Raw genomic sequence first — 72,089 nt, 5'->3', positions numbered from 1 at the left:
CTAATTTTTGTAATGCCTTGGAACGTTGTTATCAAGTTTGTGAGTTTGGGTCAAATTTGTGATCATGAATTTGACCTTGCATAATGTAAAATTCTAATATATGATTTGCCTAATGAAGATTCATCTACTATGTTATTTCCTAATATACAAGGATTAATGGTATTTATATATATTTATTTAAAGGGTCATCGTTGTATTACCTTGTAATACATTCTCCTAGGTCAAGCCATGCAAATGAACATAGTAAAGATTGAAAATAATCCTCTTCATACATATATATGCTTCTAGGATGCTCATGCAAATCTACTCTTTTTATTGCACCAATTAAAATATTGTATGTGAATGAAATATGAACTATTCTAAATATTCTAAATACATCCAACTAAAAAATGTTGAGAGATATTAGTTTTTTATTATTTTATTTATTTTAGACGTATTTAATTTCATGATTATTATTATAGTCTTAATATAGATATCTTAAGCACATGTATCTAAGTTATTTTATTTTACTTAAAATTAATGTTATTTTACTTACAACTTATTTTTTTAATAGACATCAGTCATGTTTTAATTTTTATGATAATAATGTGAAACTCCTTAATGACATTATAGAATGTCATTTAACATAGAACATAGATATATACTTCCATGTGTAAATTATGTGTTTTTCCCCAAAATATGTACTGTGTTACAAACTAGGAATCAAAAAATTCCAACTTGGAATTGACTCCAAAAATACCAAACTACTATAGCATCAACCTCCAGGTCTACAACACCATCTAGCCCCAACATCTGCCATTGGTTACTCCTATCATCCTTTGCTCATCTTACTACGAATGGCATGGCCAGATCACTCAATCCCCTCACAAGTTCTTTAAGAAGCTCCACTCCATTAGACACCTCCAATTATTTATTCTCCACGTCGTCGTTCTACTCCCATACAATGAATGTAATCATAGGGGAGTGAAAGAGATAGCTAAACACTACCATCCAGAGAAAGCCGAATGCTTGGGACAACCACATGTCCAAATACCATTTCAGGTTTACCTTCCAACGTGCCCAAACTAACTTCTCCATAAATTGCTTAGCAGAGCTCCTATTTCCATGTAGTTCAAGGATGGATACCAGGAACATAGACACAACATCTGATTTCACTCAATATTGAAACATAGAAGATAGATATCATTCTCCCAAATGCCCTTATTTGCCTGTAGTATCTCCTTATTTGCAACTTTGATAATCTTCTTTAGTCTCTCATCTTTGATATGCTCCCTAAAGACCATTTGCCTTTTAATCACATCCAAGAAAATCTTGGTTTCCATATTGTCTATGCATGCAAAACATTGCCACCATACTACTCCTAAAATGGTTTCGAAGGGGCAATCACATCTTTGAAGCATTAATTACTCCCTCTCCCAGTAATGAGACTACCTTGGTCGACATTAATGGGGGAATCCTTCCACTCCCAATGGCAATCTTTCCACACATCATTCAATTCTCCTTATTCCCCTCTCTTTAGAGATGAACAATTGAAACTTCCTCAATCTTTAGCTTCCAATTTGGTTTGTCTTTACATCGTACAATGTTGATAGTGGTCATAGAATTGCCTTTAAGATGAACCTTCAAGAACTCCACGGTTGCACATTTGGAGCCCCAGCTAATCCACCTAAAACTCACCTTCATTGTTTGTGTCATTTATTAGCTTCCTAAGACCATTGCAATGCATCTAGTTTGAGAAGGTCCTGGGTTACCTCGAAATGTCCTATCAAAATTAACTTTCACCCATCCAACTCTTGGTGGCACCCACCTAGTGTTAGCTCTGCAAGAGGCCCTTGGATCAATTCAGATAACCCCATTGGTTTTGGGGGGAGGGGGAGGTAGTGTAAATTGTGTTATTAATTAGTCTAGTACTAGAAAATAAATGGGACCAACCAATTTTAAAATTTGAAATGTCAAGGGTGAAGTTTATGACCACGAGGTCACAAACTTGACCCTGGATAAACAAATGACCACAGTCAAAGATATAACAGTTATATTTGAGTAAGTATTTGGATGAGTTTGATAATTACTTAGATAAAATAAATATGTTGAAATTTACACATAAAAAATAAAGCTAAGACAAATTTGATATATGTTTAGATAAAGTAAATATGTCCATATCTACATATAAATTTGGAAAGTCAAAACTTAAAAATTAGAAAAGAAACCTAATTTTAGACCAGATTAGATCTATCAATATATACATTTATTCAAGTTTCACCTTTATAATTATAAACAAGAGAAAAATTAGAAATGGAGGAAAGATGGCTGCAACCATATTAATAAGGAAGTTGAGTTTATTGTGGGTGTAAGTAATGCAGTTCTCTTTGATTTAGGTCTTTTGGTAGAGGGTTTGTAATACATGCACTTTGATTTGTATACTTGATAGTGGGATAGAGGAAAATGAAATTACTGATTGGAATAGTGGTTTCGAACAAGATGCTAAAATCGGTTGTGGTAGTTGTGGATTAGTTGGTCCACCACAACCTTGTCAATTGCTACTACAAGTGCCCCAACACATTCATTGTCCATGACGAGAACAATAAATATTGGCAACAAAGTATGCTACTCAACACACTCCTTTTTTTATTGTTTTGAAATAGATAGTGATAATCTAATGAGGGTTTGAAATATGATAATTTAATGGGGATTTTTAGGCGAGACTTGACCCTTTGCAACCTTTAAGCAAACAAAAGAATTGGGTTGTGGCCAAAAGTGTGAAGAGGGCTCAAATTTATGAGCCCCTTACTTCTACTTCTTTGGATCCTTCTCGTCTTACAAATGTTGGGAAAATTGGAAACTAAGATTTAATTTTTGTTTTAGCATGACATATTGCATCTGATTTTCATGCAAGGCAACTCTAGGGTTGATGCAACCACTTATCCTAGAGAACTTAACTGTTACTTTGGAAAATTTGTTTGGGTTACAGGGAACCATGGTTTAGTGCTCAGGGTTTAATTTTGTTTATATCACTATGAAAATGGTTGAGGTCTAAATTTGTTTCTATACATGGGAAGTCAAGTTAGTGCAATAGCTAATTATTTTATAATTTACTTTAGAACTATTTTATATCATAGTTATTATTACAATTTTAGTATGGATATCTTAAGAACATATATCTAAGTTATTTTATTTGCTTGTTTTATTTTATTTCAAGTAAAAATATTATATTTATTATAGACATATAAATTTTAATTTACTTAAGAATAATGTTTTGGATTAAGGAAAAAATAGGTTTTGAAGGGGCCCTGAAACCCTTTACAAAAAGGATTCTAAAAGATTTAAAATCAAAACTTTATAAAAAGTATCCAAAACAAGACAGGTTGTGAAGTATAGAACATTACAAACAGTAGCCAAAGAGACAACAAAAGCCCAGACGGGCAGCAAAAAACCAACAGAGAGACTAAACCCACAAACTAACAGGACCAACAACCCAACTACATGAGGCACTTGAGGGTTTCAGTCACCTCCACCTCTAGGATACTCATCTTGTCAGTTGGAGCCTTCATTTCCTTGTAGTCCACATTCTGAGTGGTCACTTTCTTCTTCATATTGCCTCAAGTCCTCTTACTGGGTCCTTCGTCAACCTGGATCACATCATTATCATCTCCAATGGTAACAATAGTTATGTCCTATTTCATACTATCAAAGTTGTTCACCATTGCATTCAAGGCATTTGCAGTTTTCTTAACAATCTTATGGCTACAAGACATAATAGTCTTAAGGGTAGCCTGGATTTTCTTATAGCCAGCTTCCACATTGGAGATTCTATCTTCAAACCTTTTTTTCATTTGGTCAATACCTTCTCTAGCCCTTTTAATGCACTTTAACACTAATTTATTCTCCTCCTTTGTCCACTGCCCAACCTCTTTTTGATTGCCTTGGATATTACCCACATGAATGGCCTCCATCTTGCTTTACAGTGTCCTCTAATTAAGTCTGACCTCTTTCAGCTCATGAAACAGCCACTTGAACATACTGAAGGTATCAATGGCATGTTCCCTGGCCATACCTAGCACATTGTCATAGTCCTCCTTCTTATCACTAAGCTCAACACATCTGGGATGAAGATCCTCATGAGCTGCAACACCAATATTAGCAATAGTAGTGCTGAGGGGTGACAAATTGGGAAACTGAAGGTTTTGGCTACCTGACACCTTGCTAACCTCCTTCTCACTCAAAGAAACCTCAAGTTTAGCTTTAGGACCACTGGAAACAAGGGTATCCTTCCCAGCCGAAGTAGAAAAAGAAGAAATCACAACTTTCTTTTTCCCTTTTCTTACTTTTCCCATAGGAGACTTGTCCATTGGGGTATTTTCAGATAGCTTTTTTAAGAGGGGGAGGAGACTCAGCATCAGATTCTGAGTCAGAATCCTCACCTCCTGACTCCCCAGCACTAGTTGCATCCTCAAAAGAGGTCTGAATATAAATATTTGGAGCAGGAAGGGAATGGAAGTGAGAGTCAATTAGGACTAAAAGCCCTTCATGAAGGATGGGGAATTTTGTAGGGTTCATCTTATGGTCTTTGAAATTGGCCCTTAAAGCAGACATAAGATAGAACGGAAAGGACATTTTGACTCCATGGTGAAAATGGTTCATAATCACAAAATCATGTCCATAAACTCTAGAGAAACGGCCATCTAGGGTTAAAAACTCCATAATTACCTTTACGAGTTGCACCCAGAAGCTCTTGATCACAGAGATATCGTAGTAGCTAGTGGTATTCTTTATAATTTTAGCTCTCTCATCTTTAGTCTTTGGGAAGTTCTGCACAACCTGCTCAGTATAAGTCCTATCTCTGTAATACATTGGGTTACAGAGTCGAGCAACAAAGACACAGATGACAAGATGAATGATATGACTGACGCAAAGCAACTAACTAAGATGCTAACTTGTGCAACTGCACTTATTGAATATGGAAACCTACCTATCCTAAACTAGCCACAAAGAAAAAATTTCAAATGAAACCATTCACTGGCTCAACAAAATAGTTGCCTTTCTTCAATAGCTTATAGTACCTTGCATGATCATGGGCAACCACAATCAATTGAAGAACAAACAATTGTACCAAAACTTGATGCAACACTCTTTGGAAAAGATGAACAAATTCATCTTCCTCTTGAAATGAATCATATGTATTGTTGCTCCAAAGTAGATTTTTAAAATCAATCTTCTCTTGCTTAGCTGAAAATGTATGTTTGGCCTCTTTCTCAAGTGTATCTACCGGCTCAAGAACAAGTGAAACCTTTGTCCTCCCATTGGCTTCCAACAAAGCAAGATGTCTGATTGGACATCCTCTTGAAGAGACAAAAACAAAATTCTTCCTGCTGATTACAGCTTTATCAGCTAATTTTTCAACGATAACCTTATGCTGGATGAATCTTCATGTGATTCAAGTGAAAACATGGTTGCATAGCTTTCCTCAGAATGTTGTTCACAAACTTCTAATTGGAGAGAATTGTCAACAAGAATTGAACAAGATTCTTTTATAGAACTTTCTTGAAGACTTGAACAAATATCAAAACCTCTATCTTGGAAAATAGACTCTTGATTTTCATCTTTCTCAAGCTGCTCATGATCTTTTAACTTATGGGATATCGGTTTGACATCAAAGCTTGAACAAAATAGTTCCATCTCATCCCAAAATGTTTCCTCTTCAATGTCTTCTTTTCTCTTTTGAATAGGAGAGCTGAAATTTACTTCATGACAACTCTCATCAAACTTTCCAAAATTCAAAATAGAATTGTCTTTATGTTCATAAACCATCTTTTCACATCCCATGACTTGATTATCCTCCTTTACCAGCATCTTGGAAGAGTGGCCTTCAACCTCTTGTTGGTTATTGTTCATGGTATCTAGCACGGTCTGCATAAACCATATTTGAGAGTCGCCAACTACGTCTACTTCCTCATCTTCTTGGAAGAGACAAGCAAGATCACTTTGTTCAAATTCAGAATCCTCCACTATTGTATTTGTTGGTGGTGCCTCAAGAGAAAACCCTTCTGATGATGAAGGAAGCTTATCTTGATTTTTCAACTACATAACTAGGAGCAATATTTGGGTATGGCCTCCTTGGAATGTCTTCATCATAAGAGGAAGAGAAAACATCTTGAGCTATTTGCCTTTTGAGGGCAATCAGCTCATTAGCCAACTTCTGCACCATGGGATATGTTCTCTTGGTAGCCCATGATCCCAATGAAGAGATTTCTTTGGACCCATTTGATTGTATCTTTATCTTACCAACAAGGATAAGATCATCTTCAATATCAATTGTCAAGGCTTGCGATGCTGCAAGGTCTCTCGAAACTTCCCTTCTCAACAAAAAATATACTTTTGGTACTTGAGCATTGATGAAGAAGCACTTCAAATTTGTAGCAGTAGGCTGAGCATCAATTGGAATTTTGTTACACAACTTATTGAATTTAGCCACAAAATCCCGCATGGGTTCATGTGACTCTTTTTTCAATTGAGCCAACTGAACTAACAATGCATGCACATCTTCTACAGGCTTGAACCTCTCTTCAAACTTGACTTTAAGTGTGGCCCAAGATACAATTGAACCAACATAAAGGTTATAAAACCAATCAGCTGCAATACCTTGGAGAGTCTCCACAAATAGCCTTATAGATACATCTTCGTGTTCAACACCATGAACACCATATACAATGTAGAAAGCAGCAATGTGTTCATCAGGGTGTTGATGTTCATCTCCAAAGAACTTGGGAAAGTTCTTCCTCGAACCATCAGGAAGAGCATGCAAAGGCAGAGTCAAATTCAACGGACCAAAAGCATTCCCCCAAGGACCTTGAGCAACCATTTAACATATCCTTGGTGAAAGTTTGAGAAATTACAAAAACAAGAATTACAATGAATAGGATATCGGTATACTTCAAACAAAAGTGTGAGGCTTTTAAATGCATATCCTAGCAAAAACCCAAGAAAATTTATTCTAAAAACAACAAGACACTAGACTTCAAACGAAAGAGTGAGGATTTTGAATGCGTTCGTGTCCCCAGCAGAGTCACCAAAAACTATTGGTTGAAAATTTTGTACACTTGGGAAAATATACAAAATTGTGGTTTCAACCACAGCATGTGAATAAAACTCTCCTAATCAAGGGAAGGCTCCCCCTATCTAACTACAACTTTAAAAATAAAATAGGATGGGACAGCAATCTTTATTCTTCTTTCAAGAAAGACAATATCATTTTCTCTTCACAGAAAAGGATAGAAATTGAATATAAACATCAGTAACCACTTTCAAATGAAATGAGAGAAAGGAAATGAAGTTTCCTAAAATCTCAAAGACTTCCGTCACTTCCTTCAAGACGGGACGACAATATCAAGCTCAAAGACTTGATTATATGAAGTCCTATCTACCCCTTTCTACACTAATGCTATAAAGAACAAGTTATGACAGCTCAAAGACTGAAATACCTTATTCTTTTCTTCTTTAGAACAATGAGAAGTAGTGTAATCTCAAAGACTCACAGCTATTTCCCACACAATCTACTCCTAAATTCTCTTAAGAACAAGTGAAAGCACAAAGACTTATAGCTTCTCTCAATAGAATATTTATTTTAATCTATATTAACCTCAAATACTTGCAGCACAAAGACTGCAAATCAAATGTGATTAAGCTCTTTAAGAATCACTTGCAAGAAAGATAATATAGAACACAAACTCAAGTATGTAGCACAAAGACTCAAAGCTTGAGCAATTTCCTTCTATTCCTTTCAATCCTTGAATTTACACATGAAAGCTCAAAGACTTCTTTGTTGTAAATTTGGCAGAGTTTTTGCTTGCTTTCCAAAAGATAAAAATTACAATACACCCCCTCAAGTATTTATAGAAGAGGAGCCTTGAGAAAAAGGTGGGAGGATCCTAACTAACTTAAGAGATTCTCTCAACCACCAAGACTTATTCAATAACTAACTATGACTTATTCCAACTACAGTCCTAATTGAACACAGCTTGTAGTTGCCTTACATGTAATTACAAAAGTGCAAGTAATGAGTTAGCTTGTAATTACAAAGTTATTTTTTATTTTTTTACATGTAACTTGTCAAAACAAAATTACAAATACATAACTAAAACTATTCCATGTGTCTAAAGACGCGACTCTAATTGCATCATCCTTTGTCTGTGATGATCTTCATGTTGCTTCAAGATGCTAGAACTTGAAGTATTATGGATTGGTAAAGACATCTTGAACCGGAACGGGAACTTGCATCCTTGTCTTCTTGCTTGGGGTAGTACTATCTTTTCAGGAGGGAAAGGGTTGGCTTCCTCTTTTCATGTCATGACCATCTTTGTCTTGAAAGCATTCTATGCTCGCAACCATGAATTTGTTGGCAAATGCACACTCCAATGAGACATTATAGGTGATTGAAGGTTTTGTCATTGATGGCAACCTTACAATCCTATGACACCGGCAAGGCAATCCACTGGCACCAGCAAAGTCAGATTCTACATCAACACACAGACCATCGGCACCAGCAGTGAAAGGAAGCATACCGACATAGAAGCCGACAGGAATTTTGATTATAATTTATTTTGTTTATTATTGTAAAATCATTGTAAGCCGACTTGGCAAATTGTAAAATGACTCATATATAAGAGATCATTGTGGAACAATTAGGGATGCATGGAGGAACGTAATGAGGCGAAATAAGGCAGACCTATTATGCGAATTATAGGTTAAGGGTTTATGTAAGAAGCAGAGCTATAAACCGATACTGGATCTGGCATAGTAGATGTTATTTTGAAGTAGTACAAGAAATTGGATTTATATAATCCATTTTGTAAGTTAGTGAGACTTCCCATTTTGTAATTGAGCAATGAGCTCTAGGCACTTGGCCTTCCTGCATGTGCAGGCCCCTCTTGTAGCAGTAATATTCTCTTATTGGCCAGTAAGTGAATATTGTGGGTCACAAATCCCACCAAGGTTTTTCCCACACCGGGTTTCCTCATTAAACTACTGTGTTATGGTGTGTTTTTCATGTGGTTGTTGTTATCTCTGTTCATTGCATTATTTGTTGTTTACCGGTATACAGTATTAATATGCTTTACATGTTTTAAATCAAGAAAATACACTCACCGGTTAGATAATGATTCAACCCCCCCTCTCAATATCTGTGGGAATCCTAACAGAATTGTTGTTGTATCTCTTTTTTGTATCGTCCTCCATTCTTAAAATTTGCTTGCAAATTAAGGCCCATACCTTAATCCATTGATTTGGTAGATCGTGTGTGCAAACCGGATTGACAAGGGAAGAGAGAAATTGATGCAAAAATGGGCTCACAAGTGAATTTCAGGTTTTGGAAGTTGCATTACATGTGTGGGTAAAACAAGAGCATTAACTTGCAACTGTGGGGAACAAACATGCAACTTCATATGTGTAATGGGTAACTACAATTTTGCACTTGTAATTGGACCTTTAAAACTCATTTACAAGTGTTTTTTGAGTGCATTTTGGACCAATTTCGGGTTTTGGATGGCTAACCACAGGTAGACTTTTAATGGGGAAAATGAATGAAGGTGTGAAATGAGTGGATGAAATGCTATGAATGGTATGTACGGATGATGGAAATGAATATGAAAATATTTTGGGAAGATCGTCTTCAAGAAAATGGGAAGAACTTTCAACAAAAGATGGTTAAATCTTTTATCCATAAGGGAAGAACAATGAATTTCATCCAACTTGTAATCAGGATTTAAAATCCCGAATACAAGTAAAGAGGGAAAATAGGGAAGAACAATGCAATTCACAAATTTCTATCAAAGGGGAAAATCTCTCTCACAAAACCGATTTTTGGGGAAGAACCAACATATTTACAAATTTTCAACTAGAAAGGAAAAATAAGAAAACAAGACAAAAAAAAAAAACAAGAAGAAAAGAAATCTTACCTTGCTCCAATCTAAAAATGCATCTTCAACAAGATGATTAGTCAATCTTGGAATGAAGAAGACAATCCAATAAATAAACAAAAAAAACCGCAATCCCAAACCCTTGCCATGTTTTTGAAAAATGTCCTTTGCATAAAAATGTGGTGTCAAATGCATGGAAAATGGACAAGACTCTTTCTAACCTCAACGCCTTAGCATACCAAGCCAAAATGATTCATAACATTACTGATTTGTGGCATTCCAAATGGCAAAAAACATGGTTTTTTGAAAAAACGTGGTTGTTGTTATAAAGCTAAAAACCACCAATCTTAACCTCCATGTGGCGTGAAAGGTGTTTGAAAATGCATGGAAATAGGAAGGAATCCTAAACGCCTTCCTCCTCCAACAAATTCTCCACAAAATTTTGCTAAAAATCCTCAAAAATGTTTTTCCTTGCAATTTGGGTTTTTTGGAACAAAGTGCAAGTTCGAAATGCATAAAACAATGAAAATCGAGTTTTTTGGAAGATATAACAAGTTTAAAATTTCAATTTTTCCACATGTTAGGCAAAATCGGGATTTTTTGACCAAATAGCAAGTTTAAAATGTCAAAAATGCACTTTATAAGCAAAATCAGGTTTTTTGAGACAAAGTGCAAGTTTAAAATTGTCACTTTTTCATTTTCAAGGCAAAATCGGGTTTTTGAGAGAGATATGCAAGTTTAAAATTACTTGCAAAGGGGAAATAAAATCCCTACAACAAGTTTTAAATCACTTGCACACATGTAATAGGGGTTTAAAATCCCTATTACATGTAAAAACCATTAAAGTAGGGGTTTTTGGAAAGAATTACAAGTTTACTTGTAACTAAACCAAAAAATCCCTATTTTAACTAAAAAACCCAAAAAACAACAAAAACAACAAAGGGGAAATAAAAAGCAAATTACAAGTTTTTATTTTTCAATAAAGTGCACATGTAATAAGCTAAAAATTTCCCTACAAAGACCAAAACAATGGAAATCATTAAAACTTGCAGTTCAAGGAAAATTCTCCACCTGCAGTCAGGGAGAAAAAACCTGAAATTGAAGGAAAGACATAGCAAACAAATCCAAGATGTGACGAAATTTGAAACGTAGTTCGAGGATGGACCGAGGATTAAGACAATCCAAGGATTAGTCGAAATTCTGCCTCAAGAAGCATGCCATAGAGTAAAAATTTTCATTTTTTCACAAAAATTTCATGTAGTGGTCCTTCATTTTTGAAAACAAAAATGAGGACAACAAAACTTATCTACAATTCTTCACTGATTCGATCAAGCTACATTCAACTTCCAATTTGGTGTGTCTTTGTATCTTACGATGTTGATACTGATCACATAATGGCCTTCAAGATGAACCTTTGAGAACTTCTTTCGATTGCACATTTGGAGCCCCAACCAAGCCACCTGAAATTCATCTTCATTGTTTGTGCCATTTATTAGCTTCCTAGCTTTCAAAGCCATCGTCTTTCCCTCATGATCTCAAACAATGCATCTAGCCCCAAAAGGTCCCAGTTGCCCCAACATAAAAACTTTTAGATCAACATGACCACCCCCTTTAACTAGGGTGGGTGGGTTAAGTTTAGAACCACGAGGTCAAAAAATTGATCCTAGGTGAGAAAATGACTATATTCAAAGATATAGCAATTATATTTAGTAAGTATTCAAATAAATTTGATAATTACTAAGATAAAATGGTGAAATATACACAAAAAATAGCATATTTGATAAATACTTAGATAAAATAAATATGTTCATATCTACACATAAATTTTAAAAATTCAAAACAAATTTATGATCATGAACTTAACCTTAAATGAACAAATGATTGTATTAAAAAAATAAATATAAAAACTATATTTAAATAATTATTAAAATAACTTCTTCTTTTTTTTATAAAGTGGATAGAACCACTGAACTATATTAAATTTTAAAAGTTTTTTTACAGTGTCTGGTTCAAAAAGCACTGAAGGGAATTATTAAAATAACTTGATAAATACTTAAATAAAATAAAATGCACATAAAAAAGTAAGATTGAATTTATAAATACATAAAAATTAGAGAGGAACCTAATTTTAAACACAAGGTAGACTTGTCAATATATACATTAAGCAAGTTAAACCAAATTACAATTATAAATAAAAACAAGGTTGTGTTGCTACGAAGTTCCTGACATGCGTTGTTTATGCTCAATAGTAAAGTTAGTGGATTTTTTGTTATGATTTACAAAATCTTGATTTGTAGAAATGTTTGTTGCTAGCAAGACCTGAAATGAGTCCAGTTCAATTGTTCATAAGCTAAGATTGAATTAAAAGATATATTTAATAATTTAAAATTGAATTGAATTTGAATCAAAATTTAATGATGGTTAATCTATACATACTATACTTGTTTTATAGTGACAATTTGAGTCTAGTTCAAATTCTCTTAAACTAAGATTGAAATACAAGATATATTAATTGTAACGAATGAATCATTTATGAAAATTTTTAATATAACTAGGACAAACTAGTTTATATAAGTGAATTAAAATATTTAAATGAACATAAAAATAACTTCAATAATCACATCATGATAAAGATGATCATTCAAATGAAAAATACTAAAAACTTATCTTAATTACTTCATTTTAAATTTAATAAAATGAAATTAAAATAATAATAAGATTAAGTAAACTATAGAAAATTATTATTTTTCCATATAACCTAGTAATTGTTGTAGGTTCAATAAGTTATTACAAAGTTGTTTGCCAATTTTAAATTCTTGGAAAAAAACTACTAAAATAACTTTAAATTGTTCAATAATAATGTAAAAAATGATGCTATTAAGCTTCTTCATCATCATCCAAATCTACTAGGAGAATTGTAGACATTGTTTCTTTTTGCAAAGACTCTTCTTTTAGTTTGTAACATACGATCATTACTTCAAAAAATTGGTCCTAAAATGTAATGTCCCCTTTTTAGCTTGTTCTTATTTTTGAATGATTTTTCTGTCATTCTAACCTTTGTAGGTTAATGAGGTTGGATAGAGGGTCTCATTCAGTTGGCATCTACTCCAGGATTCAGTATGCTTTGGGTTGGCTTTCGTTTTGGGTTGGCTTTCATTTGGTGTCATTTGGTCTCCATTTGCTATACATTTTCCATACTTACTATTTATAGTAATCCATAAGCTCATAGAGAGGGGACCTTTCTATTTTTAGAAAGTGCATTTGGTCACATGGGGAAAAGCAGGATGAACTTTCGTTTTAGACGACAAATCAAAATGTTGAGTATTTTGGGAGTTATGAAGATTTTAGTGGTCAAATTAATATTAAATCATTAAATGGCTTATTATAAAGTTATAATTTAACTTTATAATTTCACTTAAGTTAAGGGTCAAGTCATCATTGAAAGAGTGTCATTTGAGGAATTAATTATGAATGCAAATCTTAATGAAATATTAAATGTTTTCCCTAAGTCTTAATGAAATAACATTTTAAATGTTCTTAATATGTCTTTAATGGGAAATCAAGCCTTAAGGAGGAATTAAAAGTAAAGGAGGATTTATCCCACATTGAGCATGGAGATTAATTTGGAGTTTGAGGAGTATTTATAAACAAACCTTGTCTTCCTTGAAGAGCATGTTTTGAGAGTATTTCATTGAAGCTATTTCTCCATTGTTGTTGAAAGTCAGTGACTGATTAGTTTCTAAGGACAGAAATCCTAGGAAGTTGAAGGTCAAACCAAGACCTTCTAAATAGAGTGGATTTATATCAAAGTCCATCATTGGGTTTAATGCATGAGTTTGGATTCATAAGTAGCTGAGACAACAACCATTTGAAGAGCAGAAGAAAATACAGATTTTTGTGCATAAAAAGCATATTTGTGCAAGGGTTTGAATGTATTTTGAAAGTATATTCATTGCAGACCTGTAGCTTCATTCTTGGCAGCCATTGTTAATCAGAATTCAAGCTTTAATTTGTTGCTACAGTCAAGTGATTCACCTAACAGTATCACATGGTCTATTTCTTGGCCCAACACCTAAGTCTATAGGTTGTTTTCATTACCACAGGGGACACATTAGGTAATGCAAGCCTGATTGAAGGTTTATATGTTGAATTTGTACTTCCAGATGCTAAGTGTGTTGGAGAAGGACCAAATCGATCACCTTCTTGTGCTTCAATATATCCTATTCTTAGTGTCCAGCTATTGATGATCAATGGCATTCATCTCAACATGGTGACCATCATTTGCAGCATATAGCTATATATCAAGCTCTTTATGGATTTGTAATGCATTGAACATATATATGTTGTATTTGTAGATGCCATTAATCTGAAAATATCATTGAATGTCAAGTGTCCAAGCAACTACTTGTTCATTGTATTTGATGATTGCAAATAATAAACTTAGGATTGCTTACAAAGAGGTTTGAAGTTGGACTTATGTATTTAATGTGATGTGCATTTATCCCCAGCAAATGATAGTTACATGCCAACTGTTTGATGTAATGTCTCTTGGTTGTAGATGTTGATTTGTATTTTCTTTAGCCATGTATCTCTTTCATGTAGTTTAATTTATTAGTTCAAATTCAAGGATTGGCATATTATGTTCAAAATTCACAACCAATCAACCGAAACATCATTTGGCATCAAGCAAAACAACAATCAAAACAATCAAAAATTTATAACAATAGGTTAAGAGGTTGAAGGAGAACTGTTTGACAATATTCCTTGTAGCTCAAATCATCACAATAGGGTCAAATTTAGCCAAGGGATACTACATAAAATAATTGTATGATCATTAGTATTGCAATGGAATTAGATTTGTTCAAAATTATCATTGTTACATTAATGTGAAACATAGTTTATCAATATGATTTTTCACTTATAAATATTCAATACAAACTTTCAATTAGAAATATGTTTGACAATGAATGAGGGAATCGATTTCAAGATAGTTATATCTTAGATGTCTTTTTTACCTCCATATCTAATTATTGGTCCTTATTATTTTAATTTCATGGGCATGATGATGTTTTACATTCACACATCTTTCTTATACTTTGGTTCATGTTGATGATACATGTTTTATGGTCTATATTAATCAAATAGAACCATTCAAACATATTTCTTATACTTTGGTTCACTTTGATGATACATGTCATATGATGTATATTAATAAAATGTTGGTATATTAATAAAATAGACCAACATTTTAATGATAGATCTATGTGACTTACCTTTCTTTTTACAAAATGGTATTGATTATGAATATAGTTCTCTTATGTCTTTTTTTGTTGTAAAAATTTATCAACCAATCTATAACTTCCCTATTTTATATTTTTAACTATTGAAGAAGTATTTATCCAAAACTTGTCAATTCGAGTATTCTTTAATCAAGAAAGTACTAAAGAAGTCTATTAATGGTCCTTCCAGGGGTAATCCTATTTAGTCCATAGATAGAGTTGTTTCATGGAGCCCTAGACAAGGTTGGACAAAGGTTAACTTTGATGGTGCGGCCTGGGGTAATCCGAGACCATCAAGTGCTGGTTGCAAAAGGGTTTCAAAACTTGGAAAGAGATTCAAACAATGTGACTGCAGCTAAAATAGCTTTGTTGGCCGTCCAATTGGCGAGATCATTAGCAGTCCAAAATTTTCACCTTTGAAGGAGACTCACAAATTATAATTTATGCTATTCCCAAGCTAAAAATTGGAAAATTGACAGAGATATTCAACACATAAGACAAAGCTTGAACTCTTTTCAAAACATCAAGATTTCGCATATTAGGAGAGAGGGTAATCAGGAGGCCAATGCATGCACCAACAATGCATCCAACATTCACGAAGACAGAATTCAAATTATGAGACTTGAAGCTAATAGCCAAGTCGTTGAGGAGTTTCGATTTCAAATTTCCTATGGTAATGACTTGCCTTGTATAGGAAGATAAACATTGTCAAAAGCCATTAATAACAGAGAACGTCGAGGAAGGACGACGAAGTTATTACTTTGAGATTACCTGGCTAGCAAATCTTACTCGAACATCTCTTCATATTTGTTTTAAGTGTGCGAAGAGATGGCCACATTTTATAAAGGGGTTGGACGATGCTGCCTTAGGAAATCGTACAAAGGTGACAGTATTTTCAAAGCAAGTGACAAGCTAATTTGGTGGCCAAGTGGGATTATGAAAAAATGAGTTCATTAATGAACATCGTAGTGCTGGAAATTCAGCCCTCCTGAGTTGGTTTAATGCCTTCATACGCAAAAATTAAATGTCTTTGAATTGGCAGTAAGTACGAGTTTTAGAAAGCAAGTATTTTGGAGCGATAAGGTTTAAAGGTGATCATTCTAGCGATTGCCTTGTATGCACTGAGAAACACAATACTCCTACAGGAAACATGGAAGCTAACTTTTCCCTCACAGTCACTAAGCTGATGGTGTCATTCTAGGGAGAAATCTCAAATGAGCGCCTAATGAACGTCTTCAAATTTGAAGACAGGGAGTTCTTAGCGAGGGTGAAGATCATTTTTGGGGAGGAGTACCTGAAGGCCACATTCAAATATTGGTGCAATGTAGATATTGCATCAATGTTTACGACATGGTGCTTCAAGCTGGAGAAGAAGGTGGTTGTCTGTTGGTTGGTGGAAAGTTGTGTGCACAAAGAGTGGCATGGTGGCTTTGAGCGACTGATGGAAATTGCAAGGGACGGGCAAGGTTTTTTCAGCCCAAGGGGATTATGGCTCCATGTGGATGAATATGCACCACCTCTGCACCTTTTTCTCATATGGAGCTCAACGAAAAATAAGGAACTAAGGTGTGATTCGGCCCAATTTGGTATGGTGGGTTTAAAGGACTATGTACAAGCATTGGAAGCAAAGAATATTCATTGGGAGCTCAAGAAATGGGGTCCTCACAGCGAGCATACCCCTGCAATCTCGGGTGCTTCATCCTCCAGACGTAAACGTGGAAGACCAAAGGGTGCCAAGAAGAAGACCAACCGCACCCTCTTGATTGGCTTCCCCCCAGAGCCACACAAGAATGAGGACTTACAAATTTGGGATTATTTATTAAACATATTCTAACCCTAACTCTATCATTGTCTTACATCTTTTTAAGACATCTTTTTTTGAATATATTGTTATGTACATGGTGATTTTTTCTTTTCCGATATATTATATAATGCTAACATTCCTTCACATTATGATGATAGTATATTAACTCATAAATACTTTTCTCTTATTTTACCCTTTAATTCCTTCCTCTCTTATTATTTCACTTGCATGGACACAATGTTTGATGTATTAAAGTATCTGTATTATACTTTGGTTCACATTGATGATACATCTTATATGATGTTAATCAAATAGTCTACCTTTTAATGATAGATTTAGTTGACTTACCTTATTCTTACAAAATGGATTTTATTATATGATGGCATTCATAGAAATGTATCAACTAATTTGCAAAGTAGGGCCCTATTATATATTTGTAACAATCAAGATAAGCATTATAAAGTAAGCTAGTTTAAATAAACATGCTTTTCATATATCAAAAGAAATAATAGAATATTAAATTTTGAAAATATTTGTATATACAAACCATTTATAAATATAAAGACATTCTTTGAATACAAAAAATTTTGTCAAAATTTACATGTAATAAAATCATGTAAATATATAAAACATATTATAGACATATAAGTTTTAAGAAAAGAAAAACTAAATCTAAATGAAATCAACAATGACTTACAAAAATCCACAATGATATTTAGAAACTTAAATGTTGTTATATATTTTTGCCTCTTTTTCCATTTGTAAATAAAAAACAAATATAAAAATATAAAAAATTAAAAGAAATAGAAAGAGTGCTCCATGCAATATATTTAATCCAAATTTAAGTGTAGCTTTTAATATACAAAACTATCCTCCTTTGAATTGGTATATGTGAAATAATAAATAAACTTGCTCAAAATAACCGTTTCAAAGAAATTTTAGAGGGTTTAATTTCTTTTCGTTCTTTTTTTTTAATAGAAATTTTTTTTATGGAATGAGAAAAAGCTACACTCAGAACCAAGTTTTCTACTACGCTTTCTAATTCTTTTAAGGCTGATGTCAAAAATACTTTTAACCATAGATTTACATTACCTTTGAGTTGCGTAGAGAGAGAGCATTATTGGAATATGTAGGCCATTCAAAGCTTCCCTGGTCAATGGAATATGAACAACTCTGTCAATTGAATAGGGATTCTATGAAATTCTTTCAGACATACTGATCAAAAAGGTTTCTTAATTTGATCAATGACACAATATGTCATGTCCATGTAAGGGAAGGATTGAGACTTCTACCAATATGATAATGCCAAGTGACACAATAATATGACTCTAGTGTATAAAGAGAGCCAAGATAGTATTCTTTTTCTCGGTTACTTCTTTGTTACAAAATTCAAGAACATGGGTTTTCTGCCTATCCTGAATGGTTGTAATCTTTGATTTAATCTGTTGCCTTTCTCGCACAAGTTGCCCCACCTTTGCCCCTTTTCCTAGTTTAATCTATCTCCTAATGAAAAAAAGATATCAACAAAATATTAGATATTGTTATAAGCTTTTATTTTATTTAAGAAGTAGCATTGGGAAAAATAAAAATGAAATCAAGGCAATGCGTATATATGATATGGTTTGTACAAGCTTGACAGTCAACAATCCATTTCCAGAAAATGAATATAAACATAAATTCTATGGAATGAAAAATGTTTGTGATTTGCACTTTCTTTGTAGCTGGTTTGCTCTGCAACTGTATCAATGCTTTATTTTCTGTTATGATTAATTTCAAGAATTGAATTTTTTTTTCATTATTATAAAAGTAGACTTAAAATGCTATTTGATTCTCATTTTCAAAAACAGTCATCCAGTCATTTAACACATTAATCGGCCATATCCACTCAAATGTTTTCAGTCAATGAAATTTTAAAAAAAAAATTCCAATATTTATTAAAAAAAAATTATATCTAAATTTTAGAAAAAATTAATATTTTTTTATATATTAAAAATTCGTGTAACATGATTGATTAAAAAACATATACATCAATAACTTGTTTAGAACTACACTATTGCTATAATTGTGGATGCAAGTGCCATGGGTTCCTATGAGATTCTGAAAAAGCCTATTCCCTAATTTCGAGATACCTCTCCCCATAGCCTCCTCCTACCATTCTCATGCCGGCAAATTTGATAGAAATTTTCAGTTCAATTTTGAAATTTTTAGTAAATAATTTTTGTGGCAGCTACAATACAAACATTCACTTTTGCTATTGGTGGAACGCAAATATTAAAAGTGGAAGATTATTAAAGCTTTCAGCTGTATAGACATCATTGTGGTTAAGTTAGTGCACTTTGGAAAATCAGCGAAGAGTCTAGGAGTTTAGTGAGATCGATGTGATAATCCGGTTTGACTGCAGTGAATGGGAAACCGCCATCATCCAAACTGCATATATTGTTGTTTTTTACGCTGCAAGTTAGCCAGGAGATTTTCTTTGTTGAAAGAGGAATGTAAGAGGTCAAATGTAAATCAGTTTCTGTTACATGTATTATAAACTAGCGGTTGGACCTGACAAAGGTCCAATTTGTACTGCTCATAGCAATTTATCAGATGAAAGGATATGTGATAGGATGTTAAGGCTATGGCTTGAAAGAAATGGTGGATCTATTCTTATAAAGATGAAAGCTGCAGTTTTGAGCAGACAGGAAACAAAGAGCATATGGTAGCAAGCAACATTGACAGATGGGCATTTTTAGGACAAGGATAGTGTTGTATATGTGGAAATAAGAGTATAGATTTTGGTTTGTGAATGAAAGGAAGGCGTATTTTATGAAATCTCTGTAAGGCTAAAAGAAGAAACATAACAGAAAGTTACAAAAACATATTGTCAAATCAAAATGTTATAAATGTTCTCTAATTGTGTCTTCTTTTGTAGGTACAAATCACAATATATGATTTGATATAGTTTTAAATTAATCGTAATTGAAGCAATGACAAGACAAGGGAACTATTTTAAAGAATGCTTCTAAGAAATGTGGTCACATGGAATGCCATGATTGCAGGATACATAACGAATGGAACTGCTAAAGAGGCTTTAGGAACTTTCAAGCAAATGCAATTGGCAGATATGAAGTCATACTCAAAATCCTTTGCCAGCATCCTTCCTCCCTGTGCCAAAATGAGAGCTTTGGAATAGAGTATGGGCATCCACCAAAGCATAAAAGATAGAAAATATTGTCAGATGTTGTACTTGCAATTGCCTTGCTAGATGTGCTTTCATAATTTGAAAGCATAGACAAAGCATTCCAAAATGTTTAGAATGCCTCAAAAAACTGTGATCCCATTGAATGCCATGATTGTAGCAACTTCAAATATTTGTTAATTTAGGTAGTTAAATAATCAAATTAAGATTATTACATTTAAAAATAAAGTAGCAAGCAAAAGATTTCCCAAGCCTAACAAATCATACTTTACCATCCACTTCGTTTTTCTTTGATTTGATCTTGCAAATTTTGTTGAAATAAATCAATTTCCTAATACTCATTATTATATTAAATGTGATGAAATGTATCACTATAGGGTGTGATTATTACCTTGGCCTCCTATGTTAAAACCACCTAGAGCTTCTTCAGGACCTGTAAACAAAACATGAAAAGAAAATAATTATATATACAAAAACAAAACACTGTTTTCATATGGAAAAATTCTTCTTCAGGATTTGTAAACAAAACATGAAAAGAAAATAATTATATATACAAAAACAAAACACTGTTTTCATATGGAAAAATTCTTCTTCAGGATTTGTAAAGAAAATGTGAAAAGAAAATAATTACACATACAAAAACAAAAAAAATACCAGTTTAAATAATACCCAATTCAGTTTCAGTTTAAATAAGCATACTGTTGTGATGACAATTTGAGCCTCCTTGTTTGAAGGAGGTGGCTCATTGAGGTCTAGGCTTCGCAATAATTAAGCCGAGACGCTTCTACAATGGCAGCAAATTTATGCGTCAACATTTGAGGGTTTTTAATAATTTTGACGGTCATTTGGTTTTCAATTATTTAAGGTTTAAAATAATAATTAATTAATATAGAATGTAAAATAATTAATAGACTAATAGATTTAGATTTGGTTTTCAAAACCGTTACGAGACAGTTTCACTCCATCGGATAATTTTCATATTGTAGGTTTTTTGAATATGAATTAATGAGTTTATTTTATTTGCAAAATAATTGCAGAATCATCAGCATATTAATATTCAACTTTTTGAAAGCTACTTGAAGTAGTTCTTCATTAGATTTATATCCCTTTTCTATTCCCTATAAAATCCCCAAAAATTAAATTTCATGTTAATCAAAACAAATCTTATCACTTAAGTTCCCTACATGTTACAGTTGTGTGATGTCGAGTTTGTTTGAATTCTTTTGATATCGGGTGTGTTAGAATTATCAATGCAATCCCCTATACTCGCATGGGTTGAGATCGGATTGGTTTCACTTTTTCATCTTCCCTGGAAGTCAAAGCTGTATAAATAGAACTACACAATCAAATATGCAAGTAATGCTACACATTTGCCTAACACATTGTTCCAAGCCTGATGATCCTACCAATCATCTATAAATGGAGGATATCTTGCAAGTATTTTAGAAATGATGGTACCTCTTTCACTACGTTATCTCTCGGATCTAAAGGAAGTCATTTTTTTTGTGGGAACTCGCATCCAACTGGAAATGGTGTTGGAAGTGAATTGACTCTAAGAGGGGGGGGTGAATTAGAGTCTAAGAACTTAACTCATACAAGAAGTTTTGAAAGAGAAGTTGAAATTTCAGAAATGAAGTAAATAACATTTAATTTTATAAATGACACAGTAACATGGAACTTGCAGATATAAAACAACAATTGTATGAATTAGCATAGTGCAAAACAAATGAAATAATCCAACATATCAGAGCATGAAACTAATGGAAAACTTTTGACACATGACACAAAGATTTCATGAGTAGAAAACCCTCTTGGGGTAGAAAAACCACTCGTAAAGATCCTTTTTATTATAACAATGAGAACCAACTCTGTACATTGTCTTCAAGGAGCAACAACCACATCATAATTGCAGAAATATACTTGTGCAACTTTGAGATTATAAGAGTACAACTGAAACAATTTCCTTTTACAAATATACTGCTATAAAGTGCAGAGAAATCACATACTCTGTATACTCTATTATTTGTATGAAATACAATAATCCTTTATGTCCTTGATTTCCAAAATCAAATTCACACTGAACTTCTGAAAACAGAGTTTTCACAATATGCAATGAAAAACCCTTTCAATCTTTTTCACTGATCACAGCAAGTAACGCACAGTTTTCCCTGCCTTTTTTTTTTTTTTCACACTCACACACTTTTCCAAAATGTCATGGCCATGATATGTATAAATACCCAAAGATGTAGAATCAGTTCCAAAACTGAAATGAACTATTTTTTTTTTTAAATCAAAACTGTTTGAAAAACAAGCTTCCAAATATACCTTCCAAAATAGGGTAACTATATTAGTTAGGGTTTCTAAATGGAAACATGATTTTTGTATAACATTTTAAAATAGTTATAAATCTGCTCCAAAAAACTAAAATCCATATGAACAATGAATCTCTTGTTTATAGCATATAAAACCCTTGTAAAACTTTTGTTATCTTTAAAAAAATAGTTACTTGACCATAAAAAAAGAACCATCAAACCCTTTATTCCTGCTCATCTCTTTTTACAAAAGAGAAAAACATTTTGCAACTTTTTTACTGCTCTGTAAAAATATGAAATAGAAAAATCATTATTAAAGCCTTCAAATTACCCATGGCGGCACCTTCTAGGGTTTATGCAACAAAATAAAACACTGTTGTTTATTCTTTTTCTTTTACCACTTAAGAAACCAAAATATAAAATAGGATTTCAAAACATTTGAAGTCCACAATAGAGTCTCGTGCAAGAATGCTAGGTAAGTTGATGCCAAGTCATTACGTGGTTGTACACATCATAAATTTCACTGAACAATATGCAGATGAGGCATGATAGCATTATTAATAAAAATATGCCAATGGTTTATCAAGATGCCTTTCAAGATGTTACCCTTTTTTTTTGTCGTCAAGGGCAATCAAGAGTCAACAAACTCCCCCTTTGTCCTTGATGGCAAAAAAAAACATTTCATCATTGACCTGAATCTCATAACCAGCATACTCACTGTACCATAAATATCATTGTGCATCATGTATACAGAAAAACATTTCATCATTGACCTGAATCTCATAACCAACATACTCGTTGTACCATAAATATCATTGTGTGTCATGTATAAAGAAATCCAAATATAACTATCAATGATGTTTGTTTCTCCCCCTTTTTGTCTCAAGGACAAAGGGCAAAGCAGCAGATGGCTGCTAGAGGAGCAAAGTTCCCCCTCAATTTGTGCACGAAGTGAGAATACCAGATTGAGAGAGAACTCCCAACCTTTCCCAAAGCCTTTCAAATGTTTCTTTGGATAAATCTTTGGTAAAAATATCAGCCACTTGTGCCTGAGAAGGCACATATAAAAGTTGAAACTCATTAGCCAACACTTGGTCTCGCAGAAAATGTAATTTGATAGCAACATGTTTAGTGCGAGAATGCATAACAGGATTTTTGGAAAGACTAATAGCACTTGTATTGTCACAAAAAATTGAAACAGGCTTAGCAACAGAAATACCCATATCAGCACTTTGGTGGGACATCCATATCAGTTGTGTACAACATGCAGTGGTAGCAATGTATTCAGATTCTGAAGTGGACAAAGTAACACAGTCTTGCTTTTTGTTGTGCCAGGCAACAAGACAGTCACCTAGAAAGAAGGCAGCACCACTGGTGCTCTTACGATCATCTATACAGCCAGCCCAATCAGAATTAGTGAAACCAACAAGAGTGAAAACATTATTTTGAGGATACCATAAACCATAGTCTAAAGTACCCTGAATATACTTGAAAATTCATTTCACAACATTCAAATGAGATTGTTTTGGTGCAGATTGAAAACGTGAAACCAAACATACTGCAAACATCAAATCTGGTCTAGATGCAGTCAAATATAACAAACTGCCTATCATTGATCTATACTCTGATTGATTTACCTCAGGTGAGTCATCAGACTTAGATAATTTACAACCAGTTTCCATTGGAGTGCTAACTAGTTTGCAGTCTATCATGTTAAACTTCTTAAGCATTTCTTTGGCATATTTAGTTTGTGACAGAAAAATGCCTTGTTTAAGCTGCATTACTTGAAGACCAAGGAAGAAGGTTAATTCACCCAACATGGACATTTCAAATTCAGATTCCATGATTTTAGAAAACTTTTTAGACAAGGAATCATTATTGCAGCCAAAAATAATGTCATCCACATATACTTCAACAACTAGAATGTCATTACCTGTGACCTTAACATACAATTTTTTGTCCACTCCTCCTTTAGTAAATTCATTTCCTGTAAGATGAGCATCCAATCTGGAGTACCAAGCTCTTGGAGCTTGTTTGAGGCCATAGAGTGCCTTTTTTAATTTGTACACATAATCAGGTTTATTTGCAGATTCAAAACCTTCTAGTTGTTCCATATAAACTTCTTCATCAAGATAGCCATTGAGAAAAGAAGTTTTGACATCCATCTGGTAAACTTTAAAATTTTTATAGCAAGAGTATGCAAGAAATATTCTGATTGATTCTAATCTAGCTACAGGTGCAAATGTTTCACCAAAGTCTATCCCTTCTTGTTGTGCATAACCCTTACAAACAAAACATGCTTTATTTCTAACAACCTGTCCAGATTCATCAAGCTTATTTCTAAACACCCATTTGCCTCCTATCACATTTTTATCATCTGGCCTAGGCACTAACACCCATGTTTGATTCTTTTCTATTTGATTAATTTCATCTTTCATAGCATTTAACCAGCATTGATCGGATAAAGCATCAGAAACATTTTTAGGTTCAAAATCAGTTACCAAACAATAGTGCTCAGCTATTTGAGCTTGTTCAGTAGTTTTTGCTCTTCTTCTGGTTAAAATCCCTGCATCCATGTTACCAATAACCTGATTTTGAGGATGTCTCTTTGTAATAATCCTTGAAGGAGTATACTGAGGAATTCTTGTTTCTATATTTGAATCCTCTGCATTTGAATCTTCTGCATTTGAATCCTCTTCATTAAAGATTGATTTGCTCATTTCATTTTTCTTTTCTGTTTCCGTAGATTTAGGAACTTTGTCAAGCTTCATCGGAGCATCTTCTTCAACATCCTGCAAATCATTACTTAACAGAAACTGCTCATCAAATCTCACATTTATTGTTTCAACAATTTTCTTCAACCTATTATTGAAACATCTATAAGCTTTGCTCTGAGTAGAGTATCCAAGAAAGATACCCTCATCAGTCTTAGTATCAAAAGTTCCTAGATTTTCCTCATCCCTCTTAATATAACATTTGCAACCAAATATTTTGAAATATTTAATGGAAGCTGCTTTACCATGCCAGATTTCATAAGGAGTAAAAGTAGATTTTACTCTGATTTGCACATGATTCAAAATATAGACCGATGTATGAACAACCTCTTTCCAATGTTTATCTGGCAAATTGGCTTCATTTAGCATTGTACGAGCCATCTCCTTCACAGTCCTATTCTTACGCTCAACTACTCCATTTTGTTGAGGTGTTCGTGCAGCTGCATACTGCCTTTTGATTCCATGTTTTTCGCAGTAATCCACAAATTCTTGTGATGTAAACTCACCACCTTTGTCAGATCTTAAACATCTTAATTTCAAATCTGATTCACGTTCTACCATTTTCCTGAAAACTTTAAATCTATCAAGTGCTTCAGATTTGTGTTTTAGAAAAGTAACCTAGACCATTCTAGTATAATCATCAACAAAGAGCATAAAATATTTATCTCCATTGATTGATTGAGTCCTTGTAGGACCACATAAATCTATATGTACAAGTTGTAAGGGCCTAGTAGAAGAATGCTCTTTTGATTTAAAAGATACCCTTGTCTGTTTTCCCTTAAGACATTCTTTACATATCGCATTTGTTGGTTTGCTTAGAATAGGTAGACCTCCGACATTTTGATTCTTACTAATTCGCACAAGATTGTCAAAATTCACATGACCCAGACATTTATGCCAAAGCCAATTTTCTTCAATCTGACTCACAAGACACATACTTTTATGATTTTCATAATCAGTGGAGTCAAGTAGATTATAAATATTACCAGAGGTTCTCAATCCAGTAGCAACAACCCTTCCAAAACTTTTTGTGATAGTGCAACCTTGAGAACTAAAAGATACATTATACCCACTATCACATATTTGACTGACACTGAGAAGGTTGTGCTTTAAACCCTCAACATAATATACATCATTAATGGGAGTGTCATCATTTAAGATTAATGTTCCTTTACCTTTGATGTGAATTCCTGAATTGTCCCCAAATTTAACAAGTCCACCATCATAATCTTCCAAATGATGAAATTTATCCTTATCACCTGTCATATGGTGAGAACATCCACTGTCCAACACCCACATGGTTCTCCTATTGGAAAGAAGTGCAGTTTGTACCAACATGGATTGCTCGGTACTAGACACAAACTTAGGTTTCCATTGTTTTTCATCACTTTGTTTTGATTTACATTGTCTAGTAGTATGCCCAAAATTGTTGCATTTAAAACATTTTACCGTATTTGAAAATCCATAATTTTGTTTGTGTCCAAACATAGGAGTTCTGTGCTTTATAAATCTGCAAGTACTAACCTTGTGACCAAATTTATTGCAATAAAAACAATATCCATAGAAGAAACCAAATCTAAAAGATCTGTTAAGAGAATATGTTGGATTTCTGTTTGTTGTCTTAAAATTCTGATTTTCTGTTTTGTCCTTACAAAAACCAACACCAGTTAGATCTTTGTGATGTTTTTGTTTATCAAGAATATCATTCAGATACATAGTACTCTCATATTGACCAACTTGTTTTTGCAAAGAAGAAACTTGTTGTTCTAAAACTTTGATTTACTTATCTCTATCTTCAAGAAGAGATTTTAGATTTTCATTTGCTAAATTTGAGTCATTCAATTCAACTCGTAGAATCTGATTTGAACTTTCATGTGAGACTACTAATTTTTTTAATCTTTTTATTTCTTTGAGAGCACAGAGTAACTCTCCCTCAAGATCAATTTCACCTTGGTCTAGAACAGATTGATTTTCAAATTTGCTAGTTGAAGAAGATTCTATTTCTGCCATAAATAGTGTCTCATCTCCTTCACAAGGTGAATCATCTGATTCTCCTTCAGAGTCTTTTTTTGTGAAGAGACTCTTCTCTTTCTTAAAGGTATTGAATTTCTTTTTAGGATTCCACATTTTCTTTTTGTAGAATTTTTCTGGTTTTTCTTCTTCGCTATTTAGATCATTTAGAGGACATTGAGCAGCAAAGTGCCCAGTTTTCCCACAATTAAAACATTTGAAGGGTAATTTACTCTTATATTTCTTTTTCAATTTTCTAACAAGTAGAGCTTCAATAGCATCTGAAATTTCAGATTCACTATCAGGTTCTTCTTTCTTTTCTACTCTAAAAGCTAATTCTTTTGAAGTAGAGGAATTGCTACCAATTCTCATTTCATATGCAGTAAGAATTCCTTGCAGATTATCAAGAGTCATTGTAGAAAAGCTTTTCTTTTCTTCTAAGGTTGAAACCTTAGTTTCAAATTTTGGCAATAAGGTTCTAATGACTTTTCTAACAACATCTTGTTCATCCACTATTTCACCAAGACCTCTTCTAGAGTTTACTATCTCATCAATTCTTAGAAAATAGCTTGCAATAGTTTCATCATCTTTCATTCTCAATGCCTCAAATTGATTTTTGAGTGTGAGAATCTTTGATTCTTTTACTTTTTGATCTCCTTGATAAATTGTTTCTAGTTTATCCCAAATCTCATGGGCAGACTTACAATGCATGACCTTTACAAACACATCCTTTGTAAGACCACATAGGAGTGCATGTTTGGCCCTAGCATTTAATTCATATTTTGTTTTATCATCAGGGTCTGTAGGAATAATATCAGGAACTTTATACTTAGTTGTAACAATATCCCACACATTAAGATCAACAGAGATCAAATATGTTTCCATTCGAATTCTCCAGAACACATAATTAGTGCCATCAAAAAGAGGAGCTCTGGAAAGTGAAGCACCTTCTTGATTTTGAGCCATTTGAACTTCCAAACAACCAGGAACAATCCCTAGGAAAGACCTATATGGAGGGATCCTACGCTCTGATACCACTTGTTGGAAGTGAATTGATTCTAAGAGGGGGGGGTGAATTAGAGTCTAAGAACTTAACTCATACAAGAAGTTTTGAAAGAGAAGTTGAAATTTCAGAAATGAAGTAAATAACATTTAATTTTATAAATGACACAGTAACATGGAACTTGCAGATATAAAACAACAATTGTATGAATTAGCACAATGCAAAACAAATGAAATAATCCAACATATCAGAGCATGAAACTAATGGAAAACTTTTGACACATGACACAAAGATTTCATGAGTGGAAAACCCTCTTGGGGTAGAAAAACCACTCGTAAAGATCCTTTTTATTATAACAATGAGAACCAACTTTGTACATTGTCTTCAAGGAGCAACAACCACATCATAATTGCAGAAATATACTTGTGCAACTTTGAGATTATAAGAGTACAACTGAAACAATTTCCTTTTACAAATATACTGCTATAAAGTGCAGAGAAATCACATACTCTGTATACTCTGTTATTTGTATGAAATACAATAATCCTTTCTGCCCTTGATTTCCAAAATCAAATTCACACTGAACTTCTGAAAACAGAGTTTTCACAATATGCAATGAAAAACCCTTTCAATCTTTTTCACTGATCACAGCAAGTAACACACAGTTTTCCCTGCCTTTTTTTTTTTCACACTCACACACTTTTCCAAAATGTCATGGCCATGATATGTATAAATACCCAAAGATGTAGAATCAATTCCAAAACTGAAATGAACTATTTTTCTTTTAAATCAAAACTGTTTGAAAAACAAGCTTCCAAATATACCTTCCAAAATAGGGTAACTATATTAGTTAGGGTTTCTAAACGGAAACATGATTTTTGTATAACATTTAAAAATAATTATAAATCTGCTCCAGAAAACTGAAATCCATATGAACAACGAATCTCTTGTTTATAGCATATAAAACTCTTGTAAAACTTTTGTTATCTTTTAAAAAATAGTTACTTGACCATAGCCATCAAACCCTTTATTCCTGCTCATCTCTTTTTACAAAAGAGAAAAATATTTTGCAACTTTTTTACTGCTCTTAAAAATCTGAAATAGAAAAATCATTATTAAAGCCTTCAAATTACCCATGGCGGCACCTTCTAGGGTTTGTGCAACAAAATAAAACATTGTTGTTTATTCTTTTTCTTTTACCACTTAAGAAACCAAAATATAAAATAGGATTTCAAAACATTCGAAGTCCACAATAGAGTCTCGTGCAAGAATGCTAGGTAAGTTGATGCCAAGTCATTACATGGTTGTACACATCATAAATTTCACTGAACAATATGCAGATGAGGCATGATAGCATTATTAGTAAAAATATGCCAATGGTTTATCAACATGCCTTTCAAGATGTCACCCTTTTTTTTTGTCGTCAAGGGCAATCAAGAGTCAAATAATGGAAGCTTATAAAGAGTGTTCCATTGGTTCAGCGTTAAAATATTATAAATTAAATGACACTAACATTAGAATTCAATTTTATATATTATTGTTACAATCTTAAAGTTATTCCAGTTCTTCCATCAACCTGTGGAAACTCATACATAGATATATATTTATTCCCTTCTTAGAGAAATTAAGAACATACTCCATCAGTTTAAAAATAGTTTGGTTGTCTCATCTATTATGTAGATTTTTTTCAACTGCTCCATAAATCTCTTAGGTCTAATTATAGAAATATTTAGATTTCTTAAAATATGAAGTATAAAAGTTATTCCAATTGTTCCATCAACATGATATATATTTATTCTCTTCTTAAAATATTATGATAAATTAAACGACACTAACATTAGAATTCAAGTTTATATATTGTTGTTACAACCTTAAAATTGAATTGTATGCAAAGCTCATTACATAGGAAAAAGATTGGATGAAAATATTGAGTAGTTTTAATGAAGTTTAATCTACTTAAGAATGATAAAAAGAAAAAGTAAGAAATTTAAAAAATTTAAAAATAGATATCCTATTTTCAATGCATCATTTTATTTTAATCTCTCTTTAAAAACAAAAAATGGATATCCTATTTTCAATGCGTCATTTTAACTAATAATTTTTTGCAATGATATGCAGTGCAATGCATGGTGAATCCAAATTAACCACCTATTTAATATGAAAGTAGATTTTTATGTTATTATTCATAGAGGAGGTTTGACCTGGATTTGGGGTTGTAGAGGGATTCTTTAGCATTTATTCATTTGTTTTTTTTTCCAGGAGGAGGTTTGACCTGGATTTGGGGTTGTAGAGGGATTATTTAGCATTTATTCATTTGTGAATTTTTCCAGGAGGAGGTTTGACCTGGATTTGGGGTTGTAGAGGGATTCTTTAGCATTTATTCATTTGTGAATTTTTGCAGGTTGACATTTATAGAAACATATGTGGTAGAATCTATGTTTTCATTATCTTTACGAATAGCTTCTTTCCAATTTTAATAAACTCATTTGAATTACAAAAATGAGGAGATCAATGCATTGGAGAAGGAATGTAAGATGCCAGTGAGAGTTGTAAATCTATTTTACAACTAATTATTGGTTCATTTAACAATTAAAAACAATGAATTTATTTCAATTTAAAAATCTGAAATGATTTGCATGCAAAAAGAAAAGATAGAATAAAAATGTTTCAAAATGTTTCTTATATGTCTAAATTAATTAAAGGTTATGAGTATGATAATTTTACTTATAAGAAACTTTGAACTATTTTAAAATGTCTATATTTTAATTATAATAAACTTTGAAGCTATTTTAAAATGTATTTATTTCATTAGAACAAAGTTTCACGGTAATCATTTCATTAAAGAATTCAAGTAAGGAAAAACAATATCCATAAGAAAAGTACATAATATTAAAGACTTTTTAAATATTTTATAAAAAATAACAATAAGTTTTATGAATGCATTATCCTACAATAGTTACCTATTTATAGCCTTACCTTAACACTAAACTCTAATTAACTATAACCTTAACCCCTAAACCTAATCTTTCTAAATAAATGTAAACCCTAACCTAATCTTAAAGTTAACTCTAATCATATAGTTTTTAAATTTTTTAAATTATATCATAAAAGTTTAAATCCTTAATTAATTTTTTGGTTTGATTACCATTAGGTTTGATAAACATTCAAAACCCTACTCTAAAAATTTCAACTTCTATAAGTTTTAGTTTTAAATTTATTCTAAAACTAATTGTTGATTCATTTAACAACATTTAAAAATAAATTTATTTTAATTTTAAAATTTGAATTGTTTCATGCAAAAACAAAAAGGGTAGAACAGAAATTTTGTTAATATATTTATATTAATTTCTTTTCTTTTTTCAATTTCACAACTAAAATCATACTCTAACAATTTAATATCAATTAACTTTTACTAATGCCTATAGAGTATAAGTTTAACTTTTATTTTAAAATATATAAATAAGGAAATAAAATATTCACAAGAAAATTATATAATAATAAAGATTCTTTTAATATTTAATAAAAAATGATTATAAGTGTTATGAATGCATCATCCTACAATAGTAACCTACTAGCCTTACCTTCAAACTAAACTCTAATTAGCTATAACCTTAACTCCTAGACCTAATCTCTCTAATTGAATGCCAACCCTAACCTAACCTTAAAGTTAACTCTAACAATATAATTTTTAAAATTTTTTAAATTATATCATAAAGGTTAAACCCTTAATTAATATTTTCATTTGATTACCATTAGGATTTGATAAACATTAAAAGCATACTCTAATCATTGAAAGAAAACTAAGTTTAGTTTTAAATTTATTCTAAAACTAATTATTGATTCATTTAACAACATTAAAAAAATACAAACCTAACTATAATGAAAACCTTACCATAATAAAACCCTCACCTTTACAATATCTATAATCTAAACCTCATTGAACTCTAAACCATAACTTGACCCTAAATTTAAATATAACTCTAACTTCACCCTTACTACAATCCTAACCCTAACCCTTAACACTAACACTTAACGTATGATAAAAACCCTAACCCTTGAGATAATCCTTTAAAATTTAATCCTAATCCTAAGCCTAAACATAATCTTAACCCTATCCCTAACCTTAACCCTAACCATGATATAAATCCAAACCCTAACCATTAGCCTAACTCTAACAATGATGTAAACCCTAACTACAATCCTAACCCTAACCCTCTACTATTAACCTTAAACCCTTAACCCCAATCCTAATGTTGTGATATAAACCCTAACCCTAAACACAAAACTAACCATAATCCTAAATCCTAATCCTAAACCTAATCATAATCCCATGATATAAACCCTAACCCTAGAAATAATCATAACAATAACACTAAATACTAATCCTACCAATGATTGTAAACCTAACCCTAACCTTAACCATAAATCCAAAACCTAAACCTAACGATGATGTAAACCCGTACTGCAATCCTAATCCTAACCATTAACCTAACCCTAAAAGTGATGCAAACCATAAATATAAATCCAAACTATAACCATAACAATAAATATAAACCCTAAACCTAGACATAATCCTAAATGTAACCCTAAATCCTAAGCCTAACCATAATCTTAACCCTTTCCCTAACCTTAATCCTAACCATGATACAAATCTAAACCCTAACCATTAGCCTAACCTTAACAATGATGTAAACTATAACAATAATCCTAATCCTAACCCTTAACCCTAACTCTAACCCTCTGATATAAACCCTAACCCTAACATTGTGATATAAACTCTACCCCTAAACATAAAATTAACCATAATTGTAAATCCTAATCCTAATCCTAACCCTGATCCTAAGCCCATGATATAAACCCTAACCCTAGAAATAATCATAACAGTAACATTAAATCCTAACCCTAACAATAATCGTAACACTAATCCTAACTCTAATTTTAAACCCTAAATCCAAAACCTAACCATTAAGCTAACCCTAACAATGATGTAAACACTTCCTACAATCCTAACCCTAACCATTAACCTAACCCTAAAAGTGATGTAAACCATAACCATTAGCCAAACCCTAACCCTAACCCCAACCATGTTGTAAATCCAAATTGTACCCATTAACTTAACTCTAACAATGATATAAACCATAAACATAATCCTAATCCTAACCCTAACCTTGCACATAATCCTAAACATAACTTTAGAAATCCTAAGCATAACCATAAACTTAACCCTATCCATAACCTTAACCCTAACTATGATATAAATCCAAACCCTAACCATTAGCCTTACCCTAACAATGATGTAAACCCTAACTACAATCCTAACCCTAACCCTTAAAACCATAACTCTAAGCCTCTAATATAAACCTTAAACCCTTAATCCCAATCCTAATGTTGTGATATAAACCATAACCCTAAACACAAAACTAACCATAATCGTAAATCCTAATCCTAATCATAATCCCATGATATAAAGCGTAACCCTATAAATAATCATAACAATAACACTAAATACTAATCCTGACAACAATTGTAAACCTAACCCTAACCTTAACCCTAAATCCAAAACCTAACCATTAACCTAACCCTAATGTTGGTGTAAACTCGTACTGCAATCGTAATCCTAACCATTAACCTAACCCTAAAAGTGATGCAAACCATAAATATAAATTCAAACCATAACTATAACAATAAATATAAACCCTAACCCTAGACACAATCCTAAATGTAACCCTAAATCCTAAGCCTAACCATAATCTTAACCCTTTCCCTAACCTTAATCCTAATCCTAACCATGATATAAATCTAAACCCTAACCATTAGCCTAACCTTAACAATTATGTAAACCCTAATTATATTCATAACCCTAACCGTTAACCCTAACTCTAACCCTCTAATATAAACCTTAACCCTAACATTGTGATATAAACTTTACCCCTAAACATAAAATTAACCATAATCGTAAATCCTAATCCTAACCTTGGTCCTAAGCCCATGATATAAACCCTAACCCTAGAAATAATCATAACAATAACATTAAATCCTAACCCTAACAATAATCGTATCCCTAACTCTAACCTGAAACCCTAAATCCAAAACCTAACCATTAACCTAACCCTAACAATGATGTAAACCCTTACTACAATCCTAACCCTAACCATTAACCTAACCCTAAAAGTGATGCAAACCATAACCATTAGCCAAACTCTAACCCTAACCATGTTGTAAATCCAAACTATACCCATTAACTTAGCCCTAACAATGATATAAACCATAAACATAATCTTAATCCTAACCCTAAGCCTATGATATAAACCCTAACCTTGGACATAATCCTAAACATAACCCTAAATCCTAAGCATAACCACAATCTTAACCCTAACCCTAGCCTTACCCCTAACCTTGATGTAAATGCAAACCCTAACCATTAACCTAACCCTAAAAGTCATGCAAAACACAACTATAACCCTAACCCTACCCCTAACCCTAAGTCTAACCCTATTATATAAACCCTAGCCCTACACATAATCCTAAGCATAACCATAAATCATAAGCCTAAGCATAATCTTGACCCTGACCCTAACCCTAACCATTAACATAAACCTAAGAATGATGTAATATCTATCTATAATCCTAACCCTAACCCTTAACCTTAAGATATAAACTCTAACCATAGACATAACCCTAACCATAATTCTAAATATTAATCCTTTAAACCACAATCATAAACTTAACCATAACCCTAACCTTGATGCTAATCCTAACCTTGATGTTGTGATATAAACCCTAACCCTAAATGTAAAACTAACCATAATCATAAATCCTAATCCTAACCCTAATCCTAATCCCATGATATAAACCCTAAACCTAGAAATAATCATAATAATAATACTAAATCCCAAGCCTAAACATTAACCTAACTCTAACAATGATATAAACCCTTACTATAACCATTAACCTAACCCTAAAAGTGATAAAAACCACAACTATAACCCTAACCCTAACCCTTAACCCTGAGTATAACCCTATGATATACATCCCAACCCTACACATAATCCTAACCATAACCATAAATCCTAAGCCTAAACATAGTCTTAACCCTAACCCTAACCCTGACTCTAACCATTAACCTAACCCTAACAATGATATAAAATCTATCAATAATCCTAACCCTAACCCTAATCCTATAATATAAATCCTAACCCTAGACATAACCCTAACCATAATTATAAATGTTAAGCCTAACCACAATCTTAAACCTAACCATAACCCTAACCATTGTGCTAACCCTCACCCTAACATGGTGATGTATAAACTGCAACCCTAAACATAAAACTAACCATAAATGTAAATCCTAATCCTAACCACAATCTTAACCCTAACCCTAATCATGATGTAAATCCAAACCCTAACCATTAAACTCACCCTAACAATGATGTAAACCCTACCTATAATCCTAACCCTAACCCATAACCATAGCCACCCTAGCCCTATGATATAAAGGTCCTAACCCTACATATAATCTTAACCATAACCCTAAATCCTAAGCCTAACCATGAATTTAACATTAATTGTAAAACTAAACATGATGTAAATCCAAACCCTAACCATTAACCTAACCATAAAAATTATGTAAACCCTAACTATAATCCTAAACCTAATCCTTAACGGGTGAATTCACAAAGCTGGTTCCCACTTTTGCCAACGAAGGAATTTGGCGAAAGTGGGAATTTCGGATTTGCCCGTGTTCGAGCGAAATGGAAATGTTCGCTCGGACTACCCCTAGGAGTCCGAGCGAACCAACCTTTTGACTTGGGTTCGCTCGAACATCGGGCGAGTTTTGGGTTCGCTCAAACCCCCCATTCGCTCGAACCCGTTGCGGTTAGGGTTTTTTTTTAAAATTTATAAATATCGAAAATGACAGTTAAAAGGTCATTATCAAATTTGACTTTTTATGTCTAGTGGGGGTCGGATCGAACCAGTCGTCAGCATCACGTCACCAAGCTTTGTCTGCAGCAGTTAGCATCTTTCCTATTTTAGTTTTCGACCTTTGTTATATCAGGTGCACAAAATAACCCTTTGTTTGGTTTAATAATGTCTTTTTTAATTAAATTTGTAAATAATTTGTTTGTTAATTTATTTTTTTAATTAAATAATTGTATATAGTTATTGTTTTTCAACATTTTAGAAAAATGTTTGATAATTTATTGTTTTTCATTATTTTAGAAAAATGTTTGATAATTTAATGTTTTGATTGAAATGTGTCAATTTGTTTTTAAAATTACATAATTGTATAGATGTATATTTTTTTCAACATTTTAAAAAATTGTTATGAAAAACATAGAAAACTAACCTGTAGTAAATCAGAACTTAGAAAAACATTAGCAAAAAAAGAAAAACGTTAGAAAAATTAATTTAAATAAACATTAGAAAATTTAGATAACAAATTTAAACAAATTAAATTTCCTCTACAATGTGACCCATTTTCACATCCTATTACACGCACAACATGACCCCTTAAGACCACATATGACACTATACGTTCCCTTAGGAGGTCATAGAGGATCACATATAACATAGTAGTGTACATGTGTGACATTCCCTTTAGGATCACATCTAGTGTCCTAAGGGGTCATACGTGGTTCTAAGGGGTCACACATGTGTTATAACACATGCATGACCCCTTAGAACCGCATATGACCCCTTATAAAATTGTAGTGTGAACAACATACCCCTTAGTCCATCAAATAGTGTCTTAACACATGCGTGACCCATTACAACCGCATATGACCCTTTATAAAATCCTAGTGTGAACGACATACCCCTTAGTCCATCAAATAGTGTCTTAACACATGCGTGACCCATTACAACCGCATATGACCCTTTATAAAATCCTAGTGTGAACGACATACCCCTTAGTCCATCACATAGCGTCTTAAGGGGTTGTATGTGGTCCTAAGGGGTCACGCATGCATTAACACATGCGTGACCCCTTAGTAGGTCACGTAGGACACCTTATAACATCCTACTATACATATGACATTCCCCTTAGGATCACATAGTGTCATAAGGGGTCATATGTGGTCCCAAGGGGTCATGCATGTGTTATAACATATGCATGACCCCTTCGAACCGCATATGACACCTTATAAAATCCTAGTGTGAACGACATACCCCTTAGTCCATCACATAGTGTCTTAAGGGGTCGTATGTTGTCCTAAGGGGTCACGCATGCATTAACACATGCGTGACCCCTTAGTAGGTCACATATAACCCCTTATAACATCCTAGTGTACATATGACATTCCCCTTAGGATCATATAGTGTCCTAAGGGGTCATATGTGGTTAGAACCACATATGACCCCTTATAAAATCCTAGTGTGAACGACATACCCCTTAGTTCATCACATAGTGTCTTAAGGGGTCGTATGTGGTCCTAAGGGGTCACGCATGCATTCACACATGTGTGACCCCTTAGTAGGTCACATATGACCCCTTATAACATCCTATTATACATATGACATTTCCTATGTGTCCTAAGGGGTTGAATATGTGCTCCTAAGGGCTCACGCATGCATTAACACATGCATGACCCCTTAGTAGGTCACATATGACCCCTTATAACATCCTACTGTACATGTGACATTCCCCTTAGGATCACATAGTGTCATAAGGGGTCATATGTGGTTCTGAGGGGTCATGCATGTGTTATAACATATGCATGACCCCTTAGAAACGCATATGACCCCTTCTGAATCCTAGTGTGAACGACATACCCCTTAGTCCATCACATAGTGTCTTAAGGGGTCGTATGTTGTCCTTAGGGGTCACGCATGCATTAACACATGCGTGACCCCTTAGTAGGTCACATATGACCCCTTATAACATCCTACTGTACATATGACATTCCCCTTAGGATCATATAGTGTCCTAACCCCTTATAGATTCCTAGTGTGAACGACATACCCCTTAGTCCATCACATAGTGTCTTAAGGGGTCGTATGTTGTCCTAAGGGGTCACACATGCATTAACACATGTGTGACCCCTTATAACATCCTATTGTACATATGACATTCCCCTTAGGATCATATAGTGTCCTAAGGGTTCATATGTGGTTAGAACCACATATGACCCCTTATAAAATCCTAGTGTAAACGACATACCCCTTAGTCCATCACATAGTATCTTAAGGGGTTGTATGTGGTCCTAAGGGGTTAACATGCATTAACACATGCATGACCCCTTAGTAGGTCACATATGACTCCTTATAACATCCTCTTGTACATATGACATTCCCCTTAGGATCATATAGTGTCCTAAGGGGTCATATGTGGTTAGAACCACATATGACCCCTTATAAAATCCAAGTGTGAACGACATACCCCTTAGTTCATCACATAGTGTCTTAAGGGGTCGTATGTGGTCCTAAGGGGTCACGCACGCATTGACACATGTGTGACCCCTTAGTAGGTCACATATGACCCCTTATAACATCCTACTGTACATATGACATTTCCTATGTGTCCTAAGGGGTTGAATATGTGGTCCTAAGGGCTTACGCATTCATTAACACATGCGTGACCCCTTAGTAGGTCACATATGATCCCTTATAACATCCTACTGTACATATGACATTCCCCTTAGGATCACATAGTGTCATAAGGGGTCATATGTGGTCCTGAGGGGTCATGCATGTGTTATAACATATGCATGACCCCTTAGAACCGCATATGACCCCTTATAGAATCCTAGTGTGAATGACATACCCCTTAGTCCATCACATAGTGTCTTAAGGGGTCATATGTTGTCCTAAGGGGTCACGCATGCATTAACACATGTGTGACCCCTTAGTAGGTCACATATGACCCCTTATAACATCCTACTGTACATATGACATTCCCCTTAGGATCATATGGTGTCCTAACCCCTTATAGATTCCTAGTGTGAACGACATACCCCTTAGTCCATCACATAGTGTCTTAAGGGGTCGTATGTTGTCCTAAGGGGTCACGCATGCATTAACACATGTGTGACCCCTTAGTAGGTCACATATGACCCCTTATAACACCCTACTGTACATATGACATTCCCCTTAGGATCATATAGTGTCCTAAGGGGTCATATGTGGTTAGAACCACATATGACCCCTTATAAAATCCTAGTGTGAACGACATACCCCTTAGTCCATCACATAGTATCTTAAGGGGTCGTATGTGGTCCTAAGGGGTCAATATGCATTAACACATGCGTGACCCCTTAGTAGGTCACATATGACTCCTTATAACATCCTCCTATACATATGACATTCCCCTTAGGATCATATAGTGTCCTAAGGGGTCATATGTGGTTAGAACCACATATGACCCCTTATAAAATCCTAGTGCGAATGACATACCCCTTAGTTCATCACATAGTGTCTTAAGGGGTCGTATGTGGTCCTAAGGGGTCACGCATGCATTGACACATATGTGACCCCTTAGTAGGTCACATATGATCCCTTATAACATCCTACTGTACATATGACATTCCCCTTAAGATCATATAGTGTCCTAAGGGGTCATACGTGGTTAGAACCACATATGATCCCTTATAGAATCCTAGTGTGAACGACATACCCCTTAGTCCATCACATAGTATCTTAAGGGGTCGTATGTGGTCCTAAGGGGTCAACATGCATTAACACATGTGTGACCCCTTAGTAGGTCACATATGACCCCTTATAACATCCTATTGTACATATGACATTTATACGATTCCACATATGAAAAATAAATAAATAAAATGTGTCGGCCAGAGTTCGAACGAAAGCCGACAGTTAAAAATTGTTGGGTTCGCTCGAACATGACAATTACAAAAATGTTCATTCCAAAATCGAGCTCATTGGTTCGAGCGAAAGGGGGTTCGCTCGAACCATTCTTGGTTCGAGCGAACCCAATTCGCTCGAACTTGTGTTCGCTCGAACCCGCAAATTAAGGGTTTCTCCCAAAAAATTTCAGAGTTCTGAAGAATTAATGACTTCGAAGCTCTGGTTCAATGCACGAATGAAATAATCTTGATAACCCAAAAATATTAGATGGTAGTACTCGAAGCAAGCTTTCTAACGAGTATAATTTTGTTATATTTTGAATTTATCATGTTCTTGTTTTTTTAATTTTATGGAAAATTGGTTTTTCACCGAACATGAACTTCTCTGTTCAATGCATTAAGAAAAATAAGAAACTAATTCAAAAAAATTCTGAAAAATATCTATGCCCCTTGTATTGATGTCTTCTTTCTAACAAAAAAAAATTTGAATTTTGATTTATATAGAACAAGTTATGTGTTCAAACGTAAACCTATGTTTGAATTATGACTAGTCGGACTTCAAAACTTTATAAAATGAAAAATATTGAACATATCACTATAAAACCAAATGCAAGCCCTGGATATTGATGTTACAAACCAAAATTCGAAAGAATTGAGTTTTTATCATTTATAGAAAAAAATTTATGCATTTCGAGAGGCACATCACTCTTAAAAAATGTAGTTTGTTATAAAAAACCACTTTTCGAGGGAGATGGAAAAAAAATTTAAAAATCCTTCAAAAAAAATTGAAAAAAATGTATATAGAATCTACAAACAAAATGCTAGAAATCACTAATTTATATCATCTTCAAATTTTTAATAGTTTAAAAGTTATAATTCTCGGAAGTTGAAGATTATTTTAAAAATGTACATCTCAGTGTCAAAAGTGGCAAAAAAGTGGGAACCATTATTGTGAGTTCACCCTAACCCTAACCCTAACCACAATCATAACCGTAACTTGATGATATAAACTCTAATCATAGAGATAATCCTAACCATATACCTAAAAATTAAGCCTAACTAGAACCTTAACCCTTACAATGATGTAAATCTAAACCCTAACCATTAACCTAACCGTAACAATGATGTAAACCCTAACAATAATCCTAACTCTAACCTTAACCCTAGACATAATCCTCACCATAATGATAAATCCAAGGCCTACCACAATCTTAACCCTATCCCTAATCCTAACCATGAAGTAAATCCAAGCCCTGATCATTAACCTAACCCTAACAATGAAGTAAACCCTAACTATAATCCTAACCCTAATCATAGCCCTATGATATAAACTATAACCCTACACATAATCTAACCATAACCCTAAATCCTAGCCTAATCACAATCTTAACGCTAACCGTAACACTAAACATGATGTAAATCCAAACCCTGACCATTAACCTAACCTCAACAATGATGTAAACCCTAACTACAACCATAACCCTAACCCTAATGGCAAGACAAGATAAACTCTATTCCTTATTGAAGTAGGCCTACTATTTTAAACCAAATCAAATCCTAACCCTAATAGTAAACCATAATGAACCCTAACCCTTATTGAATTAGGCCTACTATTTTGATTCCAATCCTAAGTATAATTATAAATCTAGAATTGAACCAAATGGAATCCTAAATCTAACACAGTACCAATCCAAAATATACAACTATACAACAATATATAATTTGAAATTAATTTATGTCATGTCTTTCAATTCATGATGTGACTGCTACTAGCTTAAAGGATATCTCTTGGCTTATTCTATATATATTATTAAATATATATAAGCTAGTGTTATTCTACAATCATAGTAGTGATTCAATGCTATTATTTTATTTTTTTTAATCATCATAAATAATATTTAGAATACACAAAATTGATTATAGAAAAAAATTAAAAATCTAGATCTAAATGTAACTGGTTTTTCAGTATATTTAGAATACACAAAATCTTTTCTTATGTGTGGTATAAATTTAACCCTGCCTCCTTGCTTTCCTCATTGCCTTGATACCTAAAATTGACTTTAAAAAAAAAATTAAATCTCAATGTAACTGGTTTTTCAATATATTTATTAAATTTCAATTGAATAAATTTACAATGCAAATTTAAAACATACATAATCTCATAACTAATTTTTTTTATAATAGAATCATTAATCAAAAAGCTATACTAACGATTTTTACTTTTTAAAGATTTAAATATTATTTTTAATTTTGAAGATTTTGATTATTAATAATTGTAAAGTATTAACACTTAATGTTATTAAAAACAATTATTATTTTCCAATTTTATTTTTTCAAAAATAAATTTATTAATGATATTCAAAATTAGTTATCTTTAATTCTAATTTTATAAATAAAAAATTTCATTTAGTATACAAAATAATTATTATTTTATCAATTATGATTTTTCTAAGATGATTTATACAACAAATAAAAATTGAATTACAAATAATCAACACAATGCTTACTGTTTAGAAATCATCCAAACTGATTACATTAGTCAATTTTGCAAATAGGATATTAATCTTATTCATTTAATATAGAAATTAATTATTATTTTTGGCAAAGACACATGTAGCAGCAGGAAAGAGGTAATAATAACCAATAGGAAAGGCAAATCGTTTGGACACGTGGGCATAGCTAGGCTCTCCAAATGGAAGGAATACCTGATAATCACTCTAAATGAACTGCTCTAAACACATAAAATAGATATTAGCAACTTGACACCCTAGATGTTGTAGAATGAACAGTTTGTAGGTGTTTCTGAATGCATTAGCAATATTCATGGATTTTTCCGCAATCTCTCAAGGTCCACTTTAGCTTTCTTCAATGATCGCATTAGATCTGTCCAAAAAATATTTTTTTGCTATATGTGAACCATGTACTATGCAGACTCTCGATTTGTGAAATAATGGACTCACAGGTAAGATTCCTTTTGGGTTTATAGACTGCACTTATTTTGACGTATTGAATTTGGGGAACAATTGTTTGGAAGGTGAGTTCCCAGCAAGTATGGAAAACATGACTTTGCTTCAAACACTCAAAATCAGGGCAAACTTAAAGAGGCATTCGTGCACTTTCTTTTTACAAGGCTCATTTGGCCGTGGATACGCCTACTTTGGAATGAGAGGGAAGATTAACCCAAAATTTGGGTTACTGCTAAAACAATTTATAGACAAATGAAGAGAACTTAGCAAGGATTGAAGACAAACTCAAATCGCAAAACTATGCAAGGTGAGCTATTGCAAGCATCATAATCTTTGTGTTTTATTAGCAAGTTAATGATCTCTGTGTTTTATTTACTGAATTTTATTCTTACTGTATGTTATTCAACAGGCCACTTGAGAGTTTCAAGACATAAAATTCTAAATTCGCATTTCTTTAATCAAATTTTGATTAAATTTCGGCATAGCTAGTAAGTCTTCTAACCTAACCTAATTGCAATGCATAGCTACTAAGTCTTTTACCCTAATTTAAATGCTCCAAAACTTGATGATCATGATCATTTTGGAGTCGGAGTCTGTGAGGGACTCAAATGTACCTGTTATAATCCCTATTAGAATACCGATTCTACAAGGTAGTCATCCTCTTCAGGAACACTTATTTTATAAAGTTTTATGCTATTACTCTTCTGGAATCCTATAAATAAAGCCTATGTAATTTGAAGGCGCATCTTTTTAAAAATTACTTATCCATCTCTATATGACGTTGTGACTGACTATTGATGGTTGGTTTATTGCTTTACTTAAACTTGCCTGGATACCTAAAATTGGCTCTCTAAGGAAATTTTTACACAAGAGTAATATACAGGAATACACAAAATATATTCTTATATTTTTACAATATAAAACCCTAAATTAATAATTTTACAAATTACTTATCCAATATGTCCATATTGCGCTATGACTAATGCTAGTTGATTTACTTAAACATCAGAGGACTTATAGAAATCCGTACAAAGAAACTGTTAATTTTTTAAATCAAATAAATACTTAATAATGTCCATAATTGAAATTTGAATTGACAACTTCAGGAAGCTGCAAGCTATATCGGTGGCACCACCAAATGGACATGGCATACAAAAATGAAACCCTAAAATCTCATTTACTTGTCAACAACAAGATATTAGTTTTCGTTCGTCTTCTCTCATAAAAATCCTCCTACGACACGGTTTCAAGACACAGTTGGAAATAAAGAACTATTGTGTGACTTGCAGTTTAGGTTTGATTATAATTCATTTTCCTGGTTTGCAATATTTTTCTTTAAAAGATATATTTTAGCCGCTCATTACCCAATAGGCTTGTGTTGTATTCTTAATTTATTTTAACCGATGTTAATGAAAAATTTGTATGCTATTGGCTTCAATTTACTATTTTTTTTTTGCAATTTAAATGTGTATCATTATTCCAGTTAACGTATTTATCGAGGGCAACCTATTTATTTGTTGGTAAAATATCTTAAACAGATGATTGTACTCATACAAGGTGCAATGATAAATACCTACACTCCAGTGTTCTCTCTACCGTTTGATGTGCCTCCAAAATCTGTAAGCAGGTCAGACCCAATTTCACTTCAAACGCAAATTCATTCTGGAGAAAAACTGAAAAATTACAATAAATTTTAACTCGCCTTCAGAGATAGGTTACCACAAATTGTTCATCATTGCTATCATTGTCTGTCGATGTATATAATCCACCTCTAAAGCTAGCTAATGGCGGCTCACCAAGCATGGTCGTAGAAACAACATGAGGCTTTGTTTTGCCATGTATACTCTAGTTTAAATGCCACGTTAATACTAAGGCCAACCTAGAATAATTTTATTTCAGCACGTAGACATGCGCGTGGCAATTTTAGACACCATCAATTGTCTAGAAACAATTCAGTGTCAAACCGTCACTGTGCCAACCCTATCGGCTAAAAAAGGAAACGGAAAAAGTCTGGTGGACGTGAAATCATGCTCGACAAAGTGTTTCCAAGCAGCAGATTCCCGGCGTGAGACAATTCCGGTGGCGGTGTACCACCACAGGGGATTGCCTATCGGCAAAATATTATAGACACTATATGATATACTTTATATTAATTACAGATAATTCACTAATAAATATATAATATATAATACATTTAATTTCAATATATAAAAGAATGTATATATAATTATGTCGAGAGGCGTATTAGGGGAGGCGTATTAGGGTGTAAGATTCTCCGTCAATAAAAACGAAACCATCAACTAATTTGTTATATTAGGCAACTTTCCATTTTAATGTGATATGGATGTTTTCCTTAAAGCTTGTAGATTTAGATTTTTATTTTCATAATTCAATTCTCTTATTTGGTCATCGCAAAAATTTATATATTTAGCACATTGTAAATCAATATATTGTCTAAACTTTTTCTAGGTAAAATATATCATGAAGGAGAGTATTGAGATGTGGAATTCAAAGTTAAAAATGGGGTCTTAAGATGACACTTTTTTTCTGAAATCAACAAAGTTTGAACTTCAACGACAAATTGAAGATAGTTAGACTCCAAATTTGAAGATGCAACAAGAACAAGAGTCAGAGTGCTTCGAGTCTACTTTCTAAACTACTAATTTTTTTGAAAATGGTGGAGATTAAGGGCTTCAAAAAGGGGGGCCACAAAAAGTGGTCATGTTTTTATGCAAAAAACATAACATAGCGTCTATTGTGGGCCCCCTAAAATGTTAACTTTTTTTTTGAATTTTTAAAATCCCTTCGGTGAGAAATTAGCTAACACCTTATAGTTTATGCCAAATATTTCAGCTAATTTTTTAATGAGTATATGATTTTTTACTAATTTTTGAAGTGGACATATCCTGAAAAACAGAAATTTGAGTGTGCTCCCCCCTAAAATCATTGATAACTAATCAAAAATGAAAACTTTTTTTTTTTAATTGTGTAGGATGGAGTCTAGTTTCTTCAAAATCTGATGAACGTGTAAAAAACTATACCCAAAATAGTGCATGTTGGTTTTTGACCAAAAACAAACACACTAACAAAAGAAATTATAGATGAAAGCCTTAACGAAATCAAAATGTGAAAAGAATTACATGCTTGGATAGCTAAGAGAGAGATCAAGGTCTCTATGGTATTTTTTTTCAGTTTTATTGAAACACATGCAAACCTGATGGAGAGCACGGCCAAAAATATGTGAAAATTTTCTAATCCTCTGTTAAAAACACGTCTCAGGCTTGAAATGGTCGTCCAACCCAAAGGGTTGGTAGTTCCCAATGCAAACAATTTGGCGAGTGCCAAATATGGCGCTTGCCCTATTTGGTGCTCGCCAAATGAAAAAAACTAACTTTTCCCATTTGGCGCGCGCCAAATGAGAAAAGTCAACTTTTTTCATTTGGCGAGCGCCAAATTTGGCGCACGCCAAATGTCTTGCATTGTCCAATTTGAAGGTTTTGTGATGAAAATATATACATGAAATATAATATTTAAGTATAAGTCACTTTAAGTTATATTTCATGTATATATTGGTAGGATGTTTGAGAGTGGTTTCAACTCTATAGGAGTTATAATGTAGATTTTTGTTTTTAGAGGATCATATTGACTTTCATACTTAGTCAAATTTCAATAATCAACATTCTCCTATTAGCACTCTTTAGATCCATATCTCACTATCTTTATCTTCCCTAAACTCTACACCTATCTCTCTCCCTCTCGTGTCTCTCTCATTTCTTTCTCCCCTCTCTAGGTATATCCTACCCTCTCTACCTTTCATCCCTTCCTTGTACCCTAATATATATCCTTGACTCCCTTCCTCTCTCTTCTCTCTCACTCTCTTATTATTTCTCTCCCCTCCCACTCATTTCACTTGTTCACTACCGATCCCTTCTATCCTCTCTCTCCCCATATCTAGAGCTCTTCTTCCCTCCCTATTCACCTCACTACCTCTCCCTCCCTATATTATTACCCACCTCTCTCTCCCCCTCTAGGTTTCTCACTTATCTAATTTTCCACCCTCTAGTTATCTCCCTCCCTCTCCACCTTTCTCCCCCTTTCCCTTGCCCCTATCTATTTATGAACACTCTCCCTCTCTCCTCTCTCTACAAACCTAGATCCATCTCTCATTCTCTAGGTATCTCGCTCCCTCCATTTCTACCTCTCCATCCATCCCCTCTTACTCATCTCTTTTTTCTTCTATCTCTTCTCTTCTCTCACCCTTCCCTCTCTAGATCTCTCCCTTCCTTTCTTCCCCTCTCCATTTATATATCCTTCCCCCACTCTCTCATTATCTCTCTATCTCTCTTATTATCTCTCTCCATTGTCTAGTTCATTAACACTCCAACCCACCCTCTCTCCCCTCTCTAGGTTTCTCCCTCCCTTCCTCTCCACCTATCTACCTTTGCATATAGGTCTCGTTACCCACCTCTCTTTATCCCCCTCTATCTATCTCACTCCTCTTTTGAAATCTAGGTCTCTTGCCTATCTATATGTCCCCTCTATAGTTCTCTCTCTCCCTCTCTATCTCTCTTCCCCTCCTCCTTAACATACGACCCACAACAACACCAAGTGGTGTCCTAAGGGGTCATAAGACACCATATGACCCCCATATGACCCCTGACAACACCTAAGGAGTCATATGGTGCCCTAAGGGCACACCATATGACACCTTAGGACACAATACAACCCATAACGACACCATATGGTGTCTTCAGGGGTCATATGGTGTCCTAAATGGTCATAGGACATCATATGACCCCTTAGGATACAATATGACCCCTAATAACACCTAAGGGGTCATATGTTGACATAATATGACCTTTAATGACATCTAAGGGGTCATATGGTGTCCTAAGGGGTCATAGGACACCATATGACCTCTTAGGATACCATACAACCCATAACGATACCATATGGTGTCCTAAGGTGTCATAGGACACCACATGACCCCTTAGGACACCATATGACCCATAACAACACCATATGGTGTCCTAAGGGGTCACAGGACACCAGATGATCCCTACGGACACCATATGACCCATATTGACACTATATGGTGTACTTAGGGGTCATATGGTGTCCTAAGGGGTCATAGGACACCATATGACCCTTTAGAACACAATATGACCCCTAACGACACCTAAGGGATCATATGGTGTCCTAAGGGGTCATAAGATACCATATGACCCCTTAGGACACAATATGAACCCTAACAACATGTAAGGGGTTATATGGTGTCCTAAGGGGTCATAGAACACTATATGACCCCTTAGGACACCATATAACCCAGAATGACACTATATGGTATCCTAAGGGGTCACATGGTGTCCTAAGGGATAATAGGACACCATATGACCCCTTAGGACACCATACAACCCATAATGACACCATATGGTGTCTTAAGGGGTCATAGGATACCATATGACCAATTATTACACAATATGATCCCTAATGACACCTAAGGGGTCATATTGTGTCCTATGGGGTCATAGGGCACCATATGACCCCTTAGGACACAATACGATCCATAACAACACCATATTGTGTCGTAAGGGGTCATATGGTGTCCTAAGGGGTCATAGGATACAATATGAGTCCTTAGGACACAATATGACCCCTAACAACCCCTTAGGGGGTTATATGACACCATATGACCCCTTAGCACACTATATGACCTATAATGACACCATATGGTGTCCTAAGGGGTCATATAGTGTCCTAATGGGTCATATGACACTATATGACCCCTTAGCACACCATACGACCCATAATGCCACCATATGGTGTCCTAAGGGGTAATAGGACACCATGTGACCCTTTAGGACACCATACGACCCATAACAACACCATATGAGGGCTCATATGGTATCCTACACCATATGACCTCTTAGGACATCATATGACCCATAACAACACCATATTGTATCCTAAGGGGTCCTATGGTTCCCTAAGGGGTCATCGGACACCATATGACCTCTCAGGACACCATACGACTCATAACGGCACCATATTGTATCCTAAGGGGTCATATGGTGTCCTAGGGTCCTAGGACACAATATGACCTCTAACGACCCCTTAGGGGGTCATAGGACACCATATGACCCCTTAAAAAACTATATAGCCCATAACAACACAATATGGTGTCCTAAGGGGTCATAAGGTGTCCTAAGGGATCATAAGGTGTCCTAAGGGGTTATATGATGTTTTGTGACCCCTTAAGACACTATCTGACCCCTTAGGACACCATATGACCTCTAAGAACACTATATGGTGTCCTAAGGCATCATATGGTGTTCTATGACCCCTTAGGACACTATATGACCCCTAACGACACCATATGGTGTCTTAAGGGGTCATTTGACATCATTAGAGGTCATATAGTATCCTAAGGAGTCATATGGTGTTCTATGACCCCTTAGGACACAATATGGTGTCATGAGGGGTCATATGGTGACGTATGGGGTCATATGGTGTCCTGAGGGCTCATATGGCATCCCAAGGGGTCATAGAACACCATATGACCCTTTAGGACACCATATGTTATCATTAGGGGTCATATGGTGTCCCAAGGGGTCATAGAACACCATATGACCTCTTAGGACACTATATGGTGGCGTTAGGAATTATATGGTGTATGGGGTCATATGGTGTCCTAAGGGCTCATATAATACCATATGACCCCTTCTGACACCATATGACCCCTTAGGAAATCATATGACCCCTTAGGACACCATATGGTGATGTTAGGGGTTATATGGTGTCCTAAGGGGTCATAGAATACCATATGACCCCTTAGGACACTATATGACCCCTTAGGACACCATATGACATATCCTAAGGGTTCATATGGTGTCTATATGACCCCTAAGGACACAATATGACCCCTTAGGACACCATATGGTATTTTTAGGGGTCATAGAACATCATATGACCCCTTAGGACATAATATTACCCCTAATGACACCATATAACTCATAACGACACCATTTGGTGGTCTTAGGGGTCATATGGTGTCCTAAGGGGTCATAGAACACCATATAATCCCTTATGACACCATATGACCCTTAGGACACCATATGACCCCTAACGACACCATATAGTGTCATATGGTGTCCTAAGGGGTCATATGATATCCTAATGGGTCATAGAATACCATATGACCACTTAGGATACCATATAACCCTTAATGACACCATATGAGCCCTAACGACATGATATGGTGTCTTAAGAGGTCATATGGTGTCCTGAGGGGTCATATGGTGTTTTGTGACCCCCTAGGACACCATATGACCCCTTTTAATACCCTAGTACATGACATGACCACTTGTGACACCATATGACCCCTCAAGACACAATATGGTGTCCTAAGGGGTCATATGGTGTTGTTAGGGATCATATGGTGTCTTAAGGGGTCATATGGTATTCTATGACCCATTTGGACACCATATCACCCCTTAGGACGTCATATGACCCCTAACAACACCATGTGACCCCTTAGGCACCATATGACCCCTAATTACACTATATGGTGTCATTATGGGGCATATGGTGTCATAAGGGGTCATAGAATACCATATGACCCCTTAGGACACTATATGGTGTTGTTAGGGGTCATATGGTGTCATTAGGGGTCATATGGTATCCTAACGGGTCATATGATGTCCGTAGGGGTTATACAACACCAAATGACCCCTTAGGACACCATATGGTGTCATTAGGGCTCATATGGTGTTCTAAGAGATCATATGGTATCCTAAGGGGTCATAGAACACCATATGACCCCTTGGGACACCATATGACCCGTAGTGACACCATATGATCCCTTAGGACACCATATGACTTGTAACGACATCATATGTTGTCCTAAGAGGTCATATGGTTTCCTAAGATAGATAGTAATGGTTTCCTAAAGGGTTATATGGCCCACCATGCTCCTGCACATACCCAGATGGGTTATATAGAGATATAAGATACCTAGAGAAGGAGAGAGGCGTGAGAGACCTAGATAGGGTGAGGGAGAGAGAGGGTTGAGATAGATGGAGGGGGGTAGAGAGAGGTTGGTAATGAGATATGGATGGATATGTAGAGAGGTGGAGAGGGAATGAGGGAGAAACCTAGAGAGGGTTAGAGAGGGTGTGATGGAAAGATGATGATGTAGACGATAAAGAGAGAATAAGAATTAGTAGGGAAGAGAGAGAGAGAGAGAGAGAGAGAGAGAGAGAGAGAGAGAGAGATATGGGATAAGGAGGGAGAGGGAGATAGAGAGGGAGAGGGGAAGAAAATAATAGAGATGCCTATAAATGGGAGGGAGGGATAAGAGGAGAGATGAAAGAATAAATAGAGAGAAGAGTATGAGGGGATTGAGGGAGAGGTAGACATGGAGGGACTACAAGACCTAGGGAAGGAGATGATGCAGAGGTGGGGGGAAAGTGAGAAGAGGATGAGAGAGTTCAAAAATAAATAGGGGTAAATGGGGAGGGAGATATAGGGGAAGAGAGAGGGGGAGAACTATATTGGGAAAGAAAGATGAGAGACCTAGATGACAAGATAGAGGAATGAGATAGATAGAGGGGGGGAGAGAGAGGTGAGTAATGAGACATGATGCAAAGGTAGATAGGTGGAGAAGAATGAAGTGGTAAACCTAGAGAGGTGAGAGAGAGTTGATGACCTAGAATGTAGAGAGAGAATAAAAGAGGAAGAGAGAATTAAAAAGTGGGGGAGTGAGATATATATGGGGGTATGTATGGATGGGGAGGTAGAGAGGGAGAGGGGAAGAAATGAAGGGAGAGACATAGAGAAGGGAGGGAGGGAGAATAGAAGAGATAGAAGAGCAAAGAGAGGAGTAAGAGGGGATGGATGGAGAGGTTGACATGGAGAGAGAGAGAGATACATATGGAAAGAGAAGATAAAGAGGTTAGGGGAGGAAGAGAAAAGGAGGGAGTTCATAAAGGGATAGGGTTAAGGAGGAGGGAGAGAGAGGTACAGAGGGACATAGAGAACTATAGAGGGGGCATATAGATAGGTGAGAGACCTAGATGGCCAGAGAGGAGTGAGATAGATAGAGGGGGATAAAGAGAGGTGGGTAATGCGACCTACATGTAGAGGTAGATAGGTGGAGAGGAAGGGAGGGAGAAACATACAAAGGGGAGATAGGGTGGGATGGAGAGGTAATGACCTAGACAATGAAGATAGAGAATAAGAGAGGAAGAGAGAAGATGAGAGAGTGGGAGAGGGAGATAGAGAGGGAGAGAGGAAGAAAGGAAGGTAGAGACCTAGAGAGGGGAAGGAGGGAGAATAGAAGAGATAGAAGAACAAAGAGATGAGTAAGAGGAGATGGATAGAGAGGTAGACATGGAGGGACTGTGAGACCTAGAGAATGAGGAGATAGAAAGGTTTGGAGAGAGAGAGATAAGAGAGGGAGAGAGTTCATAAATAGATAGAGGTAAGGAGAAGGGAGAGAAAGGTGGAGAGTGGGGGAGAGAACTAGAGGGTGGACAACTAGACAAGTGAGAAACCTAGAGGGGGAGAGAAAGGTGGGTAATAATATAGGGAGGGAGAGATAGTGAGGTGAATAGTGAGGGAGGGACAACCCTAGATATGGGGAGAGAGAGGATAAAAGGGATAGGTAGTGACCAAGAGAAAGGAGTGTGAGGGGAGAGAAACAATAAGGGAGTGAGAGAGAAAAGAGAAGGAGTCAAGGATAAAGAAGCGAGAGAGACAAGAGAGGGAGAGAGATAGGTCTAGAGTTTGGGGAAGATAAAGAGAGTGAGATATATAGCTAAAGAATGCTAATGGGATCATGTTGATTATTGAAATTTGACATGTCGATTATTGAAACTTGACTAAGTCTGAAATTTTATATGATCCTCTAAAAACTAGAATCTACATTATAAGTCCTATAGAGCTATACTTAAATTTCATATTTCATGTATATATTCTCCTTCGGGGGTGGATTTAACATGTGTCAAGATTGAAAAATCTAAACACTCACAAAACCTTTACATTGGACAATGCAAAACATTTGGCGCTCGCCAAATGCAAAAAAATGACTTTTCACATTTGGCGAGTGACAAATTTGGCGTGCGCCAAATGTGAAAATTCAAATTTTGCATTTGGCGAGCGCCAAATTTGGTGCGCGCCAAATGTGAAAATTCAAAAATTTTCATTTGGCAAGCGCCATATTTGGGGCTCGCCAAATGGTTTGCTTGGGAGAATACCAACCCTTTGGGTTGGATTTGCCTTGGGCATCCAACCCATAGGTTTGGACGACCTTTTCATGCCAATGATGCATTTTTATGAAAAAGTAAGAAGTGGCACCTTTTTGGTACCACAACTTGATGCACTTACCCTTTACTTTAATTTAAAACACTATTTTTTAATTGTGGTTTTAGAATACGTAAAAATCTATTATATTTTGATATTTGAATATGAAATAGATCAATAAATAATATGAATAATGAACATGTTAATTAATTAAACTTAAATAGTTATGCATACATTTGTCTTGATTAATTGAATTGCACGCAAGACCTTCCTCCATCTACCATTATGCAAATTGTAGCTACAACACTTCCAACCAAAGCATAGATTTGGTTTTCACATCAATAGGCAACCTTTGTTTTTATTGTATTTCGTTAAAAGCAACATCTTTAACATTTAGTGATCAATGACTCTTAAGGTTGGACAAATGATTAATAATTGTAGTCTGGCAAAGAGGTGGATTCAATTTTGGTGAAATGGTAATATTTGGAATAAATTTTACTTATATTATCTTTAATTTTAAATATATAAAAAATATATATATTTAAGTCAGTTTTAAATTTTATTTCTCATGACTGTAAAGATTAGAATGACTAGAGAAAACGATAATAGAAATAGAAAAAAGCAATAACAAGAGACAATACACGATTTATCGTGGTTCGGCAAATTTGCCTAGATCCACACTCAAAGTAGGGAATCACTTCATTAATCAATCTCAAATACATGGGCTGCACACAGTCATTATATAATCATGAAATGAACAGTTGGGAGAACGCGAATGGTCATGTGACCGTTGGGCTTCACATTCCCAACAATCTCCCCCGTGAAGGCCAACTGGCACAGCCATGCACTAGCATCCCCTGCTCTCCATTTCGATCCTTATGGAACCAGACCCATCAAAGATTTGAGTTTCACAAAAATCTGTTCACAGACACTGTGAATAAGTCATCTCCAAAACAGATCCAAATCAAAAACATCTTCTCTTATGCTGCCCTTCACATTGAACAAAGTATTAAAAAGATCATTAACCTGTTTGAAAATTAACCCTCCATCCTGAAATGAATCATTAAGCACAAACATGTTATGATCATCTGTGCTCCCCCATGACAGAACATTGAAAAACCTATCATCTTCGAAAATAGTAGCTTCAAACAGATTCCCTACATGCACCAACTTCACTGAATAATAGTGTAACGCTTCTCTGACCATGTCCAGAAACAGAGGAGCGTTATTATTGGTCTTCACCTGTTCTAGCTCTCCCTCAACGTTTACGTGGGCAACATAACCGGTCGGGGCCTTAATTATCCACTTCACCATACCCAACCACCAAAAAACATTCCAACCAGGAAAGCCAGTTCCACCATCCACGAGCAATAACGCTGCAGTCATTCCACCGACAGCGGTGCCAATGGCCACATCAACGTATTCTGCTAGGCGAGCGTTTGGATTCCCACTCTTCCATTGTAACGCCTCCTCCAAAACCGCACATGACAACTCTTTATCATTTTTAGTAGCCAACTGGAAAACCTTGCCGGTGAGATACTTTGAAACGGCATCCATATAGACAAAAGCCCCAGTGCCTACGCACTCTGCATATTTCTCCATCTTGAGAAAGAAAGCAATTCGACCTACCTCTTCGTTGACCTCGTGGTCTTGATTCGAGTATACAGCTCCCTCTTCCAATCCGAGAGACAAACCTCCTTTTGCAATTGATAACCGTCAGATGAAGCTGAATTATTTGATAGGAGAAACAAACTGTCTAACATGGTAGAGCTGGATGCACATGTCTCTGGCTTCTCAAGTGTATCTGCAAAGGACTGGATACTCTCTACCATTCCCACCATGCCCACATCACCAAGGATTTTCACGTCGTCACCACACTGGATCTGGCCTTCGCATGGGATTTTGCCAAGCTCCTCCACTTCAAACCAAAGGCTCTGCAAATGCTTCAAGTCCTCTTTAGATACTAGCTTGATTTTAACTATAGACTGGTCCTTATCCACGTGGGTAGTAGCATCGGTGGAACCAACCGGAGAAACAGAAAACTTTGTTTTCATTTGATAAGCATTCCACGCAGAGGTGGGAGATAGTGGGATTTGAATGCCCAACGCACCAGCGCTAAACTCAGAGATGGAGGTCGGATACTCAGCTTCTTCGAGTGCATAGAGACGACGGTTGGTGTCACACACCATAACACCCTTCTGGTCTCTCCGTATATTAGGATCACCAAAAACATCAGGATACACTTGTGGTCTACTATCTCTAGAAATTGCCAAAGCACCAGCGGCATAGACTGTATTATCCCCTTTGTGGGTGGCCTCTACAGCTAATAGAGTAGCCTCCTTTTCATCCACATCCATAAAATAAGGGTGGGGAATGATATCTCCCTTCTCTGTCTGTGACACCTTAAATCGCTTGGAGGGTTTCCCACTGTCCTTTGCTCCTATCAAAGACCTCTTCTGCTGCAAACCAGAAAACCGTCTTTCATCTTGCACTTCTTCATCTAAGTCCATAGGCTCGTAGGCTTCTATGAAATTATCTGTGCAAAGGTTGTCATCATCATGGGAGTGCCTCTTTATTTTTGCCAAGGCCATGCCATCTGCAGAGCCCTCTAAAGCCAAAATTTCTCCCAGGCCTCCTTTCTCTGCTACCTCACTCCAATTTGCACCCTCCTCATCCCGGGAGTCAACAATAGATTCAACTTGGGTCTTCGACGACATAAACTCTTCATCCCACAATCTCTTGAGTTCATCCTCTTCAACAACCACCTCGTTTCCAGCATCTTTCTGCTCAGAATTCCAGCGTCTATATAGGGACTATCATGGCGTTCAACCTTCACCACACGAATGCCAATAACTTCCCGACCATTAATAGTTTGGCCAATAAGTGCCAAGGCTGGTTCAAGGGGAGAGCAAATAAGAATCCCAACATCCTTTTCTTTCGTTGGATTCTCCTCGTCAACTGAGTTCCCCTCTTTCCTCCAGTCATCCCACCAATGTATGCGGCACTTGAAGCATAGTCTTACATGGAACGTAAAACTATCATAGAATTTATAAGTTTTACCTTCTGCTTCTTCCTCCATCTCTACTCAAACCAACATGGCTCTGATACCAATTGCAAAATGAGCAGAGAAAACAATAACAGCAACAGAAAAAAGCAATAACAAGAGACAATACACGATTTATCATGGTTCGGCAAATTTGCCTACATCCACACTCAAAGCAAGGAACCACTTCATTAATCAATCTCAAATACATGGGTTGCACACAGTCATTATATAATCATGAAATGAACAGTTGGGAGAACGTGAATGGTCATGTGACCGTTGGGCTTCACATTCCCAACAATGGCTACCTTTTATAACTTTCTATAAAGGAAATCATTTTTTTCTTTATAGCTTAATTTTTTTTTCTTCTTAAAACAGATTAATTTTTTAGGAAGTACATATTAGTTAGTTATTTATTGTACTATTCAATTAATAGAAATTGTCTTAAAAAATAATTGTTAATTGATTTTGTTGAACTACAAAATTATTATTTGAGTTAATAGGGGCATGCACAGAGATATCATCTTTAATTTTAGATTTTTTTTTTAAATACATCTTTAAGTCAATTGCTATCTTTAAAAAATATCATTAAAAAAAAACAGTTTTTTCTTTAAAAGAAAATAGATTTTCATTGACTACACATTAGTTAGTTTTTCATTATCTTTTCAATTAATAGAATTTAACTTTGAAAAATTGATTTGCTCAACTCAAAATTATACTATCTAATTTAATTGGGACACACATAGACATATTATCTTTAATTCTAGATATTTTGAAAAAAAAATCTTTAACTTAAATTTAAATTTCATGTTCAATGGATATCTTTAATAACTTTCTAAATCATTTTTTTCTTTAAATGAAAATAAAAAATCATTTAGTACAATTTAGTTAGTTATTCACTATACTATTCAATTAATAGATTTTTTTTTTAAAATAGATTGTTAATTGATTTTGTTGAACTTTAAAATCATACTATTTAATTTAATTAGCACATGCATAGGGATATTATCTTTTATTTTAGATATTTTTAAAATATATATTTTTAATTCACTTTTCAATTTTATGGTTGATGCATACCTTCAGTAACTTTCTATAGAACATAGTAGATGGTACTCAAATGACCATGCATGAGGTATGTTCCCTAGTTAGAAAATGAAAATAATCTCATGGAATACACGTGGATTGAACAGTCCACATAAATAGGATGCTTTTAGAAATCTAGTTAGAGAACATAAACCGGACATTGTTATTATCCAAGAAACTAAAATGATTAAAGAGAAAGTTGAAAATATTAAGTTTTTTAAGAATGGGGAAGTTTGTGGTGGAAGCTCTGATGGGGCTTCAGGGGGCATAGCTATTTTTTGGAACCTAAAGTGGGTTTCTGGGGAGCTAGTCATGCAGGATAGCAATTTGGCCTTTATCAGGTTCCATCACATTGGGGATGGGACCTCTTTTCTTCTTACCAATATTTATGCCCCTAATAATAGATATGGTAGAAGCAAATTTTGGAGAAAGTTGGAGGCTATTAGGACCCTCTACAAGAATGATATGTAGATTATTATGGGGGATTTCAACACCCCCCTAAAAGACAATGAGAAGTTTGGAGGTGTCCCCTCTCAGCTGAATAGCAGAAAAGATCTTTTGAACTTTATCAACAACCAAGGCTTGCACAATATTGAGCTTCAAGGGGCCAAGTTTACATGGTCAAACAGAAGGACGGGAGATGATCTCATTCAAGTCGGACTTGACAGGGCCCTCATTTCTAATGAGTGGTTTAATCATTATCAATGCACCCTCTCAGCTATCTCTAGAATAGGTTTTGACCATTTCCCTGTGATTTTCACTGCTGATAATACTATTGTTAAAAGAAATTGCCCGTTTAGATTTGAAAGAATGTGGCTTGATCACCCTAACCTAGCACAGGTCATTGAGATGTGGTGGTCCATTGATATTAAAGGAACTATTATGTATAGAGTTGCCAAAAAATTAAGAAATGTGAAGGACAATATTAAAAAATGGAATAAGGAGGGTTTTGGAGATATGTTTGATGCCAAACCTAAAACTCAACTGGAACTTAAGGAAATGCAGGATAAAATCCAAATTAGTGGATACAATGAAGTTTCAATCAGTGAGGAAAATGAAATGCTGGTGAAGTACCACAAGATTATCAGAAGAGAAGAAGAATTCTGGAAACAAAGGTCTAGGTCCCTATGGCTTAAAGCAGGGGACAAAAATACTAGATTCTTCCATATGATCGTGATGAAACACAAGATGGCTAACAGAATCTCAAAGCTGAAAATCAAGGGAACTGAAATGAAGAAGGATGATGAGATTGGGAAGGAGGCCAGGAACTTCTTTACTTCACTTCTTTCGGTGAACTCTGGTCTGGATGGTCAATCTCATAAGACCATCCTTGAAAATATCCCTCCTACTATTAGTGAGGATCAAAACAAGGTCTTGATAGCCATCCCTTCTAAGGAGGAAGTTAAAAAAGCAGTCTTTTCTTTTGACGGGAACAAAGCCCCAGGCCCGGATGGTTTTCCGTTATTCTTCTTCCAAACCTTCTGGGACATCCTCAAAGCTGATGTTGTTAAAGGTGTGTGATAAGTCGGTGTATTGACATGTTTTTATCAGGACTTTTAGGTTTTTTTTTGGTATCTTTTGGGTTGCATTATGATAGTAAAATATTGTGCATTGACTATATGTAATCCATGTTTTAAAAACTGAACTTAAGAAAGCATGTTTGAACCTTGCCAATTTCTTCCTGCAGCCATGCCAATTTATTCCTGCAACCATGCCAATTTATTCCTGCAACCAAATGGTTTGTCTCTGTGATATGCGGATTATTTAGGATGATTTCATATGTGAGTTAATGAATGTATTAGTTAAAGTAAAATACATATGCATGTCCTTGTATTCTGTTTCTGTTTTAGTGCAGGTAATAATTGATGTGCAGTGAAGAATTCTATTCCGCGCCTAAGGACTGGAGAATCATGCCAGAGAGCTGGAGGTCAAATTGAAGGAGATTCAAGCGAGCGCGATCTAAGGCATAATCAAAGTAGTTGTACTTCACCACGGGAGTTTAACTCCAGTTCATGTTTAATCTTTAAAATATTTCTTTGGCATGCAAAGGACTGTGGTTAGGTTATAGATCCACAGTTCCTGCAGCCAAGCTCTTTGTTATCCCCTTTGTCTGGCAGTGATCCGCCTTTTCTTCTGGGCGTAATTGTAGTTACCTGTTGTAGTTTGTCTTTTCTATTTAATAATCTCTCCCTTCCTTTCTAAGTGTTAGATAGAATGGAAAAGGATTGAGCAGTTTTTGTCACATATTCTAGATTTTCATCTTTTAGATATGTAATCATCTTTCAGGAAGAAATGAATAAAAACATGTTATTCTGATCTGTTAAGAGTTCTTTACTGAGAGTTTGATATCACTCATCCAAGGGGGCCCACTTGGTGAGTGATCTCGTGTTTATGATTATTGAAGTTAGTTTTTACTTAGTTGCAGTAGAAGTTCATGACTGGGATGTTCCTGCAGCCATTGGAAACAAATCCTTTGACTGCTCCTGCAGCCAAGGCAGAACAGTGTTAGTCTTGTTATTTCCATCAATTCATTTCAGTAGAATTTTGAAAAGCTTTCATTTAGTCTTTCTGATTTTTATTCCTACTTTTCTTCCAATAATTGAGAATAATCATTCAAGGAGCTTAGTGCATATATCGTGCAGACCCATTTCAAGTTTTACGTTCCTGGATTGACAACTAAATGAACACCAACCATGAGAATAGTAAACTCTACCATATCAATATCCAAACTTCGGATTGAAATTTCAATTAGAGATATTATTGTTATTAATGTTGGGATAGACAGTATGCAGGATTTCTTTGGGGCTAGAGTGATCTTAAAGGAACTTAATGCTACCTTCCTGGTTCTAATTCCCAAATGCCTGGGAGGTGATTCTATGGATAAGTTCTGATCGATAAGCTTATGCAACTTTTTTTATAAAATAATTTCTAAAGTGGTTACTAGTAGGTTGTTAAGGATTCTTCCTCTGATCATTTTGCCCCAACAGAGTGGTTTTGTTCCGGGTAGACAAATCCTTGACTCCATCATTGTTATCCATGAAAACATTCATTCGTTGGTGGATTCAAAAATACAAAGATTTTTGATGAAGCTAGATTTGTCTAAAGCCTATGACCGGGTGGACTGGAGTTTCTTAAGTAAGGTGTTGGGGGATTTTGGATTTGGAGTGAGATTCGTTAAGATGATTGAACAACTCATCTCGACCCCTTCTTTTTCTATTATTGTCAATGGGGTGCCTTCCACTTTCTTCAAAACTTCTAGGGGTATCAGGCAGGGGGATCCTATATCCCCCATACTCTTCATCATCTTGGATCAATGTCTAGGTAGATTTATAAGCAACTCTATTTATGAGGGGCTCCTCTATGGTATTTCGCCTTCTTCTGGTTTTAGAGCTTGCACTCATCAACAATTTGTTGATGATACCATTTTAATGTGATCATCCACTATCAAAGAAGCTTCCAATATGAAGAACCTTCTCAACACTTATAGCAAGGTAATTGATCAAACCATCAATTGGGAGAAAAGTTCTATTTTCTTCTTCAATACCCCAAAAGACAGACAAATCAGAATGGCTTGGATCCTTGGTTGCCAAATTGGTAAGCCTTCAGCTGTCTACCTAGGCCTCCCCTTGGGATTGAAACCCTTGGAGTTGTTCTGGAATAGTCTTGTTGATAGATTCAGCAGAAAGTTGGAAAGGGACCCTTCTTAGTCAAGCTAGAAAAGTCCAGCTCTTAAAATCTTCCCTCCAGAGTCTCCTAGTGTATGCTCTAAGCCTTTTCAAAATCCCTAGCGAATTTGTTGATGCCATTGAGAAAATCCAGAAAGCCTTCCTATGGTCAGGGGTGGAGGAGAAGAAGAAAATGGCTCACATAGCCTGGGAAAGTGTTTGTAAACCTAAAAAGAAGGGGGGCTTGGGTCTTAGGAATATCATAAATTTGAACAAAACTCTCTTGGAAAAACAAATCTGCATAACTTATCAGGGAAAAGGAGAATGGAATGATATTTGGAAGGCTAAGTACTTAAGGAAATCTCCCACCATTGAGGAATTTTTGGTCTCAAATCAGATACCAAGCAGGTCTTTCATTTATAATACTATTATCCAAGCTAAAGGTGTTACTAATCTCGGCAATGTTTGGGCCCTTTGTGATGGCAAGAAGGTGGACTTCTGGGATGATGCTTGGATTGGAGGAGCCCCTCTTAATAAGCTAGCTTCTCACACACTCATCCAAAATTGCAAGGAGAAGATAGGTACCAAAGTGGCTGATTATTGGGAGGATCAAATGTGGGTGGACCTCAGACCCATTGATCCCAAACTCAAGCACGTAAACTTAATGATCAATCATGCGATCTTGAATCCCAGAAGGGAAGACCATATGGTGTGGGGTGGAACTTTGTTTGGAAATTATTCGGTCTCCTCTACTGTCCTTTTACTCACATATTCCCAAGATCCTATTCCCTATTGGGGCAAGGCTTGGTATCTAGGGTTGACTCCCAAAATAAACCTCTTTTTGTGGATCCTTTTGCAAAACAAGATTCTTACCATTGACGACTTAAGAAAGAGGGGCTTTTGTTTCCCTAATTGCTGCTACCTTTGTCTTAATAATGAGGAATCTATGAACCACATATTTTTACACTGTCCTTATACTACTCCTATTTGGGGGATGTTTTTTCAAATGTGGGGACTGAATTGGGTTTCCCAGGAGGAGATGCAGGATTGTTTCAGAAGCTGGCATTATTCCACCAATAACATCACCATAAGGAATCTTTGGAAGTTCTCTTTTGCCCATATCCTCTGGGGATATGGAAAGAGAGAAATAATAGAATATTCTAGAATGACATTAACACCTCTGAAGTGGTTTGGGTCAAGATAAAAAATAATTGTGTTGAGAATGTAATGGCCAGGGGAGTGCATAGTTGTACCAATAAGGAGGACTTTTATTTTCTCAAAAGATGGAATATCCCAGCCTCTTTGGGCTCTAACATCAACCAAATTAATAGAAGCTTATGTTGCTGGTCCTTTCTCCCCATTGAGTGTTTCAAGGCCAACTTTGATGGGGCGGTGAAAGGAAATCCAGGTCAGGTTGGTTGCAGTGGTGTCATCCGAAATGAGGCTAGATTTTGCACTGGAGCAGTGGCCTATCCCTTAGGTATTCAAACCAATCATATGGCATAAGCTATGGGGGCAATTCAATCTATTAAATTGGCATCTAATTTAGGAGTCAAAATGCTTTGGTTGGAAGGCGACTCTAAAAACATCATTAGTTGCCTTCTCGGTAATCATCAACCTTCATGGACTATCAAGAACATCATTGAGTCAGCCAAAGAGCTGATCCAGGGGTTTCAAAAATTCCACATCACACATTTCTACAAAGAGGCTAACTAGAGTGTTGACTGGGCAGCCAATATGGTAGTACGGAGTGAAACAATTATTGCCTAGAAAGGCGAAAGGTAGCTACCGAGTGTGGTACGTGACATCTTAATTTATGAAAGATTGCATGGTAAGTAGGGATAGATTTGATATCATTTCCCGAAGTGTAAGTAGACATCGTGGCAATAGGCACTGGTTCTGTAGGCTACCGAAAAGAAAGTACAGCAATCATTATAGGTTAACTTCGCATGCTTTATGGGCATTTTTATCCCTCTTCAACAATAGCATCAGAAACTCCTACAAAACACGAACTGGTTATCACAGAGAGCCTATTGTGAAGGAAAGAATCAAGTGGGAGCTGCAGATTATTAGTATCAACAGGATCATGGGGGGTAAACGAAAGAGAACAGAGGCTACCACCATTGAGAAATGTAAGAGTCATCTACAAGTCTGGGCTATCCTTCAAGCGGCCAAGATGACGGATTTTATGGAAAATATGCAAGAGAAACGGCTCGAAATCACGAGAATCTTCAAGAAGGGTTGGAACAAAGGGACGTTAACCATTGGAAATAGGAAGGTCAAGGTGACCGAAACTATGATAGCAGAGGCAACTGGTCTTCCGATGAAGGGCATCAAGTTCTACAGGGACAGAAAGATTTCAAATGTTGTTGTTAAGAAATTTCCAAAGAATGAGGAAAGGGCTAGACTGGTGAAGGGCAGTCATACCTACTTTTCGCCAAAGGTAATTAAGTTAATTTGGAGAAGGGTTCTGCTTTCTATTATGGAGTTTATCACACTTGATGGTAGATACACTAGGGTTTACAGCTACCACTTTGTTTTACTTAATCATTTTAGGTATAAAGATAAAATTTGTTTTCCCTATTATCTTTTGTGTGCTCTTAATGTGGGGATCAAGGATGCAATTTCCAACCCTAGTATTAACCCTACAATGCACAAAGGTTTGATGGTGATTTTGTATAATCACATCAAGAACACGACTATCCAGTTGAATATAGCTGAGATTTCTGACTTGGATGAGGATTTTGATGACTCTAATGAGGAGGAAGGTGATGGCTATGATATGGAAGAGGAGACAGAGGATGGCCCTCTAATTGTTGGGTCAAGTAGAAGAAACAAAAAAATAGAGCAGGGGAAAAGAAGCAGAGAGGGGAGGACAATAGCTGGTATGAGGAGGAGTATGGGACTAACAATGACATGGACACTGGAAGTGAGGGGGTTCAAACCCTTGTGAGTCCGAAGCAGAAAAAGAAGACTTCTAAAAGCAAGGAAGCAGGCACCAAGGACCGATTGCCTCTCAAGACTGATTTAAAGGAGAAGGGATTAATGGGGGAGGACACGGCAATGAAAGAAGCTTGGAGCTATAAGGACAGGGAGGTTGGCCTGGAGGTTAATCTTAACATTACTGGTGATAAGAAATAGGAAGAGCATCACTTGACTATTGATCTCTGCATCAATAACGGAATGGAAAGCCTCAAACAGGTGCTCAGCTAGGTGCATAAGGAAATTGATGGCATCAAAACCAAGCAAGGTCGAGAAGCAGGGAAAATTGAGACATTACAAGCTTTAGGCTCCAAAATGTTCAATTCCCTTCCGAAATGTCTCAATGAGCTCACCAAGGCGATTGGTAATGCTGAGGAGATTATCAACGCCAACCGCAAAATCTTTCTTGGCCTGGAAAGAAAAGTAGGAGAAACTGAAAAGAGACTTGATGGTATTGAGCAAACACTTAAAAAAATAGGGGAACAAAGCCACAAGATTCTGAAGGCTGCCTCAGCCAACATGAAAGCCCTTATCTGCAAGCTAGAGAACTACCAAGGGGATAAGGTCACGGTGGGTGTTATTGATGTTAAGGATGACACCCCATATGATAGGGACACAGGGCTAGGGAGAAGAACGAGAGCAAGCACTAAAAGGATGCAAAGCCATAGTAAGGAGATCGAGGAGATCAAGCGGGCAGCGGACAACATGGAACAGATGGAGCTTGAAGCTATGGAGATGCTTCAGAAATTAACCTAAGCTTGGACTACTGTCAATCTTTTTTGGTCTGTAATCCGCGTTCTCTTGTTTGCTGGAGTTTGGTTCGCCAGTTGTCTTCCTTTTGTTTGTTGTCTTTTTATTGTGTTGTAATGTTTATCTTTTGATTTTCTGACTGTACTAGGTTTCAGGGACCCATCAAAACCTGTTTTCCCATATTCAAAAACTTTCTATAGAGGAAACTATTTTTTCTTTAAAAGAAAATAAATGGTCATTGAGACTCATTAGTTAGTTATAAATAACACTTTTCAATTAATAGTAGTTGCCTAAAAAATAGATTATTAATAGATTTTTTAATTTAAAAATTACACTACCTTAATCAATTTTATATTAAAACAAAATAGAAAATAATTTTATACGCATAAGTTAGTTATTCATTATATTATTCAATTAATATAAATTATTTTAAAAATAGATTATTAACTAAGTTTTTGAACTAAAAAAAATGTTATCTAATTTAATTGGGACATGCATAGAGATATTATATTTAATTTTGCTAGATATTCTAAATGAACATATTTTTAATTTAATTTTAAATTTTATGTTTGATGATTTAATAACGTTCTATAGAAGCAATTCATTTTTCTTTAAAAGAAAATTATTTTTTATTGAGTACACATTAGTTAGTTATTCATTATACTATTAAATTAATGATAATTTCTTTAAAAATAGATTATTAAGTGTTTTTGTTGAACTTTAAAATTATACTTTCTAATTAAATTGGGACATGCATAGAGATATTATTTTAATTTTAGATAATTTCATAAAATATAATTTCAATTCAATTTTTAATTTTAAGTTTGATGGCTATCTTCAACAACTTTCTATAAATGAAAATTATTTTTCTTTAAAACAAAATAAATTAATGTTAATTAAGGTTAGAGTTAAGATCAAGGTTGGATTTTAATTAAGGTTACCTTGTTAGTGTTAGGGTTAATAATATTAGGGTCATATTTTACCTATTATAATTATAATTAGAATTAGAATATACATAGAGTTTATAATAAAATTAGGATTACTGTTAAGGTTAGAATAAATAAAATTAGTTATGACAATAATCATAATCTTTTATCCTCGATCCTAACACTAACTCCAACCCTCGTTATTGTAAAGTCTTGCATGTGTTGGGTTAGGATTAGAGTTTGAGTTAAATTAGTGTTAGGGTTTAAGTTAGAGATAGGATTTAATTAGGGGTTTTGATTAAGAATATGGTTAGTGTTGAGTTAGTGTTAGGGTTCTAGGATAAATATTGAGGTCAAGGTTGTGGTTGTGGTTGGGGTTGGGGTTTAATTAGGGTTAGGGTCATATTTTATTAGGGTTAGGATTAATATTCTAGGAGAAAGCTTGGGTCAAGGTCAAGTTTAGGCTTAGGATTGGTGTGATGGTTCATTTAGAGTTAAGGTTAAAGTTAGGGTTAAATTAGGGCTATGGTTAGCAATACATTTGTTAAACTTGTTATAATTAATGTCTTACAACATTAGGTTAGGGTTAGGGTAAGGGTTAGTGTTAAAAAGTTGTAGAATAAACTTTGTTATCAAAGTTACAATTTTCATTAAGGTTGCACTAGGGTTTAGGTTCACGTTTAATTAAAATAAAAAATAGAATAAGGATTGTCATTACAACTAGGCTAAGTGTTAGGTTTAAGGCTATACTAGGCTAGCGTTAAATAGGATTAGGTATCAATTAGGATTATAGAAGAAATCTTTGACTTAGGGTTAGTATTTCGGTTATATTACGAATACAGTTTCAATAGAATTAGGTTTAATATTAGATTAAGGTTAAGGTTAAGGTTAGGATTCATTTAAGATTAAGGTTAATGTTAGATTAGGATTCAATAAGGGAAAAATATTTTATTTATGGTAAGGTTTGAATTAGGGTTATGATTGGGGTTTAATTTGGGCTATAGATAAAATTAGAGTTAGGGTTAGATTAGGGTTACGATTAATGTCAAGCCATGGTCTAAAAAATTTTAGCATTAGGGTTAAATTAGGGTTAGATTCAATATTGGACAAGGGTTAAAGTTAAGGTTAGAATAAGAATTAGAGATAGGATTTGGATTATGGTTAAATTAGGGTGAGGTTTCAATGGGTTGGGTCTAAGATTAAGGTTAGTGTTCAACTTCAGTTGTAGCTTAAAAAGTGTTAAAGTTAGGATTTATTTAAATTAGGATTAATATTCAATTAAGGTTATCAATAGGTTTTAGTTATGACTAGGGTTTAATTAGTGTTAGAGTTAGGGCTATGATTCAATTTTAGGATTTAGTTAGTGTTCAAAAAGTGTTGATGTTATAGTTCAATTACGGTTAAGGTTAGAATTAGAATTAGAAATAAGAACTTGAATTACGGTTTTAAGAGAAATTTTTAACTTAGGGTTACGGTTAAAATAAGGTTAGGATTAAGGTTTAATTATGATTATGGTTTGAATATTATTAGGGTTAATATTAGGATAGTAAGGTTAGGGTGAGGGTTAATGTTAGATTAGGGTTCAATAAGAGTTAGGCTACCTGTCTCAATTAGAGGTAGGGTAAAATTATGGTTATAAGAAAAATATTTGAGTTGGGATTAATATATAGTTAGGGTTTAAATAGGGTTAATATTAGAGATTAATTATGGTTAGGGTTAATGTTAGATTAGGGTTTTAATAGGTTTAGCATTAGCGATCAATGAGGGTTAGATTTAATGTTAGATTAGGTTTAAGGTTAGGTTTAGAATTAAACTTAAAGATAAGATTAGGGTTAGAGATGAAATAGCATTAGGATCAATGCTACATTAGGGTTTAAATAGGGTTAGTGTCTAGATTCAATTGGGGCTAGATTTAATATTAGATAAGGGTTAAGGTTTAGTTAAGACTTAGAATTAGATATATGATTAGGGTTAGGTTTCAATAAATATCATATATATATAACCTAATATTTATTTATAAGTAGTGTGTGTGTGAAAAGTGGTAACTGTAAGTTGTAAGGCACAAACACTTCAATAAATCATTGCATGCATGGTTAAACAGATATAATCAATGAATGTAAAAACCATAACAAATTGACCTATTGCGTCCTAAAAGATGCAAGTATAGACTTGCTCTCAAATTTATTTAAGCAATACCAGTGACTAGACTACACCAAGATGAAGGATTTAATCTATATGAGCACAAAATTGAGCTAGATGGATGCAAGATTGAGCTAGATGGATGCAAGATTAAGATAGATGGGTACAAGAAATCATGATTAAACTCATATGCAAAAAGCTAAGATGCAATAATCTCAAAGCACAATATTCTCAATGACTCTAGAGAAAAAACTGCATAATAACAATAAATCTCCAGATTTTTTTGAATGAGAGATGAAAGGTTGAATTTATAGAGAATCCAAAGAGAGACCAACGGTCAAGATCAATTAATGATGAGCGGTTGAGATTCCTGAATAAAAAGCACAATCCAGGTGAATAAAAATAATTGGATGCTTTGATTCAGTTTTAGAGAAGATTAGATTGAGTTAATCTTGAGATAAATTCCAATTAAATCTTGATTGAATGCATTGAGCTTATAAGTCTGAGTTTGCATTGGAGATAAAATTAGTTGATTCCATGCACATTCCTCTTATTTACTCAATATTTTTATTTTAAAAAAAGTCTTTTCAATGCAACTAAACTTCTTTCCTCAAGATTTGTTTTGAGTTTTAATTTTAGAGAAAATGATTTATTCAATTTAAATCCTTTTCTTGCTTTTCTGAGATTTCTCAAGTTATCTCAAATTTAGAAAAAGAAATATCTCAAGTTGATTTCTTTTCTCAATTTAATTATTTTTTTTGTAAATTAATGGCAAAGTTATTTATTAATTAAATATACTACAATATTTAATTAAATAAATAGGATAATTGATTAAAATGATTTACTTGGAATGATTAATTAATTAAATAAACAATTAATTAATATGGAATGATTTATTTGCCATATCACATTGACGATTTGGGAATTAATTAATTAGGTTCTCAAGATTGATTTAATTGCCTTTGGTTAGGACCTTGGTGATGTAGTCGAAATTAGGGGCCCATGGTTTAGGTGACCATTTTTAGGGTATTACATTTGCCCCTCTTTGAATTGATGTCTGAGCAGTGCATTGATTCAAAGAATAGCTGATGTCGAAGAGATATCAATTCTGAACTTGATGGATCATAAACTGATGAAGAGCGAGATGTTTAGGTTAATTTGAAGCAATGAAACTGAACAAGTTGATTAAAGTGATACCGATCCCGAACTTGATTGAACTAGGACTGATGAAGAGCGAGATACCAATCTTGATCCTGATGGATCAAGAAATGGTCATCGATCTAGAACTTGATTAAACTATAATTGGTTGAGTGAAGAGATAATACCGATTCCAAACTTGATTGAACAAGAACCAATTAGAGAAATTGTAATGCCCACCAAAATACCCCAGAGAAATATAGCTAAATACACACTAATTTTAAAAAAAAATATTATTTAACAATACAACACATAACATCACTTAAGCAATGCAGTGAGCACACAACAAAATTTAAGTGTTATGAACATAGAATAATTCACTCAAGATATTCAAACAATTACACAAGCAGAATATAATAAATCATTACTACTAACTCCCTAGGGTATCTCAACGTCATTACTTAATCTACCTACATAAGCAATAAGCACATAATTTCTTCCAGATCAATATCTCATAATCTTAATCATTATACACACATAGGTGCAACATAGAAATACCTAACACTCATGATATGCAACCCACTTAATCTTTCATTTAATATGAGATTCTATCTTTCAATGCATAGCTATTTCCCTTTTTCTCTTAGGTTCATTTTATACACGAAGTCCAAATGTTCCTATTACCATTAACCAACCTTTGACTATAAACATCACCATACACATACCAAGATTAACCCTTATATTACATTAACACAATTTCCATTTACGATTAACTTCCACATAATCATTTATGATTCTATGCTCCTAGCATGAGTATTACTTCATCATGGTCCCCAAAGTACATAGGGTAATAATCACAAAGTCCTCCTAAACCTTTAACCCATAGCTCATTTAATACTCCTAAACTTTCTTACACTAATAGATCAATTAACTAACAATCATCTTATTACAGATTAAGTAACTACACGAATTCATCTCAACACAAGATAAGATACAATATCCTAATTTCATAACAACTAATAGCATCCCCCAAATGGAGATATAATATCAAACCATAACACATGATACATTCTAATCCTTTCCTAAAAGACAAGCATTCATTTTACCATCTACCCATACACTTACTAGTAATTTCCATTATCATAACATTTACACCATTTCCTTTTAACATGGCTCATCAAGAATACAAATTGCATCTTTTAATTCCAAACCATAATACGTATCCACATCTCATGCATCCATTTCATTTAATATAAATGCGTTACAATACAACTCAAGGTTCATCATTACAATCATCTACCATAACCAAAGTTATCACTACAACTAGAACAACATAGTCATTTTTCATAAGCATGATTTCTTTTACAACCATTACATAAGAATTTTATTACATAAATAACGTCATCATTTACATCCTTGCTACAATTATTATCCATGAACAATCTGAAGAAGCATCCTCATCCACGCAAGAAGAATCCAAAGCTAGGAGCATCCCAATGGTTTAAAAGCACCAACCACCCGACCATGTGGAACCAAAGGAACCAGCCCCCATGCCAGGAGATGACACAAGGTTCCAACACACACTCTACATCTAGGCTGACACTCAAAACCAAAGAGACCAACCAACATAAGGACACTCAAGAAAGAACAAATCACAAGATAGCACATATAGAAAACTCCCAAAGACACACAAAACAACAAGGCATCAATACATCTCAAGTAAAGGACACATGTAGGAGCGGAGTGTCATCACATGCTATCCTCCCCCATAATATTGCTAAGCACAACTCTTCACGGCATAACCCTGATAGACATGTGGAGCCATTTCTACCCATGAGAGAATCAAGGGAGATTTGACTTACCATCTTCATGGCCTTCTCATGCTTATCCTAAAACATCCTCCCTAGGAATCAGCCATGAGGCTCAAACTATTAATTATCTTGTTTAAATGAGTTATAATTACCCATCCCAATTAATTCATTATCAATGTTATCACTTGTTTACAAATCATAGAAAACTCCAATGTGCCCTTATGGTCTAGACTTCATGCATCCTTACAAGGAACCTCATGCAAGCCTATCTCACATGACCCCCGTCATCACAAGGAAGCCCACTCCTCCTAACATGCTCCAAAATAACAATAGAAAAGAGTCTCCAATTCAAATTACAAGAAGAGATCCATAACTTCGTCATGTAGCCCAACAACACATGAAACATACAAGAAAAAAACCATAGCTAAAGAGTGTAAGGGTTTAAATCCATTACAATACAAAATGAACCTCAAAGTGGAAATCCATATCATATAAGAAATATCCATCAATTCAAAATATCAATTCTACTGTCTCCACAGGAATATCATCTTGTTGTCTCCACAGTACTAACATCTTGTTGTCTCTGCAGCAATACCATTTTTCCATTGCAACATCTCAATATAAGAAAGACTCAAATCTTCAACAATAAACAAGTCAATAATGTTACAGCATAGAGGACATAAAATCGCATCAAACTGATAAATAACAGTAGCTAGAAAATGTCTACAAAATCCCAAAAAGCCTTTGGAATGAAATGAAACTCAATAATCCAAATCTGATTGGGAAAATAGTGAAAGACAGGCAGAACAGCGCTTTCACATTGAATTTTAGCGCTTTTGCATTACAAGTTAGCGTTTGTGTTTAATAGTTTAGCACCTGTGCAGTTAAAGACAACACTTTTACCCAAAAGACAATGCAAATATACTGAAGGGTAGTGCAAATGCAATGAAGGACAATGCAAATACATGAAAGGACAGCGCAAATACAACAAAGGACAATGCATATGTAGAATCAGCACTTTTGCATGAAAGGGCCAAAAAGCACAGAACTTTCGACAGAGATTAAAAATCAAACTTAAAACATTGAGCTTCGAAAAATATATACATAGAGTCACCCAGAAAAATAAATTTAAAGGGCATAAATGAAATAAATAATAAACACTTAAAAGCCAACATTCAAATAAAACTCCATTCACGACACAAACTCAGAA

The 72,089-nt window shown here is 34.8% G+C and overlaps 1 long non-coding RNA gene across 2 annotated transcripts; it reads right to left on the bottom strand.

Moving 5' to 3' along the window:
* Positions 1 to 18,095: 18,095 nt before the first annotated feature.
* Positions 18,096 to 44,853, bottom strand: LOC131856084 (uncharacterized). Of its 2 annotated transcripts, none has more exons than XR_009358198.1 (4): positions 44,761 to 44,853; positions 44,615 to 44,684; positions 20,567 to 20,608; positions 18,096 to 18,494 (listed from the first exon to the last, which is right to left on the bottom strand). It is a non-coding gene; the product is annotated as an uncharacterized LOC131856084 (long non-coding RNA). The 2 variants fall into 2 exon arrangements; XR_009358199.1 differs by lacking the exon at positions 18,096 to 18,494 and adding an exon at positions 19,903 to 20,158.
* Between the last annotated feature and the right edge of the window lie 27,236 nt (positions 44,854 to 72,089).

This window comes from Cryptomeria japonica, chromosome 1 (genome assembly GCF_030272615.1).
Source record: "Cryptomeria japonica chromosome 1, Sugi_1.0, whole genome shotgun sequence".
Lineage (NCBI taxonomy): Eukaryota > Viridiplantae > Streptophyta > Pinopsida > Cupressales > Cupressaceae > Cryptomeria > Cryptomeria japonica.
Note: the sequence above shows the minus strand (reverse complement) of the source record. Positions and strands in the feature narration are given on the sequence as shown.